We start from the raw sequence: 64,383 nt of genomic DNA, 5'->3' as shown, positions 1-64,383 counted from the left end.
ACCCACTTAGTACAACTACACAGCCGATTCATAGACAGAAGATTTTAGCACTCATTGGGCAATGAAAACCGCTGCAGCCTATTAAGTTGGATAAATTGGCAATGTCTAAAAAAAGGTAATTGCATTGATAAAGTGAAAAATTGGCAATCAGCCCAATCTGAAACTTTATCCTCAAGGTAAATATGTCTTTGCAGTTTGTCGAATATGTTGTCACGCCCTGTTGTGTTACTTTGTATTCAAGTCTCCAGAGTGGCCGATTTACACGCCAAACAGTTTAAAGGGAACCCGCCTCAGGCCCGAGATGTAAAGAAACAGGAAGAAGTCTTAAGTCACCGACTATGGCTCAGAGCTGCTGTTATAATGAAGAGCTCAGCACACACCAATCCCGGCTCTCTACACCACTCACACACACACATGCGCGCCACTCGATACACATGTCCATGAATATGTTTGCATGACCCTTGACTCATGTGTGGTCACATCACTAAGCCCGCTAAACATGGCTCATGACAAATCTTTTAAACCTATGCGCACAGACACATAGCATCTGGAGTGTATCTTCTACCGTGAAAGGAAGGGAGGAAAGAAGAAGGGATGGACGGAAAGACAGAAAGGAAGTCACAAAAATCAGCTACAGTCAAAATCAAGCTGTAGACTAAATCTCTATACATATGAGACATTTAAATATTTGGAAGCATAAGCAAAAAAACGTTTGGATTTCAAATCTTTTTCTTAACATTTAAAGGTCCAGTGTGTAAGATTTAGGTGAAGGGATCTATTGGCAGATATTGCATATAAAATAATCCATGTGATATTTGAATGCTTTACATTTGCACCGGGAGTGGGTCCTCTCTACGGAGGCTGCCATGTTTTCTACAGTAGCCCAGACTGGACAAACTAAACACCTTTTGAGTTTTTAATCGAAAGCTACCACCGTTGCTCTTTCATGTTTGGAAGAGGAGGCTGAGGCAAGGGAAGTTTAGCTGCAACATACTACTCCACCACTAGATGTCACTAGATTCTACACACTGAACCTTTAACAAAAGTTTAAAATCTAAATATAACTTCTTAATTAACAACTTGTTATTGTTATTAAATGATTTTAAGGATGATAATTGGTTCATTCTTGAAAATAGAGCATCAGAGTGTTTGTTAGGAGACAGTTCCGACCTTAAAGAGAGTACTTGATCTTTTTACTCAACCCAAGCTTGTCATTGTGGATAAACATAACCCCATTGTGACTGTTCTACGATCTGAACCATGTGTTTATTATTGTTACTGTGACAATGATCTGTTGGTTGTTTCTTAAGTTAGAAACTAAGGGACCAGAATTAATGCACAGAAAAGAGTCGGGAATCTAACTTGTCATCTCCGCTAAGTGGTTGATTTTGTCGTTTCGCATCCACCGTGTCCCTCCCTCGGCCGCCCGTCTCGTTGTGTGTTTAAAAAGCTTTTCTTCTTCTCTCATTACCTAATTAACTAACCGCGCTCGTCAGTGCTTTTAATGCAAGGACAGAGTTCCTGTAAATCATAAGGACAGGAAGGAATAGTAAAAGCTTTTTGTCAGTTTCCTACAATATATAGATGGATGTGTCATGGTGTGCATGTGTTGTACTTAACTTTGATCACATTTCAATCTTTGTTTGATTCCCCTCATGAGAGTTTAACCATCTTGTGAACCCCTTCCCCTTCTGTGTTACTTTTTCTTTTATGTTTTGAAGCATATTTGGCTCCATTCAGGAAAGTAAATAGCAAAAATTAAACTGGCACGTTACGTTGCCGCACTTTGCTTGTATCCAGATGACGTTTTTTTTTTTACACAAGTTAGGAGCCCTGTATTTGCAGCTTGCGTACAAGCCAAATTTGATTCATAAACTTTAATGAGCAGTTGTGGATCATTCTTCACCTTTTGACGCTCGTAATCAATCATGTGAGGTGGTGAGAGAGTTGCAGAAGGTGAGAGAGGGGTTTTCTGCGAAATTGTATTTATTCCAACTGACAGTTTGATTGTCACACATCTGGCCTTACTTCCAGAGCAAACTTGGTCTCTTATCTCTTTCAATCCAATGCGTCCTAAAGACAAAGACTCTACCTCCATCAGTGTTTGTGGTGTGGATACAAGGTCTTGGCTTTAGAGTGTGTCGGCATTTGGCAGTGGAGCTAGCCAGCAGGGCTTGTTTGTGTTCTGAATATCAGAATACAGTAATATGTGCCAAATTGCCCTCTGCCGTACGCCAATGCATGCTGCTACTTCAGAGGGCAAAGTTCCATTGTGCCGAGAACCATCTGACAAGTCGTGACCGCCGTGATTTCCAGTATTGAGCCAATCGGTGACTTCGAGCGACCTGCAGCTATTTCGTAATCACAATTACGTCATAATTTATTAAAGCTGCCCTTTCAAAATGTAGCGTTACTACAGATATATACAGGTGGACTGGAAACATATCTGTTGGCTGTTATTCTATACTATACTATAATTCACAAAACGCCGTACCCCAGATACGAATATTGCACGACTCTTTAAAACCTTGGAATTAATCAAATGGCAAGTATTTTGTTTGTTTGTCATTGTCAATGCCGTTTATTTCTGACTCTGCAAGATCTGCACTTAACAGTATGTTTCGGTTAAAGTTCAGGGGGAAATATGCGGTTATGGTGAATGAGAAATCAAACGTTTTTTAAGTGGATACCAACTTTGATCTACTTGGAGCGCTTAATGTAATGACACGCTTATCCACCATCTATCCGGAGAGATCACTACTCTGCCCAGAAGCTCTGAATATTAGAGAATTGTGATTTTTTTTTAATTTAGGCTTCATTTCTCATATTCTTTGGTTTCATTTCCATATTTTGTTATTAATTACTATTTACACTTCATGCATCTAATGGAGCTTTTATAGCCACAGTTTATTTAATGGTCTTTCTGTTTGTTTTCCTTTAATTTTAGTCAGAGCTCGTTCAGCTGTTTTACCCTTCATTAAGTCTGTTAAGTCTATGAAAGTGTTATCAATCCTGTCATCTAACCGAACAAAATGTATTCAAACGTGTCCTTTCCCAGTTCGTTAGATGTCTCTATTTGTAATATTTACCAGCCATTTGTTTTGACAAAACTCACAGTTACTGGGTTGACACAGAGCACATGTGGTACGTCCAAACGCACCAACCAGAGGAGAAGGCAAAACATCATGCGACCGCCCCTCGCCCCGCCCCTCGCCCCGCCCCTCCATCCTTCTCGCCCTCTGCCCGTAACCCTTAAAGTTGCACGATTTTCTTGATTTGCGTCTGGATAATCCTCCTAAGGGATTTGGTCGGTGATCACTGCCGGATGGGGCTGGCAGGGCGAGCACGCTCTCGGCTGTTCCGTTCAGCCCCCGTGAAGTCTCATCACACGTTCCTCCCTCCCTCCCCTATCTGTCTCCCTGTCCACGGCAGCGCATCCATCCACCTGTCCGTGAATCCATCCCTGCCTCTGATTTCTAGACGTGATCCATTTCTCATATTGACATTGATTACGCCGGGAAGCTGAAAAAATACTTCAAGTTGTGTTTTGATTCTTCCTCTCTTTATAAAGCCAAAGTAGCAGCCTTGTAAAAATGAAATGAATTCTGGAATGCACAGCTTGAATCAACCCCTTCCATTCTGCAGGATTGTTGTTTCCTGGTGAACACTAATAATCAGTTTTGTTTGTGATTACCTGTAATTCCAGGCATCTCTCACGCGGCTAATGCAGAGCGGCAGGAGCGGCACACTTCATGCGTCACGCCCCTTTTGACGGGAACGGCTACATCAGCTATGCAGATGTAGCAACAAAAAAAGATTTTGTTCCTCGCCGCCGTTCAGCTGCAAACTTCCTTCTTCCCCCACCCCCAGTCCCCCTGTCTCCCTGTCTCCGCTTCCGATGAAAACAAGCGGCTTGCAGGAAAAAAAAAGGTGTCACGTGTTCTGTAAACGCTAAAGGAGTTTGACATCCAGCACGTGTTTCTCCGTCGGCACTTTCGTGTCTTATGTATTCTGCAGGAAGTGATGAGGAAACACTGCTTCCTGCATTATTTAGCCACACATCGCTCCATAGGCTTCAGCTAGATAAATAGATATGGTGTTGTAACTATACTATGACTGTGGAAGTTTTCGATTCATCGATTCTATGTGCTGAGGCAGCCCTCTCTTTTTCCTAATGCCTATCATAACGAGGCATGTAATGCCGTCTGGCCTCAGGTTGAACCCTTCTCCCAATCACCAAAACCAACCATGTATCCCAAGATGATTCACTTCAGTGACTGATCTTCTTTCTGGGGGTTTTCACTTTATTCTAGCACTGCAGCCAACTCATCACGTTATGATGAGTTGGCAGCCGGCTACAATAGTACATCTTTTAGCTGAATATTTAATATGGTTCAGGTTGATATACACATGTACTTTTTTTTTATTCCAATTATTTTTCGATGAGTTAAAGGGAAAACCTGAAAAAATGCATCAGATATTTATAAGTGGCATGCATGACAGTGATCTCCACAACCTTTAAAAAAGAAAATGAGGGGATGTGTTTCACAAGAATCATGTTCTTGCTTCCAGAAGGCATACATCCACTTTTTTTGCATTGACATTTCATCAGTTTGTAAGAAAAAGTGAATTCTTTAGATTCTTATTCTTTAAACCTGACTCGCAGCACAAGGGCGGTGTGTGAGGAACAGTAGCAGAGGCTCCTTTACTATAACATGTATGTGACATAGATTTTGCCATAGAAATGTATGTGAGATAGAAGAACCCATCATGTGTTGGTGCAGCTCCATCAGGGGGCGGATACAGGCGTTGTTTTGCACTAACATCGAAAGTGTGTTCCATTTTTTTTTGCCAATGGAATATGGATCTTGATAGAAAGAACATCGGGCACGTTAAGGTGACTCATATTTTTGAGTTTGTGAAATTAAGAGCCGATCCAGGGAGGCATGTACTGAGTGAAATTCTTGTTTTGTTGGTCACCGATGTTGGTCAGCGATGCAAAGTTGCTGTAGGTCACCAGCAGAAACCAGTGTCTATTGATTGAACAAAGGAGGTATATCACACTAATAGTTGAAGTTAGAGATGCTTCACTATCTTTTTAAGGCATTGAAGTCAGACTCTAAGCAGGACCTGGTGTCCTTGTGAAGCTTTTACAGACAAACTATGTCCTCAACCAAGCAGCTAACCAGTTCCCTTTCCAGAACCTCTCCACAGTGAGGTTCACGCCTCCACGCACTGTACCTCCGACCTCCACTCTCCGTACCATTTTACGCTTACAGCTGCTGCCGTTCCCCTTTTAGATGACCGCTCCCAGACGCATTTTGTGACACAGTGTGTGGAACCCATGAGTGATTCAGGCATCTGCGCTCTCATTATACAACATCACCTCCAAAAGCGCTGCATTTTTAATTGATCACCAAAATACACCGAAGCCTCGCCGCTCACGCACGGCCCAGCAGAACCGTAGTGGTCGAGCGAGTGAGGAAGTTTCACAAACAGTCCTACTGTACATGCCTCTTACCGGAGTGCATCCTCCATAATTGATCACTTTGACTCGCTTTTACAACACACAGTGAGCAATTCCGGCGCTTGTAGGACACAGGGGGAGTTAAAAATATCTTCCACATCTCGGATTTTATATTCTCTATCACTCTCACACACACGTTGGTATTCTGGGCGAGGTTGAAACACTGGGGAAGGGAAAACATGAAGCAAAAAATGACAGGAAAAATGTAGAATTAATAAAGTTGAAGATGTGAAGGTTTTGCGGCAAGGAAAAAAGTTTTAAATAATACCCTTTAAAATGTTTCAAATCCAATCTATTCACTTCTTAATTATCTTTGCCTACCAAGTGCCTGCAAATTGGAGCCCAGGGAATTGCTATATGAAGCTTACACGTGATTAAAAGTGCACAGTGACACATGACGGACGAGGCCCCCGCTGACTCCAGCCAGTTGTTTGTGTGCTGATACATCTGTTTGCTAAATAGGCTAGTGGAGCGATTTAGTTCTGCTCCAAATGCTGTCACATAATACCTAAGTGCCACTGAACACATTCACAAGTGCACTAGATATCCTGTGTTTACAGCGCCGTGCTTTCACCGACACCAGGACACTCGCACACCGGCAAACATTACACGTTGAGTCCTCAATCCCCTCGTCCACTGGTTCATCATGGTTATTACCTGATTACCTGGACTGAAATGAATTCATATTTAATTCAAAGTAGATTGAAAAGTCACACATCAGCTCAGGCCCCCCTGTCCGACTATTGTAGGATGAGGCTCAGAAATGAAGCCGAGCCGCTCATGTGCGAGTGCGTGCAAATTGGATTGGATTGTTACCTCAGAAATGAAACAAGGTTAATTCAGGCCATGCGTTGCACTCGGTTTATCTAAGCTACTCTTTTCTAAATCGGAAAAAACAATGTGCCCTTTAAAAAGCCACAAACAAACTTAATCAATCTCATTATGAGTTGATGGACCTGATTAGGGAACTTCATTCACAAAGCAAGGACGTGATTCTGTAATATCAGCACGTCCAAAATGACAATTAACATATCAATCCCAGACATTGATAAACGATAAACCATAAATGAAGCAGGAAATTAGCTAAATTTGACTGTTTTTTTTCAAGTATCATTATGATTTACCTGTGATAGCATTTTAGGTGGAGGAACTATGCTCTTTTATTATTATTACGTTACGTTTAAGAGAGATAGTATAATTTACAACACATCAAGCAGCATAAGATGGAATAGCCTATCTTGGTCGTAAAAAGTGAGTTTTGAAGTTACTCATTGTATGATTGTCATAAATGTTTCAACCTCTGGTTAGACTTTGGTTTTGCAGTAGAAAAACCTAAAGATATACACATTTTTTTCAACATATGCCATGAATTCAGGATGGCATGAGCCTTGATGTAGGCATTAAGCCTGGCTTCAGTCATCCCTAAACACAAACAGAAACATTTTCAGATTTTAGCTGAAGCTGTTTAGGGTAGTTTATTGATCCTCCCAAAGAAACATGATACCAAACCACATCAATCCAATTTGAAAAACACCCCTTCTTTTTTCAAATTTATAAGCAAAGTGGCTACACATATTCAAAGGAGAGGTAGTAAAGTTTCCATCCCTCACACATCACACACATTTAGCTTTAAATTCTGAGGAAGGGGCCTCGACTGTGTTGTAATTGCAGTGTGGGTCATAAAATATAAGGAGGTTAACACAAAGTTGTTGCTGCTGTGTCCACCCTCCCCCCCAGCCAGGAGACCTAGTTGTTTGCCTTTAGAAGGCTGACTGTAGTCCCTGCACTTAGCTGTCGGCCGAGAAATAGCTGCATCAAATTGTCCGTATATGATTCTATTCATAGGTCAAAACAGTGGGTTTATAAGTCAGCTTTAAAGGTGTATGTTGGTGCAGATGAACCTTAATTCATTCTTTTTCAAAGTGCTTCAGAAAACTGTCCAGCCACTTAATTTTCTTTCTTTCCTGCAAATGCACTCACAGAGCAAAGGGAGTTTCACTCCGACATTAGGATTCAAGAAGTGCTTCTCATTCATTCTAATGATCACCATACTCCTGTGTTATATTATTTAGGCAGCATTTAGCGACACTTGTTCCGCTGCGTGTGCTATTTTTAACCGGCGGCATTATGCTCCCATGTTCGGTGCAGATGTTCTCGTCGGCTGAGATGTTTTTCCGCCTCTATGTGTTATGACATGGGCTGAATGCACCCGGTTGCAAATGAAGCTGCTCGAGTGTGTTTAGCGGTTTCGCATTTGCACACACACAAACACACATAAACACACACACACTGTGCGCCCATGTATTCTGTTACACACTGCCAGTAGACTAATGTCCACACGCTGTGCTCTTTCTCTAACCTTTCCGATTGACTTGAACCGAATAGACGGTGGTAGTCAATGCCTGGTTGTCATTATATCACGCGAGTGCAGTCAACCAACCAGAAACTAACTGGTAGTGAAACTCCCCATGGGCATAACCTCCCCGTTACAAATATGAATAAAGGGCTCTGACACAGAAAGCCAATTGAATTTACAAGAGATATATGCAACGAATAAAATTGATTTTAAGCTCTAGAGAGTTTATTTGAAGTAGATCCAACAAGTTGGGTCAAAGAGGAAAACCTGAGCCCCAATTTACCAATCGTTATATCTTCATCACATCCCGAGAAGGTAAGGTAACTATTGAGTAATTGACGTTAGAGCTCTCTGGGGATCCATCCATTTGATCCTGGTCTTGGAGTTTCTTCTCAGAGCTCATACTGGGATTCCTTAATGGACTGCCTAAAGGTGCATTATTTTTTTTTTTTTTACCCTTTGGCTGTAAATCTCCAACTCCACAAGCATTCTGCTGAATTTAGAGCAGTAAAGACAATTATCAACATTGAGTTCACGTCGCTCCCTCAGAGACGTGGGCCAAAAATGTAAAACTCAGTGATTCACCCACATTATTCAAACTGCCACAGTGTTTTTAAAAAACACAATCTCAAACCAGCTCTGTCGCCCTTTGTGTTTCCTGTCCCTTGCCTTCCACCGGGCTTTATGTGGCATTTATGAAAGAATCAATGTTGTGCGCTGTGGACTGTGCTGTCCCACTGAGATGCGCCGCTGGGCTGCAAAGGTCGAAAAGCAACACTGTAGAGTGTTTTATGTCAGATGCAGACTCAGTGGAGAGGAACAGTGCGTCAAACAGTAAAAATGTGTAAACACAATTGAGGTGCAAGCCAGAGAGAGAAAAGCCCTCACTGTACTTTTAACCACAGGATAACTCAATTCACTTTTGATAAAACTGAAAATATTTGTCTCATCCCAAAGAAAACTAATTATTACGAGACAAATGGTGTAAAACATATTCTTTGGTCGTCATGAAATCCATCTTAGTAATTGCGGTCAAATTGAATTACCCTGTAGTGTAACATCATCAATATCCGATGTTTAAAAGACTGGAGGCAATACATCTGAAGCAATGCTTCCAGCTCAACAAGCCTGACTTCCTATTGTATTGCTAAGGGTCATGCTACTGATCAATTCCCCCCCCCCCCCCCCCCCCCCCCATTTTAATCAACTTGCAATCCTGTCAGTCAAAGCAGTGACTTACATTACTCCCCACAGGGCAACACAAAATGTACACATACGCTGTAGATAAACTATATGTTTCCATAAAAGATAGTTTTTTTTATCAGCCTCTGCATTTACTAATGAATTGATTAAAGTACCATAAAGGCTCTTGGCTTATATAAATACTGTTTGCCTCTACATCTTATATTGGGATCTAGAGGGCAGTTAAGGACGAAGTTTGAGTTGGCTCTTCTTCCAGACCCCGAGTTAAATAACTGGGAAAAGTCCAGAGGCAGCCCGCGTAAGAATACAGCAGGAAAATGTCTGAGTTGGCGTGTTGACGAAGCCTGACCCTGAACATCTCCTTCTGAAGAAGTGAAGAGCTCATGTCTGAAAACAGTTTAGGGTTTTGAGGCCATTCTAGTGTCCCGTTGTCGACTGTGGGAGCCTCATTGCCAAAAGGGGCACACAGTGACTGTAAATGAGCCGTGAGCCCGGTGTGAGCTGGACAGCTGTGATTGATGTCGCTGACTGTATACTTATTGACAAACCCCGGACATGCCTCTGGGTGTATAAAGTGCTGTGTGTGTGTGTGCGCTGAGTCCTCAAGGGAGCTGTCCGTGGTTCTTAAATCAGCGGAATGGAAGCCTCAATGAAGCTGCTTCCCCCCACTCCCCCCTCATCTACTTTGATGACTTTGTAAGAAGAAGCCTTTAATTGACTCCGTCATCATCACACGCCGTTGGCCCCGCTTCCGCATCAGTGTTTGTAAGGAGCTGAGCTTCATCTCCGTGGACACACAGATCCAAAGATACACTAACAAGCCTGAGTACAGTTCAGTATCTATTATAAACTAAGAGGATGGTTAACTTTAAGACCACATAACGCATAGTGCAGCACATAGCAGGGTGTAGCGGTGAATCACGGCCTCCTGCGGGTGCTGCTGAGGATATGACAGCTTGGTGGCTGACGCGGGGTTAGCATTTGGTAAACCAGATGTGAGAGGACAGGCTAGGAAATGGATGAATAGCATGGTTGGGAATGAATCGTGGGTATTTAATTAAATCCAATTACAGATAATACACTTACAGGATCATCAGCAATCTTTTGATTTTCCTTGTCTTTCAGTGCGGATTACTTATTTAGAGCTCTAGAGCTTTGTACGATTTTGGGATGTCAGCTTCCTGAAGTAGAACCAGAAAATGGCAGCAGATAAAGACGTTGCTGTAAAGTCAACATGCAGAAATAAATCTTTGGATGGAGGGAAAAGAGTCAAGGACAGTGGGATGAACGTGTCGGATCCCTGGACTTTTTCTCTTGTTACCCCATGAAGAAAAATTTCCCCCTGGCTATAATCATCTGTTTACCTACCTGGGGCTCATTCATCTTGACCCTAAGGTTATGAATCAGTGGGATAGGACAGGACAAAATAGGGGAAATAATCTCCTCCAAACACAAACTCGTCAAACCTTCGAGTGGTGGAAAGAATTTGAAATGTTGGTTTGTTCGTTCGGAGCGACTATAGGAACACGGCGGTACAACATAGTGGCCTCTGCTCCAGAGGAAGACTGTAGATGTAAAGGCTCATTCTAAGGTAAATAGAATCACTCTGATTCATCCATTAAAAGATAATAATTAATATTATATTGTCCCTCAAAAGGAATTGAAGGAGGTTTTCAGAAGGGGGTGGATGCTAGGAAAAGGGTCAGATTGATTGATGGATCCGTTCTTTTGACAAAAGTTGCTTTTTACTGGATTCAGTGAATTATTTTTTACTACCATAATGCTTGTTTGGCCAACGTCCTCAAAATATTCAGAGAGCGTGCAGAGTGGAATTTAATGCTACACAAAAATAAACCACACGTGCATGTTTTTCTCTGCAGGTGAATGTGAGTGCATGCTTGAGCGTGTAAAAATGTGCTGAGAGCCAAAATGATGTTGTCCTCGCATCGTAGAGCCATATAAAGTTAGAGCGCTTCTCGGGCAACTTTTAACAACATGCACCCATGTTTCATTTATGAACAACACAAACGTCGTAGAGGAAGACCGAGAGCTTTAGAGTGGTAAATAAACAAATGGGGAGAGGGGAGAGAGGACTGGGAGGGAGGCTGGTCAGGCAATGGCTGGAGTTGTCTTGCTAGGAGCTAAGAGTTTGCTAAGCTGGAGCATTAATGAGAATACTGAGGGAGGCAGAGAGGGAAAAAACTCCATTAGGAATCCAATTAGGAAAGTTCTAGTGACATATCAGTGCCATGTTGGAGAATCCTATTCTGTTCCTGACAGTGGTACTAATCCAGGTTCATTCAGATGTTGTTTTTGGAATCTCAATGACAGCAGTTAATAAGTTCATAAGGCGACAGCTAAGGATTATTATACCATGGACCAATAGATCCATGCTCCACTCGAACAATAATTACATTTTGTCCAAACTAACTGTCACTGTTCAGTTTAAAGATGTAACCGTTCTGTATTTAAACGACTTAAAGCGAAAGATGTTGAAGCTTGAAGCAGAGAATATTTTACTTTTATTACAACGATCGATCAATAGTTGAAAAAGGTGATAACTTGACTATATTAATAACGTTTCTGCCTAAATGTTATACTACAGTTGAAACCTTATCATTGTTACAGCTCCTGTTGAATGCTCCTACCAGACTATTGTGGTTAATATCGTCCGAAACAAAGGTTGGATTCTGCTGAATTTTACTTTTTGCAACTATAGAGGGGCCATTGCAGACGCTGTGTAATTTTGGACGGTCCCAGACAAAAGCTGACATCTATAAGCGGCGAGATCCTAGAGCAGTGGTACCCGATTCAACTAGCTTTTACAAATCAAACCATTCACCTTTAAATCAGGCAGGCAAAGCTCCTTTCTCCTTTCTATCACACATTCTGAGACATCCTCCTCTTCCACTTCACTATGTATGCCACTCTCTTCCAGTTTGGGCTCCAAGGCCCTGAACAGAGAATGTTTTGCTCATACTGCTGCTGGAGGACTTAAGTTGCAGTTGTGTGTGTGTTTTTTTTCTCCTTCCATCCCCCGATGTGCAGGTGGAAAAACATTGTAATTGTGCAGGTTCTGCTTCCCTCACGATGTGGCAGGTGTGTGTGCGAAAGAAAGACACAACGTTGAGCCTCCTGCTGATTTTGAAGATGACGCATTCTTGAAACACACACTTTTTCGGGCACTTAAGGCTAATTGTGAAGCTTGGCCGAAAGTTCTTGATTTTCTTTGAAAAGTCAAGTTTGCGTCTTCAAGTCCCGGGAGCTGAAATACCTCTGATTGAAGCAAAGCACTGAAGTCATTATCAGCCTGTGAAGGAGACACTGAGAATGAATATTCATCGCAGACTTAATTTACATGTTTAAGTTAATGAACTAAGAAGCAAGTGGCCCAACCCTGGATTTACATTTCATATCTTTAAAATACTCCAACCAACCACTTAACCTGCATATCCTTTTGTCCTGAGAGGGGTCCTCGCCTCCGGCGGCGCTCTCAGCTGGGGCTGATATTTAAATGAAAAGAAATACAGTAAGTGTCCCATTCTTTAGTGACTACGCTTAAATTGCCCTAGTTGTATTGTGGAGGGTAAAGTGGTGAAGCTATAGGGGAGGTAACCCTAACAATTTAGGCTAAAGCATTATGGGAGAGCTCTCTACCTTTTGTGCAAATTCAGTCAGTCTGGTTATAGATCTTGAGGGGCTTTACAAGATCCAATGTCCTGTGTTGTGTGTGTGTGTGTGTGCGTGTGCATGCGTGCGTGTGGTTTTCTGTGTGTGTGCTCCATACAAAAAGGTCATACAAAGTAATTGTCTCCCCGAGCAGTGATATCCACAGCCCTTTGAACGGCCTCAAACCTCAGGCTGGACATCTGAACTGCTCCAGCCTCTAGATTTACATTATTCCTCAGCTGATTCAAAATCTGAGTTGAAAAATGGCCTGACTTCCAGGGTCATTGGCCGATTGGTCCCGTATCAGGTCATATAAAAAAAAAAATGGACAGCGGAAAAAATAACACAAATCCATCTAAATGTCCCAGAGACGCAGCGGAGCCTGGCATTTGACAAGATACTTAAATTACATGCTATTCTCTGCTTGAGTACTTGATAAATGGCTTTAAGGTCTAATTAGAACTCTTGCTGTTTCATTTCTCCTGACTGGTTAACTGTGAGGTTTGACTGAGAGGTTCGTGGCGTAAGGTGGAGCGAGGTGAGGTTACACAGAGCTCGTTACATGCACAAGCAGTTTTTAGTGAGTGTGCAGAAACTTTGACGTTAATAATCTCTTTTTTTAGGATTTCTTTTGCAGGTAATTCAGAATTGCAAGTCAGCAGTGAGTCAGTGTGAGAAAAAAGGACACAGGATACGGGTAAAGGTCAAACTCTGACCCACCATCTGATTCCTACGACAAGATATTTGAGGATGAGTAGTACGTATTAGAAAAAACTCTGCACAAAATTTCAGTAACAAAAGGGAAGTAGAGATCAAAATTGCATTAAACACGACTGGATTGTTTGGATTAGACAGTTTGTGGCCTGGTAGCTGTTATTCCACACTGCATGATGCTACACAGTGCAAACAACTGCATGTGAATATGGCTGGTATGAACCAAAATCCTGGAGACGCAACAGAGGTGTCTCATATGACAAATTACAAATGTAAGGGCCTTAGTAACCTTAAGATATTAATATGTATTTTTAGGCAAATACATTTGCAGTGTCCAGCCTACTGCTAGCATGTTTAAACTGACCTGAGTCATCATGACAACCTGTAATAGCTGTTGCTTCAGTCACTCATTACTTCAAACGCAGGAATTATTAATTTGTTTGCATGATTAGGACAATACACCCGGTCCCCTGCTCTGCTCTGTTATCAGAGGACATGCTGTATGAAGCTATTTCTATTAGCTTACCAGTCGCTGAATTCTCTGCCAGAGCCACTTCAATCATATCTACGGCGAAAATGTAATACATATCAAGAGAAATTGAGATTATAATCTACTCTGATGGACCGTCACATGTTGAACTCATGTGTATGTGGTACTATATATATATATATTACCATGGCTGAACCCAGTGATGGATTACTTAACTGGGCGATACCACTCCAAAGCCAAGCTGCAGTGTATAAGAAATGAAAACGTTCAGATGCGTTCCCGCTGAGTGGAGCGTGTGGGAGCCGAGCGGCCGGGTCGGTGCCAGCTGGCTCCGCTGCTCTCTGTGATCGGGGGGGGTTTGAAACATGATGCAGCGGAAAAACAACCCGACAGGCTCCAGTGTGATACATTCTCTGCCTCTCACACATCTGACTGAATGCAAGAGGTGAGGCCTCTTCGCTCAATGATGTGATTACTTCTTTTTTTTTATTCGTCATTCAAACAGCCAAATAAAAAAGATGGGGAGGATCAGTATCAATAACAGCGGTCTGTGAAGAATAGGATTAATCAATCTGGCTGGAAAGGTGTTATGGGGAAAACAAGCTTCAGGGTTTTAATTTAGTCAACTCCACTTTGGTTTGCTTGAGGCTTACATACAGAATACTAATGGCAAAAATCCCCTAAAATATTTTTTCTTTCTGAGTCTGTATTCATTTAGCCATCCAGTCGGCACTTTAACGCCTGTGTTTTTTGCCCCAATAGCCACAGGTCATTAGCCCACCATAAAGCCAAAGGGTTGAGTTTATCTTTAGACTTTTTTTCTCAGAGTCACCAGTGGGCCATTAGTGAGTAAGAGAGAAACTAACTACAGAGAAAGTAATTTGGTTTATTTTATTAGCATCATCATTTTGTGCAATGTTAGCAAGAAATAGATTTTAGGACATGCAGAAGACCACAAGTGAGGAATGTAATATTTACAGATGGGAGCATGTTGCTCCTCTTGTATTTTAGATTTAAAGCCCTGCTATAACTGTGCCTTGTAGTGAATCACACGAGGCACGTGGCCGTGGATGCCTCTTTACAATCTAGCATATATTAAAACAATCCAGAGAATCTATTAATCTGTTTAAAATAATACATACAATTTCAGATTATAGTACATTTTAAAATTAGTTTACATTTAGGTTACATCCATTGGTGTCATCCTGCTGTTGCCGTAACCTCATGCCCATTCACCTGATTGTTTAGAGTGTCTGGTGTTGTTGTGGTGCATGAATTGATCTGTTTGCAAGAGAGAGAAAAGGCTCTTCTTGTGGTCAATACGCTGGCCTTTTCAGCAAAGACAACCCGAAGAACCAGACTCCCTGCCACTGCCTTCAGATGCACATATTGGGTTCCTGGTATGTTGAAAGGAAATGTTTCAAACAGGAGGAAAACAAGGGGGGAAACCCTGTGTGCAGCACATTTGTGTTAGAGCACTTGGGCAGAAGCTGCTGCATAGTTCATCGAGGAGGCAACTTTCAAAATCTGAAGTCAGAGGTTATATTTTATTTTTTATGGATTGCCATGCAATTTGCTAAAGACATTCCCAGTACCCAGAGGATGTATGCAAAAACTGGTTATCCTATGACTGCATTACATGTTTGCCTTTATCCCAAAAGATGTGTTGTCACATGATTTGGTCAAGATATTCCTGGTCCCCAGAGGATGAGTCCTCAGAATCAGAAGAATCATTTGAATTGCCAAGCATATTTACACATACAGGCAATTGCCTTGGTGGTCCTCATGACTTTATCGTGCTGCCAACTGGTCAGGTATCCCCCTTAACCACTTACATGTCTCAGCATCTTCAGGATGGCACAGAATTTGGTGTAGACACTCATTCTTGATGTTGGAATTTAGGTCAAAGAAAGTACTTTGTTCTGGTGGACGATCAGAAGTGAAGAGTGAAATATTAATGCCATCGAGGTGAACCTTAAGAGGCAGCTTCTTCTTCCTGCTGTGAGTCTCCATCCCTGAGATGGAGCGCTGTTTCCATACACGATGTTGCTCTCTAAAATCCTCTTACTCCACACACACACACACACACACACACACACCATCCCATCCTCCCATATACATGCACAGTTGCGCACAGTTTCTCTCATTTTCTCCCCGTCTCTCTCTCTCTCCCCGTCTCTCTTGTACACACACAAATACTCATACTCACACACACACACACACACACAGCGTGGATTTGTTTTCTCTGTGATGAGAGGGATTATGGGATAAAGGAGGCGAGGCCACGGCAGTTTAGTTTAGTTCGGACCAAAGCTGCTCTCTGCAGCAGCACAATGAGAAGCACAGATGAATGTCGGGCTGCACACTGGAGATCCGCACAGCCGGTAACACCGCGGCTTCTGTGTAATTCGAACACGAGAGTCTCTGATTGTCATTCTGAGGTGGCGGCGAATCTGTCTTTCCTTTGGACGACTGGAGGATCAGCAGAAACACAGGAGTCCGACGGCAACTGACTCGAGAGCAGTGGAAGTGGAAAGCCTGGAGCGTTGAAATGGATCTATTGCTTCTCGGGGGGACTTCGGTATCGGCAGTTTTTTGTTTCCCTTGCAGTCGGTTCTAGCTGAAGCATTGACGGACGGTTTTCATTCTCACACACTGTAAGCTATGACTTACTGATGTATTCAACCCATCCACATCACAATATGGGAATGGATCAGCTGGATGCTTTCGGCGAGGACGTCCTCATCTAGTATGCATTTTTTAAACCCTATCTTTTGAATTTGTGTTGGGTCCTCGACTCTGTCCGTGTTCAAAGGTCAAAGTGCTGATGTTGTACCTTGTGCTTCCGCTGTGTGACAGAATATCCGTCTGTTTTTTGGCATTGAAAACCCGTTTATCATTTCATTATTACTGTAACTACAGATTTGAGGTCAGAACAATAAAGTAGAGTCTTGGCGGTTTACGGCCGTGAGACGAAAGCCCTTAAAGATAAATCAAACAAAGAAGTCTGTCGGCCCGATGCTTGTCGGCCTGTTGCATTTCTGATTATTTCTGTGGAGATTTATGGAATAAGCACCTTATGACCCGTGCATAATTAGTCACTAGAGTCGGGCAGCATTAACCTTTGAAACAATACGGAAGCTGGAACATTGCACTTGTATCCAATGTTACATTGTGTTTTACCACATTTCTGTTGTAATCTACTGCACATAGTGTGTATTCTAATATTTATGTACTTCTAGATGTCGACGATGCCGCAATTTATGTGTCCATTGTCCATGGAGGGTTCGGCTTCTTTGGTGCTGGCTCCAGTCATGCTAGCATTAGCCCCAGCTCCCGTGGGGGACATTAGAACACTGAACACTCCCAAGCCCTTCGGTATATTCTGTGTTTGACCAGGTGGTTCATCAGGTCGGTTGCGCTTCCCCTGTCCAGATTTGCGTTTCGCATCACAGATATTACAGCAAGCTCTGCTCTCACCATCGCCCTGACCCGCTGTGACTCGAACAAGCTCCAAAGTTGATGTAGTCACGATAGTCTCGCTCGCTCTCCTTTTGTATTTACTCGGCACAGATCATCTGTTTAAAACATTTTCCCATAATTCCTGCTCAGGAGCCACACTGGACTTACTCTCTGCTCCCTCGGCCTCTCTCTCTCTCTCTATCTCTGCTTTCCCGAAATCCTCAATCACCTTGTTATCGCAATCTGCATTAAGCGAATCATCTGTCGCATCGGTGCTTTCCCTCGCCGCGCTCAAACATACAATTCTGCAGAGCAACTGACCGTGCATGCAGCCGTTGATTGCCTATCTACGGAGCCAACGAGCCATCATCCGACTGTGGTCGATTGCACTAAGCAGTGCTATCTCACACAAGAGGGAGAGTAATCTAACCAGAGCTGTGCAGAGTGTCTCTGGGTATCTTTATTTATTTAGAGTTGGGGGCTTTATTAATTCACATTTGATTCTTCTCTTAAATTATATATTTCTGTAGACAGACTGAAGTATGTAGCTACATTTATTGTGGGGTTTGAGTGATGCTCTGTAGATCGTCCCGTTCCCGAACAAGAAACCTTTCACAGAATCCTAACAGTCAGGGTTGAACACTAGGCACTATCACTGACTTTACCTTTTTTTCTTGTTTTTCAGCCATAAGAACAAAACGTCGGGCTGGCCGCCCCCTGGCCCAGGCTCGTGGGGCGGGCTGCAGGGCCCTCCTTACAGCTGGGACAGCATGAACAGCAACAGGGATGGACGGGATTGCCTAACCAAGTACGTATGAACATAATCACAAGCAATCTCCTCACGCACAATCATGCAGATACCTCCAGTTTCAACCGTCATATCTGGTTACATCACGGCCGACCACTGGAGAATTGCGGCGTGGATTCAAATCAGTTTGGCCCTCATCAGGAAGATCTCTAATGATTCCAGATTCTTGTTGAGCTTATCATGACACAGCAAGAACTGCCTTCAGGCATCAGGTCAGTCGTCCCAGCACGTTATGAAATGAGAATCGTGCCTTGAAATCCCAATTCACACGTGAGAAGTGAACGGACATTGGACATTTGTACTGACACAATTACGTGCGAAACGTTTGAATGTAGAATAAATAATAAACAAAGATGGATTATAAACCCTTTGAAGAATAATCCAAGGGTCTAATGCACTTAAAACGTGGTCAGTAACAATGCGCCAGAATGGAAGATGAGCTAGACACAACCTCAAGCCCCCACTTGGTTCCAAAAGCCCTATGCTCCCCCCACTTCCTCATACCGCTTCCCTCCCACATGCACAGAGTGTGGCCAGGTCATTTTGCATTCAACCGGCATGTCTGTGTGGATTTCTCGTGACGCAGGAGACAAAAAGCTCTCGCCAGGCAAACATGCAAATGCTTCGTTTAACTGTTGCCAACATCATGCACAGTGAATCCTATTCCATGTGATCACTGGTTAACAGGCTTTCAGTGAAGATTTCTGAAGAACAGAGATGGTTTCAGCCCCTCCATCCCTGAAGTTGTTATATTGTTCTTGTATGGTGGTTATCGAAATTCCACTCCTCAGATCACAAGACAAGTCAAGTCTGGTCTCTGCTACTGCGTAATATATGTTATCCTCCCTTTCTTCCACTTCTCAGTGGAACACCTTCCCTATATTTCCTCTCGTTATCTTGTCTCTCTATCTGTTTTTTCAGTCTTTTCTCTCCAGTCTCTTCTCTCAAGCCCTTCGCTCCTGCATTTCCCCTCTGACCTTTCCTCCCTCCCCTTTCTGACCTCTCCTCTCCTCCGGCCTTCTCTCTGCATTGATTCCTTCTCCCTGGTCTCCCTGCTTTTAAAATTATTATTTTTTGCTTTTCACTTATGCATTATACCTCATTGGTTGATAGTGGGGCTCCTTCAAGCTCTGGAATGCTAATCAGCTATCATATTACTTTATACGTAATTAAACATTTTTCCTTTTTCTTCTCCATTTATACCCTTTTTTTTAAGTATTGCCTTTTATGCCCCTTTCCTTTCCCCCTCTTTGTAACTCCACCCATTACATTGTCTCCCCCATCTCCTCACAACGGGGGAGACAGATATAAGGAAGATGACAGTTGCGGCTATGCAGTGTTGTTCCCAGAGAGAAGCTTTTGGCTTTTGAGTTGGTGATGGAGTGTCCCTGTCAGACAAGTAAAGTAAGAAAAAATAGAGATGGAAAGTGAGTGAGTAAAAAGCCAATGATTTATTTAACCGCGTCTCTACCGAGTGGGTGTCTGAGGGCTGAGCACTGCTCGACCACAGCTCTCTAGCACTGCCTTTACCATGGCTAGAAATATAAATATATAGCATGATATTGTACACTTTTGAATAAAACAAAATGCCAGACATCAGGACTCAGTTTAAATCAGATCATATTAATTTAATTTAATGTACTTTTGTCCTAAATGACTTCCTTCTCCATAAACATCAGGGATTTGTATTACAAATCTTTTTTGATACAGCAAATAGAGGGTGGGATGTCTTAATATATTTGCACTTATGGATAAAAATAAGTAGATGTAAACCAATCTTAAAAGTCTTAAAACAAATAAAAATAAGGGAAGTGTTATAATAATAAAGATATGATTATTTACTGGTGATTTTTGACCTGAGCATGTGGCATCAGTTTGAATTAAGCATCGCACGTGCCCTATTGCATTTGACCTTTTGTTGTCAGCTTTCCCCCGACCCTATGACATCCACACGCTGCCCTCCAATGCGGGATTAAACCCCACCGACCCTGACAGGGAAGACGAGCCTGCATCCCAGATTGGAACATGCTTCATTACAGACAGATTTAGTTTGAGATTTCCGTATGTACAATGCAGACCCCGCGCGATAATGAGGGGCGAGAGAATGAGAAAGCGCAAGGGGAGGAAAAGGTGGGAGGTGGGGCGCAGATCGAGACTGATCCGGATTGGTTGGAGATGAAGTCTTCATCATCACCAGGCTGGATTTAAATCTGCTGGTATATTTGTACTGCAATAACTTGATGTAGCCACACAGGTAATTTGTCAATCTGAGGAAAGTTCCTATTTTAGTGAGCGGTGCCAAAATCCCACAGTGGCACACAGTTCCACCGATGTTTGCCGACAAATAAAACATCTGCGACCGTGTAGAGGAAAGGATGGATGAGGCAGGAAATTCACGGGCTCCACCATATGGACGGCCAAGGCAGTCGGAGGTGGAGAGGCTGTTGGCCAGGTAACAATAGACACCCTGCGCAGGACTTTATGTGCAGGGAGGAAGCGGCGGCTGCCAGGGAAGCTTTTTAAGCCGTGAAAGAGGGAGGGTGGGAGAAATGGAGACAGACAGGGAACGAGTTAACCCCGCCGAAAGTGTATTTCACCTCTTAATTAGCGGGCACTCTGCATCCCCAGTATCTCACTGTAATCTAATACGGTGCATTTACACTTTAGTGGTGCTCTCATCCTAAGTGACTTGCAGTAAGCCGGAGAAAAGGACCATTTGGAACTTAACCTGCATTGACGTTGGACCAAATGTCGGTTGCCGTCATTGTTTGTCTCACATGAAGAGCAAGATACATGAGATGCTGCGGGGAAACAATTTAATAAAATAAACTTCCCGATTGTGGATAGGCCCCAGACTAGGGAGGCAAATCATTCCCAGATTTAAAATTCCCGGCATCCCATAAATGCAGGACGTGGCTCTTAAGCGTACAATGTTGTGCTAATGGCCGAACCTGAGCCAGGACTGTGATTTATGAACAGCTGATCGCATCATTCATTTCAAGTTTAATGATATCTCCCCAGGTTGAAGCTATTTGACTGTAGGAATGAATTCATTGATCGGATTTTAATGTTCAATTTATTCACATTCAGCCCGTAGATCAGGTTTGATCTCTGAAACAGTCATTGTGCGTATAACCAGCAACGTGTCCTCTTCTGTCACTATTTGCTGAGTCATTGTCTGTCACTCTGGCTCAGTCGGCAGCCAACAGTCTGGACTGCTCTGTAAGTGAATCAAAGTCCTCTGTATGATGTCCTCGTTTGCCTTATCTCTTTGGCTAAATGGACATTTTGATTGTTACTTACCGGATTTCCTCCTTTGCTGTGATTTTCCAGCCAAGTGTCCCAGAGCAGCTCGCTGGAGGAGGTTCACCTGGATGGGGTCCCCCCCGCCCCTCGCCTGGTAGAGATGAGACGGGACCCGGTCCTGGGCTTCGGGTTTGTGGCCGGCAGTGAGAAACCAGTGGTGGTCCGCTCAGTCACGCCAGGTGGGTTTCAAACTGTGCTCTCTGTAAATCACATAGTAGACTAAATGAATAATGAAGCCTCACGTTACCTGACATTCACACAAGCATTTGTATGTATGAATAGAACTGTCGGTTATATTCTTTATTTGACATAATGGTCCCAAAGATATTTATATTTTCTTATTGAATTAAAGTCAGTAAAGTAAGAATCTCATATTTCCAATGATCTTAGCATAGTAGCAAGTGATAAATTTAATTAAAGTAATCAATAGTGACACCATACTCCATCTGGGGCCGGAGCATTCTCGTAACATTCACTGCTCCAAGCTGCCATTTACAAGTGTAGGTGATGCCTATGTTATTTTGCACCTTCGCCGCCTCCCACTTTCTAGATATGAAGCCAAAATATCCTGAACGCATTTACAATGTTGCTTGGGTTTGGGATTTTAACTGCACAAGGTCGTATCAGGTCAAATTACTGGCTCGGGTAGTGTTCGGAAGAAAAAGAGAATGCCTGTTTATTCCACTAACATGGAGGAGGCAGGGTTTACGACCTATACTGCAACAAACCACCAGGGAGACGTTTTGACCTTTGGGAGCAGTCAAGTCATCAATCTTAATACAAACTTTACAAACACTTTAAATATATTGTTCTAATCAGTGCAAACACTCTAATAACTGTTTAGAGGGAGACCATGCAGACTGTTGCCTCTTCCTGCCTATGATTGAACAAGTGAGTAGTACTGACCCATATAAGAAAGGAAAATAACACCAATTCATGTTTTCCTGGAAGGATTGTTTGTTCTTGTTGATTGCAAAATGACTGCCAAACGCCAACCAGCCGTCAGCTCCCAGTGGCTGCACACACACACACACACAGTGATTAGGAGCCTCAATAATCAATCAGTGCTGAATTCCAAACAGACGGCTGAACTCATGAATTTTCTAGTCAGCGGGCCGAGCCAAGGAAGGGAGTGTATGTGACACACATATTTCATATGGCAGGAGGCAAACACACAAACAAAGTGGATAAGTCTGCAAATGATCTGCGTCGCAACACAAAACGCACACGATCGCACACACGCGGATTCACACGCTGATTCTTCCATGGACCGCCGCTGACAGACAGGAACACTGCTGCTTTGATCGAGCAGTGGTTTGATCAACTCCCACTTGTTTGCTTTTGTTTATTCATGTGTGTGTGTGTGTGTGTGTGCGTGCGTGTAGGTGGTCCATCAGAGGGGAGGCTGATGCCAGGCGATGAGATCATCATGATTAACGACGAGCCCGTCAGCTCGGCTCCCAGAGAACGAGTCATCGACCTCGTCAGGTAGATGCAGAAACACGAGGGACGCTGTGTTCTGTCACAATCAATGACGGCTGTAGTAGCTGGGTGTCGGCCTGACCCACAATCCTTCACTGCAGCTTATTGATACTTACATTTTATAAGGGAAAAACGCATTAAAAAGGTTCTACCTGGAAGTACATGTTACCAAAGTTGCCTGTGAAAAAGGTCGTCAGTGAGATTTGTGTCTTTGTGTGATTTTAATGGTATTAAATGTTTAAAGGCATGAATCTCAGAATTGCACCACATGCATGGCATGATACCTCTAATTTTGAGAGTTACTAATTTGGACTCTTTCAAATCAGTTATATCAAAAACATTGCTAAATACAGGATCATGTACAGCATTAAAACATATTAGGGGATTGATTTCAGCCGTTAGTCTCGATATTACTGCAAATTAAGTTATTTTTCGGTTTTAAAACATTTAAATATCAGGTTAAGAGCACACAACTTTCTCTGTTGTCATAATTATTAGCATTCATATTACCGAATATGATTCCACTAATCCGCTCAATCTACTCTGCACAACACGCAAACAAAATGCAGGAAGCGTTCATAATTAATAAGCCAAATTGCTAATTCAACGCACACAGCTCGCCGTGACTTAAATCATGTTTCGGTTTGTTGGTCTTTATTTTTTTAATGCAGAAATAATGAGTGGATATGTACGTGTGTGTGGCGGTTGGAACTGTTTCTTCTTGTGAGCTGTGATTGCCAGAGGCGTTTCATTTCCGCATCACCGTACCTAATCAAGCTCTTGTCGTTTGTCGCGATTGTCTGATACATTTGTTTTGATTCTCCGATACATTGTTGTTCAACTCGAGTTGCTGTGTGTTCTTGTTTCAGGAGCTGCAAGGAATCCATCATGTTGACTGTTGTCCAACCGTATCCTGTGAGTAGATCCCCTCTTGTGAATGGATTTTTAGAAGAGACCACACGGATTGTTCCTTATCTATGAGACCGTTATTCACAAAGTGACCATAACGCTGAAATTTGAAATCTGAGAGGAGGATTATTCAGTTCTCTTCCTCTTTTTTGTTTATTTGTCCCCCTTTATCTTCTTATAGGTCCAATTTAGCCATTCATTCCACAGATGATACCTAAATATAATTCAGAAAAAGAACGTGATGATAATGAGTAATACCCCCCAGTATGTTGTTATTGCTGTCGTTCACTCGTAATCTCACAACCATTATCCTGAAAAATATTTGTTTCTCCATAAAGGACAATGCCTGTCTGCCCTTGTCTCTCCTGCATTTAAAGACTCATCCCATTAAACAGCCCCGTCCAGCAATGAATGGATCCTACTGACATATTTCAAATAACTTTTTATATCTTTCTTCTCCGTGCCATTGAGCTCCATGCAGTGCCGTCCAACAACTATTAAACACGGTAGACATGTTGAGAGTGTTCTATTATGTCCCATGATGCTCATTAGCAGATTGAGCTTGCCAGGCAACAGTCGTTTCCAAGGTCAGGAAGTTGCAGGAGAGCAGGTGACTTGATCGGATCGAAACAATCGGCGTGGTGCAACCACAAACTGGACCTTGAAGTGAGAGGGTGTGTCAGCTGTTGTCAAGGGACTTGTAGTTTGTCGGCAACCAATCAATCGGACGCCTTAGTGTAACTACTGTTAATCTACATGGAAACCCTTATTGTTAAATAATCGATAAATAATTCATAATTGATGAAATAAATGACGTGTCACTTTCTGGGTTCTGATTGTCGACCTTAATGTGCCGGAACCAGTTTTCTTTCCACTTGATTTGACCGTGTGTTTATGCTTCTCTTTATCTCTCCCCCTCCATCTGTCTGTCTCTTTCTTCCTCTCTCTCTCTCTCTCTCTCTCTCTCTCTCTCTCTCTCTCTTCGTCTGTCTTTTTGGACGGACGCCTCCTAGTCCCCTAAATCAGCGTTCATCAGTGCAGCCAAAAAAGCCATGCTCAAGTCCAATCCGGTCAAAGTGCGCTTTGCAGAGGAGGTCATTATAAACGGCCAGGTTCCAGTCAGTACCACACACACCCCCACACACAAACAAACACACACACACACACGCACTCTTATGTATGACCTATATAGAGGATGCCAGATGGTGGCAACTTACCACACAAGTCAGACAATTCAGTGCGCCGTATAGATGATTTAAATCGTAAAATTGTGTTACAACATGACACTTTTGTGATTATTGTGAAAATTTGTTTTCAGGCATTAAACACTTCACCTGTTTTCTGTTCTCGTGACCATTAACGCTCAGGATGAAAAGACCGATCACTTTCCTCCTCCGCAGAACCTGGTGAAGGACAATTCTCTGCTGTTCATGCCAAATGTCCTGAAGGTCTACCTGGAGAACGGGCAGACCAAGTCTTTTCGCTTTGACAGCAGCACCTCGATCAAGGTTTGTGTGTCTGTGTGTGTGTGTGTGTGTCTGTGTGTGTGCGCGTGTGTGCGCCCCACCCCTTAAGGCACGCTCAAGAAAATTAGCAGTCGCTGCAGTATCTGTGATTACAAAGAGAGAAATTCATTTGGAATGCTAATTAGCGTCTGTCTTGGTACACTCGCACGGACCATGAAATTCAATCACTTCTCCAGTTCCATTTGTTCGTTTTATTCGGGAAATGCAGACTTCATTTTCGTCATTAAGTTAAAGAGGTAAAAAAAATGATGCAAACTGGCCAGGGGGCTGAGGCGGCAAAGAATCACCATTCTCCGCCAAAAAGGGCTCTTCTGAAGTGGTGGACTCATCCCCTCAAGAATCCCCTGAAGTGGGCTGTAGTGTGCTGGAGGACCATGAGCAGGATCAGTTCAAGATGCTGCCTCCAAACCCTGTTGCATCCAAAGCCGGCCAAAGAGGCGATGCAAGTGCAAGAGGGATTGGAGGCTGTCTCGAGAGTGGTAACGTTACGTTAATTAGAAGGCTAACGTTACCGCGAATATATTTGTTGTGCTTATATATATCTAAAGTTTCCAAGGAATCAAAAGTGACACACAGCCCCTCCCTGGTGGTGTGAACAGATACCTAAACTGCAGAACGTTTTTGAATTCAAACATGTTGCTACTAAATATCTGTTAACTTTGGGTATCTGCTGAAAGAGGTTTAATGTAAGTGATGAAATGCCTGGCAGGTCTGTTAATCGCTGAAGAATTATTTCCTCTCGGTAATAAAAAAAATGTCTCTCTCTCTCTCTCTCTCTCTCTCAGGATGTGATCCTGACCCTGCAGGAGAAGCTGTCCATCAAATGCATTGAGCACTTCTCCCTCATGTTCGAGCAGAGGGCGGAGGGATCTGGCAGCAAACTGCTGCTCCTGCACGAACAGGAGATGCTTACTCAGGTGCGGGATGTTTACCTTCTCCTTTCACTTTCTTTGTCCCCCTTCTCTGTCTGACACACACACTCAGATACACACATCCACTTGCACACACACACACACACACACATACATCAGTATGCGAAGCAGCACTTGGACCTCGGTGTCAATTTATCAGCCCTGGAACAGCAGGGGCGACAGCTCACATTACACCTACCCTCCCTCACACACACACACACACACACACACACATTCATTCACAGTGCCCGGTACATTCTAATGAGGTTGCGCTATCACAAGAGGACAATTTTAATATTCATAACACTCAGTTCAAGCTCTGCCTGTGCCACACACACACACACACACACACACACACAATGGCAGATTAATGTTTCAGACTCATTCTTCTCCGACATGTTTGAAAAAAACATACGCCACACTGTAAAACACCTGCGTGTCAGACTCGGTGACAGGTTGATATAATATGATGCCGTAACATATGACAACATTGAGCCCTATAAATCCAGTGTGAATCCCACCCCCACTGTCAGAGAGAGGTTGGAACAAATCATCTCGGCCTGTAGTGCGATGAGGGGTCACTCAGGAGTTTATTGGATTGAAGGGGACAGTAGGTAATAAGGTTGGACACCAGTGAATTAAACTACTGCTCCCTGTTGTCTCACCTTCACTTTATTATGTTGCTATATGACGATGGATTGGTAATAAATCTCTTATATAGGAGGTTCTACTGTGCTTTTAGTACTTTTACTTTGGTGTCTCTGTTTACTATAATAAATGTGTTAGTATAGAAATGGCAGTCAGCTCCAAGGCCAAACAATCTTAGCTCTTATATTAGATAAATGAAACAGGATTTCATCGATCGTTACACTAACAACCTGTTTCTTACATCAGGATCCTCATAAAAATAATAATAATAATAATAACTTTGATTGATATAGCGCCTTTCAAGGTACCCAATGCTGTTTTTAAGAGTTAGAAAATATTTGGACAGAAACAAATAGAAGAATTTCCAGCGAGTGGTAAAGTAACTGAAGGTCAAAAGCCCTTTGTTTTAAGGAATCTTTAAAAGGTTCTCAGGTGGTTGGTGAGTCGACTGTATCTGAGGGCCGCCGGGTAAGAGATGGAGTGCGGGGGGGGGGGGGGGGGGGGCAGACTGGTACTGGGGAGCCAGAGCATGGAGGGATTTGTAGGTTAGGAGGAAGTTATTATTTAAGGAACTGACAAAAATGCCACAGAAAGTAATTCATTAAACTTCCTTTGCCCCAGGGCTGCACCAAAACTCAATGGGCTCTTCCCTGACAACACCACCATGCACCACCCAGCCCCTAACTTTGGTGCACCTGAACCCTACACTTCCGATAATGCCACTCCGTATTATCCAGCCCTATCTGCCTAGTAAATGCCTCCACGTTTAACAATTACTAGTAATACTATTACCGATCCATGACACCTACTAACACTCCTAATACAGCGACTTCTTGCACTGAGCCAATGTTAATCGCACGGCTCTTACACCTAATCCTGCTAATGCTTCCATTACCACCAGTACCACTATGGCCACTGCTACCATACCCACTGCTTTTAGTACTACGAATATTCTTTACGTTGCTGCATGCACCCTATTCGAAGAGTAATCACAATTCACTTGCATTATTTGTATTGGCTTATACAAAGTACTAAGGTGGTTTTCGCTCTCTCCCGCCTCTGCGACCCCAGGTGACCCAGAGGTACGGCTCGGACAAGATGAAGTGTTTCTTCCGGATCAGCTTCGTGCCGCGGGACCCCGTGGAGCTGCTCCGGAGAGACGCCGTGGCGTTTGAATACCTCTATGTGCAGGTGAGACTTAAAGCTGCTTGTGATTATTACAGCGATTTATTATAACAATAAAAATCCTGCTTTAGTCGGACAGCTCATCTTTGAGAGGGATGCAGTTTGATTCTGACTTTTGATTACTTATAAACTGAATGAACCCTTTTCAAGACAAAGTAAAGTCCTGAAATAAACCCACTCCTGCCCGGGTAACAAATTATAAATGACTACCCCATAAGAATCTTTGATAGCTAATAGCTAATAGCTAATAGCTAATCATCTCTTCTTGACTCATGCTTCTAAGTCTCTTATGAGGGAGTGGACCCTGTTTCTCTTTGAAGGAATATCAAACCGCAAACATTAAGAACCTACTTGGACTTGGTAGGGATCCATTGTTGCTCTACAAATAAACGTTATATAGTTCACAAGCCCAAAGACATGATTTGTTGGGCTCCCCTGTGACTATGTCTGCTTCTCTGTAGTGTTGCAACGACGTGGTCTTGGAGCGGTTCGGCCCCGAGCTGAAGTACGACGCCGCGCTGCGATTGGCCGCACTGCAGATGTACATCCTCACCATGACGACCAGACAGAGCCAGAAGGTCTCACTCAAATACATCCAGTAAGTGTGTGTGTGTGAATTAAGTGGCGGTATGTGTAGCCACTAACAGGAGGTGTGATTTGAAACAGCCCGGAGCTGCGCCTTCAGTAATAAATGACGGCAGAAGATTATCAGGGAAATCGTTGTTTTTAGGTCGTTGCAGTTTAAATAGCGAAAAGAAATTGTGGAATCGAAAAATAAAATGTGTGACAAACACAAATTAATATTCTGTTCACAATAATATCACTCTGACTTGCCAATTACCTCAAAGCGGATTTTTATCTACTTTATTTTCAGTGGTGTCTTACAGCTGATACACCCCCGTAAATAGGTTTCTAATCTGTATGTCCACTTTTCAAAGAGCAGTTGTCCTACTGAAGGTTAGACTCTGAGTTCTGTTCCAGAACCGACAGCTTTAAGAGAGTAAACACCTCAGTTCTAGCCTTTGACTGTGAGTGCTTGTCCCGGGTGCAGTGGAAGAGTCACTTAGGTTTTAACGTAAATCGATGTCCTCGTAACAGAAAGGAATGGGGTCTGCCGGTGTTCCTGCCTCCTGCCGTGCTGTCCACCATGAAGGAGAAAAACATCAGGAAGGCCCTGACACACATCCTCAAAACCAACCAGAACCTCGTGCCTCCAGGGAAAAAAGTAGGCACCGCTCTTTATGTCTTTCTTTGCCCTTGTTGGTAAACCTTCTGACACGCACACATTTGTTTTCTGACGCAATACCTTAAAATAGCCTCGCTGCCTCGCTCAACCTGGTCTGGGTTTCCACCAATGTCAACCTACGACCCCTGTGTCGAGACAGGCCTTGAAGGATAATGCAAATAGCAAGCAAGGTTCATTTGCGTGCCGTGCACTCGATAAGATATTCACATTCGCTCACACGTGTCCCAGTCAGGTGCCACCGACCCAGCTTCACCTGACCTATCTGATTTTTTAAAAGCAAATCGCATTAAAATAGGCCAAACTCCCCCGTGAATGATTCAAATGAAAACGTATAAATTGAAAATGACGGTGATATGTGTCTGACCTTTCTGTCCCCGTCGTGCTTTCACCATGACAAACATTACAAGATGAAATCCACAGTGTTATTTATTAAATATGATGTCTTGGAGAAATTATGCAGCCACTGAAACCGATTGTTTGGACAATGCCACTCATCAGTAGGCAAACTAGAAGTGCTCTATGTCAAAGCCCATCATCCTTTGTGCAGCTTCATGCAGCTGGTGATGGGATGTAGCTGAGGGTAAACATGCCTGAACTCCATTGGTTTATATGCTAATATATGTGTGTAGTAAAACGCCAGTCAAACCTGAAAGATATTGATCTCTTCCCTCAAAGCCCGAGCGGTAAGACCGTGCAGGCGAATCATTTGTATTCACAGTGCCGGCTGATATCTCGTCTATTCATTAGGGAGGAATACGGCCGAGCTGCACCGATGATCTCAACGCCGCCGCCCCTCCAAATCAGCTTCCTCATTACGCTCTTGAAGTTATCGCTTCGGCCCTCATCAAATCAGGCCGCTCGCCTGGTTTTTGAGGAAGGGCCGAGGACTGAGCGAGGATTCTATAGCGGCAAAATTATGTTTTAATGGGGGATGTCTGGTTTCACCAGGCGAGGTCAGACACCGCCATTAGCCTTTTGTTTTTGTGACAGGTAGTGAGGTAAAATATCTTACCTCACTACCTGTCTATTCTGTCGTCCAGGTGTCTTCTCAAATTTAGGGGACATTAGGGGACTATAAAGCAAATATAAGGTGCAATATAAGTCTCATGAACATTCTAAATGGTTATGAAGTCATTGTCACTGCTTTTGCATTGAGCGTGTGGATATATACCTTATACATGAAGCTTTAGGTGCACTTTTGGTTCTTTCATGTTTGTTTTTTAAAAATCATTGCCGCAAGCAAAGTAATAAATAGTTCTGTGGTTGAGAAGCTCTTTAGAATTTGATGAGATTTAATTTATATGATGGGATTGTAATGGAAAATCAGTGGTCCGGATCAGAATGGCTTGAGGAATGCGTCACATCCTGTTATTAGAAGACAAATGCTTCTGTTGGGTTTGAAGTGATTCCATTTCAGATGCTTACTAATGCAATTCTCTCCTCTCTGCAGCTGACTGCTTTGCAGGCCAAGGTGCATTACCTGAGGTACCTCAGTGAACTCAGACTCTACGGAGGGAGGGAGTTCAAATCAATACTTTTGGTAAGGCCATTCGTTTTTTGAAATGATGAAGGTCTGAGGAGAAACTTGTGTTTGGTCAAACTCGCTGCTAAAACCTTTTCAGCATGGAGACTGATTACAGGTGTCTAATGCGCACGCGTTTACTTTCTGTAGCAAGGGGAGAAACAGACAGAAGTGATGCTGCTAGTGGGCCCACGGTACGGCATCAGTCATGTTATCAACACTCGCACCAACCTCGTGGCCCTGCTGGCCGACTTCAGCCACGTCAACCGCATCGAGATCCTCACCGAGGACGATGTCAACGTCCGCCTGGAGCTGCACGTTCTGGACGTCAGGGTGAGTTTCTTTCTGGACCAGCAAACACCATTTAGTCTGACACCATTTTGAGCATTTGTTGATTTTCCTCTTTCTTTCTTCCTTCCTCTTTTTCTTTTCTTTTTTTTAACAGCCCATCACACTCATCATGGAGTCGAGTGATGCAATGAACCTGGCCTGCCTAACAGCAGGCTACTATCGCCTCCTAGTGGACTCAAGGAGATCTATCTTCAACATGGCCCACTGCAACCACACAGGAGGGGATGACAACAGTGAGTGGTTATTAGCTATGTACCATATAATAATAAACTGATCCCTTAAAAAAAGTTATATATACAAAAATACTATATCTAAATATTATTATTTACTATAAAATTATTATATAAACATGCTTCATATTTTTCAATAAAACAGCTGGGGGAGAGGACTTGCAATAACATTAAAATAGACAAATAGAAAAATAGAAAAATGTGTAAGGTATTTATTTAAATGAAATCTTTAAGTGAAAAAATTGTCACTGGGGTGGAAATATATTTATGTTTCTTGAGGAGCTCAAAGTTCCATGGCAGAGCACTCCATAATATGCTCTATTTTAAAAGAGAGCAACTCAAGGTTATACTGCTCTCAAAAGTCTTGCGAAGAGAAAATCCTTTAAAATTGAATCATCATCAAATATAGAGGACATAAAGTAATAAAAACCCATGTGTGGCTGCTGTGTGCAGGTCAGGATCGTGTGCTGGAGTGGCCGTACAGCACATCTCTGGGGGGAAATGAGACATCACCCGGCCAGGAAGAGGTCTACAACCGAGACTCTGAGTATTCAGGCAACGGGCAGAGAGAAAACAGCATCTCCCCGTACTTCCACGAGCCCCAAAACCCCGAAAGAGACCTCGGGACACGGAGAAGTCCATTGCCCCCTCCTCTTCCCCCCGCTACCAGACACAAACCTCAAGACTCACCTCGGAGTGCCAAAGTGTCGTTTATATTCGGGGGGGACCAACCCTTGAACAAGTCCAAGAACCTGGGCTACGAGAGACTATTGGAGAGCCCTGAGGTGCCGGAGCACCGGCCGCTCTACTTGCACAATAACACAGACTTTCGGTCACAGGACACATTTAGTGGTCTGACACATGTCTATAGTAACATTATAAGTGAGCAAGGTGGCGAGGAGCCGCTGCTGAGAGACCTGTTTTATCGCGACACGACGGATGACGCCGAGGATGACGACGATGCCTCCTGCGAGGAAGACTCAACCGGGGGGACACCTGTTGGTGACGGCAGAGGACTGGGAGATGAAAACTGCAGCAACCAAGGAGGAGGGCTCGCCACGGCAGCTGGGAAATCCACCTTCCTCACGCTTTCTGGTTCTACAGACGACATCATCGACCTGACGTCGCTCCCCCCTCCCGAGGGAGACGGCAGCGTCGACGAGGATGAGGACGACACGCTGCTGCAGACGCTCAACCTCGCCATCGCCGCCCCACCGCAGGGTTTTCGGGACAGTTCTGATGAGGACGCGGCACCGGAGGGGAGGCCGCTAAGCACACAGGAAAATGACGATATCCCGGTATCTTTAATTGACGCCATTCCAACACATGGAGAGGGGGAAAGTTCCAGGGGAGGGGAGACGAGGCTGGAGAATGCCGTTGTGAATACTCTGCAGGCACTGGAGGCACTGTCTGTCTCTGAGCAGAGGCCTCCCCCGCCACCACCCAACAGAAACCACCCAGGTTGGTGTTTTATCACAATCATTTCAGTTATCACACCTTTATACTTAACCTAAACTACCCCAAATAAAACGTTTTTAGTGTATAAAATAATTGTTTTGCTTTGTTAGCAAAGTAAAAAAAACACATTTCATTAAAACTATTTCTATAATGTGCCTTCTCCTTATTTGCAAATATGAATTAACTTGTTTCATTTTAGTTGATTGACCACATATCTATATATGTTTTCTTATATTTTAGGTGTTTACGCATCTCGAGGCTTCAGCCCAGGGTCTTCCTCAGATTCTGGAAATGAGACCAACTCCTCAGAGATGACAGAAATCTCAGAGCTGGCAGCTTCTCACAGGCTCAGTGAGAGTCACATGCGTCTCCTTGTGGCCACAAGGGAGGGATACCAACCTTTACTCGAGGAGAAAACCGAATTCCCCGTCTCACCTAGGGCAGGAGGAACATTGCCGAAGAAATCTCTCAGTCCATCAAGGCACCTTCGGCCTCCAGCAGTTCCTCCCAGACGGAGCCCCCATTTGGACACTGCATCGTCGGGGCCGGACACCTTGGTGGTGAGGTCCCAGACTAACCTCTCGTCCACTCTGCAGCGCCCAAGCTCCACCACGCCCGGAGGGAAGCACCACCAGAAGTCGGCAGACTCCAGCGGGAAGTATAACACCTTCAGCACAAGGGAAGGGTACCGAGGCGAGAGTGGTGGCAGTCGCAACCATCTCAACTTTGACCAGCGCACTTCATTTTGCGAGAGAGGGGAAAGTCAAGGACGACAAAATTCTATTTTGGCAGAAAGTTCTGGAGCAAGCAGCATCGTCCGTGACCATCCCAGAATTCCACGCCCTCCTTCCTCCGCCACAGATCGCCTCTTAGATGGTGTGAACATGGGGGACTGTGGTACAGACAATGGAGCTGCGACTGTTGAACAAGATGAACACCTCGTTGTAGCATCATTGATTTCTCCGACCAAAAACCCCAGATCAGGGGGGTCTAACCAGGGATCTGACTTACAAAGCGACCATCAACCGATTTCTAGACAGCAGAGTGTTGCACGGTTGTGCGAGTACCACCTAGCGAAAAGGATTTCAAGTTTGCAAGGAGAAGCTCACAGTTCACTGCAGGGTTCTCTGTGCTCATCACTGGACGCTGGTGGCAGCCCGAACAGCAGTGCCTGTGCCACCCCGACTGACTCACCGCTTGGCCCTGGTGCGGCTGAATCAAAACACCACCATTTGCAAAGGCACCCCCTTTCCACTTCCTCGTCGTCATTACTCAGGGTGCTGAACTATGAAGATAGCAAACACCCTGCTCAGGGCGCGCAGGGAAAAGACCTCCACCCTCATGCAGACCCCGCCCTCCTTCGGAAAATGCTACCAAATATTCACCCCCCTGGCGCTGGGGCCGAACAGGCCCGACCCTCCTCAGCCACACCATCGAAACATAAAGACACCACAGGTACTGGAAGCAAGAAGCCCCACAATGATCTGCATGCAAAACAACAGGCCAGCTTTAAGGGGCTGAACCAGAAGGAAGGCAGCGAGGCCTACAGACAACTGATTAACTATCTAACAGTCAGCCAGATGCATCAGGGAGGGAAGCTGCACAGTGCAGGCATGGGTGGGGCAGTGAAAAAGGACACCAGGCGCTTTATCACTAGCAACCCTCAGCTTGTGGAAATGGTAAAGAACAGGGGCAACACCATCCCTCGCTGCCCATGTATGCCTTCCTCCATATCATCCCCATTCCTAAACCCCAATGTAGCAACCCCTAACACGGCCACCATGCAACTGGCTAATAAGAACCTGCGCTCATATAATTCAGCCACACTTCCTGCCAAACTCAAGAGGAGTCCTGAAATGCATGCTCACAGGCTGAATGACGGTCTGGAGTACGGGCCAGCTAATGCTGAGAGACGAAGCTCCTTTTCTGGCCTGGAGATAGAGTTAGAGCGGAGTGAAATGGACCCAGAGTACTTCATGTCGCTGTATAAGTCTGAGGGTTGTATCAACCAGGATGGGGGGTTCATCCCAGGTGGAAACCACAATGGTGGGGGGACAACTACCCATGCCCCGCCTCGATCAAGAAGCCAACCTGGCGGTAGCACAGAGGACTGGTTCAAAACAGACCCGAGGGCTCAACACGCTGTCCGTCAGTCTCCTCATCCTCGTCCAGACCTCAACACGTTGTCACTAGGAAGGGGAGACCACCCATCAGCTTTTATCAGGCAGGCATCTTCTAGCCGGTCTTGCATTACATCTCCAGCTCCCAACCTACAATCTCCACCTCCTCCGCCGCCACCACCTCCGCTTCCTCCTTTATCTCTACCCGTGCAAGCCAACGCCAGCTCCGGCAATTCTGGATTCACACAAGATTCCATGCATTCGCTCCAGTCCCGGCAGAGTCAGAACCACATTCAGGGCCTATCTGCACCCCCCCCTCAGACAGATACCTTCAGTAATAGCCTGCAAAGGGGCCGGGAACTCAAACGCAGCACAAGTACTGTCACTGCCAGCTCTGGGAGTGTGGAGGTCCTGTTTGAAAAGCCCACCCGAAGCCGCAGTCAGCAGCCCTTGTTGCCATCTGTGCCCCAGCAAGGTGAGACCAAAGTCCAGAGGAGGCCAACAAGGAAGCGGCTCTCAAAGAGCTATTCCCAAGGTTCTGTATCTTCCCACACCACCTGCTGGTCTACAGGCAGCAGGATAGACAGTAGACGGGCATCTGTGGCATTTCCTTTGCAGAAAGACGCTAAACACATCAAGGGCTCTCAAAAACTGGACACCAGCCCCTGGAGATGCCACGGGCCTTTTAGCTACTGTTTCTTCAAACGGAAGAGTGAGGGTGAGGAGGATGAGATCGAGTGGGAGAGGTCAAGGCGAAGCCATAATATGGAGCATGACAGTGCCGCTGCAGCAGCCATATTTCCATGTGGCTCAGCCTTGGATGCAGCTGGGGAGCAGCTTTACGGAGAGGTCCTGAATAACATGAGCTTCAGTGACCGTCTTGCGCGGATCAACGCACTTAAGGACCGCATGTACGGCTTCCCATCCGGCTTTACAGATGTCCGCCGCGACGCCAGCGAGCTCATCGCACTGGTGAGATCCAGTGTGGGTCGCTGCGACCGTGGGCCCCAGATGCCAATGCAGGATGTTTCCCAGTTCAAGCAGCTCCTGTCGGTCGAGTCAAAAGAATTAGGCCGGGCATGCCGGAGGATGGCGCAGGCCCACAGCAGTCCTGAGGAGATGCTGCTCGCTGTGACTTGTAGCTTCCAGGTGCTTTGCTGCCTCTGCGAAGCCTGCTTGTGTCTGGTGAGGGGGCTCAGAGCCTCGGCCTCGCATCAGCAGAGAGAGGTCGTGGCAAAGGTTGATGAGGTTGTTATGAACTACATCTGTTTGCTCAAAGCGGCAGAGACCGCCACCGTGGGAGCACCAGGGGAGCACAGCGTGAAAGCCCTGGTCCGCCATTCCAGTACCATGTCGGCCATCGCTAACGCACTCACCCGCTCCCTTAAAACGCTGCTTAGCAAGTAGAGGCTACTCCTTGTGCTTTATAGTGTGGCCTACACAGTCAGTAGAAGTCTGTCTTTAAGCATCTTGTTATTTGTGCAGAAAGAGTTGTATTTTTCATACTAGCTCTGAAAAAGTTCCCATATCAAAATCAATAGTGTGCTGCTGTTAGATAGACCATTGAGGTGATGAAACGGAAAGATGCTGAAAGGCAGTCTGATCTGACTGCACTTGCTTTTTGTGATGACAATATTGTAATGTATATTCACAAAGCCATACTGTCACAGATCTTTGTAATAAGAAATGTACCTAATAGATTCCCTTTTACCTGTGCATATCGAAGTTATTTAAAAAAAAAACATGTTTATAATGTACATAAATACAATTAAATAATATTATTTGCTGTAGCAGTTTCAAGAGGCCATTAAGTACTCAGCTTGATTGGTTCTAATATTGTACAGGGCTGGGGTGAGTTCACTTTCAGTTCTATCAAAGTGCAGTTTTACTATAGATATTTATTATTGTACCTACAACACTTTACCTGTAGAAATCTAAATGAATATGTGCCACTGTTAAATCCGGTGGGGAAATTATTGCTGTTATTTTATTCACATACTATATGTGTAAACGCAAAATTGATGGATGTAAAAAGTTAAATTAAACTTTTGTTTTGCTCAATGAGAGGAGTAAATGTTGGACATGTGGAAATACAGGGATAATAAAGTTGCACTGCATTTAATTTATATTTTATCACCTAGATTATTTTCAGAAAAAAATAATAAACAGCAAATTATACCCCCCCCCCGATACATATACAGACATATATATATATATATAATGATTTAATACGATTATATAATATTAACAATTTTGAATTGTTGAATCAGATTGATGTTAATTCTATCCAGTTATTTTTTATTTTTTGTGATTTATTTTCTTTTGTGGAATAATCTTTGTGCTTGAATGATGTATTATTCCACACTATGTATCAAGGTGCAGTTGTCTGTTGACAAGAAATTAAATGATTTATTTCCAGTAATCTGCCAACCTATTAAAACACATTTTACAGATATTTGTTTACGTCTCTTATGATGTTTCTTTTGGTTCAAATGCTTTATTGTAAATCCCAATTAGCCGTGTTATATTCCATACTATTACATCATCTCAGAACGTAAATGTAAATGTGAAGTATCAAGAGTAACAAGAGATACATTACCGAATGGGGAAGAAGAAGTATGATACTTAATGGCTCAGTGTGTACAATTAATGTGAAAGGCATCAATTGGTAGAAATTTAATATGCAATAATCCTAGTGATGTGATCAGTAGTGTGTTTCATCTAAATTGTATGAATTGTAGAAGAATGAGCCCTATATATTTAAATTATTTAAATTTACATAGAAAGCAGTTCCTCTCTATGGAGGCAACTCAGGGCTACCAAAGGTTCTCTGTCATGTTTGTAAGACAATCAGACAATTGTGTAAAACCAAAGAAGTTCTTCTTTTTTCATTATTTCCTTACTTCAAAAATAAAAAACATTTTAAAAAGCAGGTCGATGCATGTATTGCATGGTGATCAAAGTAATAATAGTGGCTTCAAAGTGGCGAGGAATGCATATGGAATGTAGGGGAATACCTTTGATCTAAAAGTAAATAGTAAATAATCAGATGTCCTGTAAACACAGACCTCTTAACACCTACACTACAAAGTATTTCAGAAGGGGAAAAGAGAATTCTACAACATCTTGAGGAGACACAGCTATCAACTGGCAAACAGTAAAAGAAGACAGGACAAAGACCAAAACATCTTTAAAAAATGGTGAGTATTTCTGTTAAACACACGTCTCTGGGGAGGAGTTGATGTGGTTTTGGGTCAATGAGCTCTCTACAGAGGAAGAAATGAAAAATGTCAATCATTTAACATACATGGTAACAGGGATTAAGCTGGTGACTGACCTTTGATCGTTTCTACAGCGTGAATGTATCTCCATTCATATTGGCCAAGCCGGCGCACAGATTGGAAATGCATGTTGGGAGCTCTACTGTTTGGAGCACAGCATCCAGCCGGACGGTCTGATGCTCGACAACACAAAGGGTGGAGGTATAGATAACTCCATCAACACCTTCTTCAGTGAGACTGGAGCTGGCAAATATGTTCCCAGAACAATTTTTGTCGACCTGGAGCCAACAGTCATCGGTAAACCACTTCTTCATCATTTTTCTGTCAATCAACGTTTCTTTTAATCTCAATAACTAGGGATGACTGTTGAATATCTGTTTCTGGCTGCTCCCCAGATGAAGTGCGAACTGGAACCCTACGCAAGCTCTACCACCCTGAGCAGCTGATCTCGGGTAAGGAGTGTGCAGCCAATAACTACGCCCGTGGTCGCTACACTACTGGACAAGCTGTAATCCAACAGGTTCTGGATAGAACTCGTAAACTTGTAAGCTCATCTTCTGATGTGTTAGATGTGCAGATTTCCCACTTGAGAAAGCACATTAATTCGAGCGACAACACACAATTTTAACAATCCATGTTTCCCTGCAGGCTGACCAGTGCACAGGGCTCCAGGGTTTCTTAATCTATCGCTCCTTTGGAGGAGGAACTGGCTCAGGCTTCACCTCTCTGCTGATGGAGCGTCTCTCTGAAGATTACGGAAAAAGTTCCAAGCTGGAGTTTTCCATCTACCCATCTCCTCATTTGTCCACAGCTGTGGTGGAACCCTACAACTCCATCCTGACCACCCACACCACCCTGGAGCACTCCAATTGCACCTTTCTGGTGGACAACGAGGCCATCTATGACATCTGCTCCAGGAACCTTGACATTGAGCGCCCCTTCTACACCAACCTCAACAGGCTAATAGGACAGGTTTCCTCCTCCATCACCGCCTCCCTGCGGTTCGACGGTGCCCTGAATGTCGATCTGATCGAGTTCCAGACCAACCTGGTGCCCTACCCTCGTATCCACTTCCCTCTGGTCAGCTATGCCCCAGTTATCTCAGCAGAGAAGGCCCATAACGAGCAGCTCTCTGTGGCTGACATCACAAACGCCTGCTTCAAGCCGGCCACTCAGATGGTGAAATGCAACCCTCTTCACGGCAAGTACATGGCCTGCTGCCTCCTGTACCGTGGAGACGTGGTGCCCAAAGATGTCAGCTCTGCCATCACCACCATCAAGAAGAAGCGCACCATCCGGTTTGTGGACTGGTGTCCCACAGGCTTCAAGGTGGGCATCAATCACCAGGCCCCCACTGTGGTTCCTGGTGGAGACCTGGCCAAAGTGCAGAGGGCCGTGTGCATGCTGGGCAACACAACCGCCATCGCAGAGGCCTGGGCTCGCCTGGACCATAAGTTTGACCTCATGTACGCCAAGAGGGCCTTCGTCCACTGGTATGTTGGAGAGGGCATGGAGGAGGGAGAGTTCTCTGAGGCCAGGGAGGACATGGCCGCTCTGGAGAAGGATTATGAAGAGGTTGGAGCCAGCAGCGTTGTCGAGGAGGATGAAGGCGAAGAGTATTAGATAACTCCCTGTAACCTGTTCTGTCTTTATGCCTCCTCAAAGATGAACTGATTGATTAGACTGCTTTAACACTGCTTTGTTCAAGCAGTCTAATCAATCAGTGAAAACTTGTAAAATAAAGATATTGTTGCATTCTCCTAATTTGATTTGACAGTAAGTCGTCACAACACTCGTTTGACATTAGGATATGTAGGGTATTGAGCTGCAATCTCAGGATATGTAGGGTATTGAGCTGCAATCTCAGGCTAAACAGCAGTGTGTAACCCTGCTCACAGCATGGCTCTGGGGACATCAGTCAGATGGTGATCTGGATGGACTGAATGACATTTTCAAGAGGATGACATGCCCATTTGCCTCAACTGTTTGCTGTATTTACTGCCCATTAGCAAATATTGAACATGATAACCATACTTGCTCAATACTGTCAGTAAACCATAAGCATTCTGATTGTAATAATACCTCAGTAGTTTCATATGGTCATTTAGTTCAAAGATCCCATTACATGAAGAACAAGTTTTGGTTTCAACATACCAGAATTGAAAGTGTCAGTGATCAGGAGAACCTCGGATCATTTGGGTTCCTTACATTGGGTATAAGAGTTACAATTTAGAAAGGTTGTTTTGTGTACAAGACTTGTGTAGTGCACTAATATCATTAAAGTAATTTAGATCTAACAGAAGGCAAGACTTAACTAATGAGATATTTGGGTGGGTGGATCCAGGTATTTTGTATTCTCTGTCTGTGAGATACTGTGTTTCCCAACATCTTCATTGTTTCATAGAGAATCATTCATGGGTCTAGATGTAAAATTAACAAACAGGCATGTGTAGGGGAATGATGTGTATGAGTGTTTGGCCTTGGCAATCTAGGTTCTTTCTGTTTCCAATCTACCATATCTCTAAACTATCTTTTTAACCAAATCAAATCTCTGTTATATATGTCATATGTGATCTAGTTTTATAACTAATGTCAAATGATTTAACTTCCATTCACTGAGCCTCCATTCTGATATAAACACGGAGAAGTGAGAGAATAAAAATAAACTTTATTTATGCAGCACTTAGAATAGAAAACAGATGAAAGCAATTTGGAGGATCACACAACGACAAAATAGGGAAATTGCAGTCAGTATAGGCAGTCAACAAACAAAGTCAACAAACATATCAAACAGGGTAAATAATGAATACATGTATAATGGATAAAGATGTGTGTTTTAATGTTTTGTTTCGGTGTACTGTTCCATTCCCTTCATAAATACAAAGAGTTGGGGTTTATTTTGTGGGTGACCTTACATTTAAGCACGTGGAACTTGGCAAAAAATCAGATTAATGATATATAATAATAAGGAACCCAATCCTGTAATCATGGTTACTAAATATCATTCATAGTTTACACTTGCAGGACCAGAACAGATGTGACTCCTGATCTTGTGCGTGGATCAAATCTATGGATCGGCTTTAGTGACACTTCCTTCCTTCCTGTATCTGTGAGGAGGTTTACTTTAAACAAGGATCAATCCTTCTTCTAATCAAAGGTCAAATCAAAGGAACCTCACACATTTTATTGGGAGGGCATAAAGGGTCGTTCACGTGATCATATGTGTTGGGGGAGAACGCTCATTAACATATTGGGCGCCTCTTTCACGCGGCGCTGCGACGCCGACCAATCAGAGGAAAGCCACGCCCGCGCGGCAAGTCTAGTCGCGCGCCTCCGGAGTGTCTTGTTTAAAGTTTCATCTCCACAGACACAGGTGGTGAGCGGGTCCGCTGGTCCACGTAAAAGCAAAGGGTAGTGTCACAGGTTTGATACCAGCGAGTCGAGGAGGCGAGCGAGGCCGCAGGAAGGAGTCGCAGTCCCCCGGGTGAAGCTGCCACCTCTCTCCCCGCCCCGGCGAAGCGAAGTTCTCGTCCCCGCCGTGGGGTTTAAAGTTCAGGCTAACTACAGCGAGGCTAGCAGCCAGTTAGCTCCGGGTGGTCGCTCACAATGGCAGCTGTGTGTCCGCCTCGACGGGCCCTGATGGAGATACCTGCCCCACAGCCCAAGATAGCAGGTAAGACCTCTAACGCAACTTTTCTATTACTACTAACATATGTGTATTTATTCAGGAGGCGCCACTTTGCTGTCGTGCTGATACCCCCCAAGTGTTAGCCATTATCAGTTAGCCTGTAATCAATAATCAGTGTGGACAGTTGTGTCTCATTAACACAACAAGTGTGGCTGCTTCCCCTCGGCGGTGACATGCATCCGCCGTGTGTTTGTTTAAAGTTGTGTGTCCCTTTGTCTCCCCAGCTCGGATGAGGAGGTCCTACCTGGAGATTCTAGGCGCTCGCTTAGCGCCATCTCCACTTCCGAGGGGCCGAAGTGCATCTGCGAGCACCAGGCGCGTGCACTCGTGTAAGTGCAGAGCCGATCCACGATCAGTATATGTGAGGGGCGACTTTACGGCAAGGAGAAAAGGATGTGCCGAGGGGAACTTGTTGCTTATTATTGCTCGAGTTAAATGAAAAGTATTGTTCAGGGCAGTACAAGCTGCCATGTCTGTCACCTACCCTCTACAAAAAGATTACAGATGTACTTACAACTGATAATAATAATAATAATAAAGTTTATTTATACAGCTCGTATAAAATCATCCTCACACATAAAATAGAGGCTAAAAGTGCTTTGCAATAAAAGCAAACGTGTGAAATCAGACACGTTGGCGATAAAATAAAAGCAATAAAGTAGCAAAAGGTTTAAAATGAAGTAAAAGACAATGGTGTTAAAAAAATAATAATAAAATTGATTTAAACGCGAGATCCTTGAAATGGGTCGCGAGTAGTTTCTTAAAACTATCAACAGATGTCTGACGTGTGGTGGGATTTTATTCCCGTTTGCTATAGGTACCAGGATTACAGCCCTCTCAGCGTCAATTGTCCTAACCCCCCCTCTTTTTATTTTGCAGTGGACTTGCCCATCGGCGGCGTGTGGACTGGCAGGATAGAGGAGCAGGGCGAGAAGATGGACGAGCACCAAACCCCGATCTCCAAACAGCAGCTCGTGCAGCTGATCAGATCCCTCATCTTGGTTGAACAGGTATTGATCGGTGAATCATTTATGAGTGCGAAAAAACATCAGCATGCATTATCTCAATTAAATGATAATTGATAAGATAGAATAACGCTGAGTGTGTATCATCTTGGTGTACATGGTAAAATTATAATTGGTACTATCCATGCACATTGGAGAGTAAAACGTTCTGCTCAGCTCACCTTTTCTCATACGATCTAACCTGACTTAACCTGAATCGTGTGGGTTGCATTGTTTCTCAGAGCCAAGAGCCCAGGGTCCTGGCCTCGGACTTGAAGTATCTCCAGGAAGACCTGCAGCTAAAGAAGGCGAACGTTTACAGGTCCATCCCGTACTCACGCTTCGGCTCCAACCGAGATGCTCACTGCTACAGGAAGGCCTATCCACACCTGGTGGCGTTCAAAGTGAGTATCACCGGTGCCGTGTAAATAAAGACGTTAAATACTTATCTGAAGCAAAATAATGTATTTTGTTTAAGACGTTCAGTAGAACGTCAGACTCTAAAGCACACGTCTAATTTAGTTTTTTTTTTTTCAATCCACACATGCCCCCTGAGGCTTTTTGGAGCTGGTTGGCTTCATCATGTCATACCAATTCGTTATCCTCCCCCCTTCAGGTCTCCTGTCAGGAGTGGGGCCAAGTCCTTCTGAGGAACAAAGAGTGGGACGCCATGCTGGAGCACACGCTGATGGCGTGGCGCTACACCAGCGAGCTGCCTCAGTGGGACACGGCGAACCACAACGCGGTCCGAGAGCAGTGCTACGGCATCCTGGCCGCTCACAGCCTCACCGCTCTGCAGCACTACCGGCCTGAAACAACCAGAGGACGCGAGCTGCTCAGAAGGTACATTTAAGAGGCACTTGAATGGCTCACATGCAGTTGATGCTGTGCCACCCTGATTACATTTATTATTATTAAATAAGGTAGGAACCTCAGTTTTGCTTGGTTCAAGTTCAGGTGCGTTCTAGTACATGTCATGTAATTCACTTTGTCATGTACTTAAAGTGCCAGTGTGAACCAGACATGATATTTATTGTAACCCCAAATATTATTCCTTCTGAACAATAAACTGACTCTCAAACACGAGCTCAGCTCACGTCACTGAGGGACACGACGCTACAGCAATCATCAATCTTACCCACTTCAAGTCTGCCTTAACCACTGTGGACGATCAAAGAGCGTTCAACCGATTCACAGTTACAGTTGAACAAGCCATTGGGTTTTCATTTTCTCTTTGTTGATGCGTTAGCCGACTAAATTTCCCCCAGAATCGACATCCCACTGGAGAGTCCTCTCGCCCCCTTCTGAGTGTAAGTTCACTCCTTTACGCCAGCCCTCTGAGGAACTTGGCACTGGGTGTTACCTTCTTCACCACCCTTGGGTTTCCTTCAGCTCACTGGAATGTATTAAATCTGAAAGTAAATTATGCTTCTTAGCCCTCTTTGCTTTTGCAGCTAAATTTAGCCTCGGTACAGTGTAAAAATTATGGCTGTTTATTCTCCAAAGTCACTGGGATCGTAAAGTCGCCGGCTACACTTTTGATTTATGCCCCAGCAATAACGCAGCCTCTCGGAGTGATTCTAAATATAGATGCTATCATTCTCCTGTGGTTATCAACTTCCAGCTGTCTGCAGATTTGGTTGTAAATAGTCAGTAGAATTGTGTTATTTTGTGTTATTTTTTTTTTTTTAAAGGAAAAATCTGTAACAAATCACTGTTCTGTTTCTCTCTCCAGGTTGAAGATGGCTCAGCTGTACAGCCAGTCAATCGTGCCCTGTATTCAGGAGCTGCAGAGGATTATGGGATGTGCAGAAGACTCCTCTGTGGATTCCAAATAAGATAATAAAACCTATTCAAACGTGTGGCTGTGGTCATGTCACACAGGTGCTTTACAGATGATCTGATAACTTTGAGACAAAGGGCCAAAAAGTGTTGGTGAAGCCACTTCAGTGTTCTTCCAAAATGCAGGGTAGAAACTACAGAAGTGAGATTTCAGATAACGCAGGTTTAAGAGGGTCCAGAGAGGACACAAGTTTGAAATCACTGATGTTACGGGAAGTGTAACATCTGTTGTGTCGCATGGCATAATGTGTTTATCATTAATGTAACATGTTAAAGACCCTGTTACAGAAGCTGTAGCTCAACATGATAAGAATCTTTTGTACTTTTTTAGAAATTTGTATATGAAAACTTTTGTATTGACCATTGAAATGTAAAAAGTATGAAATGGCCTTTTCTTGTTGCTTTCTGTGTGTATATTGTCTCTATTACTGTCTTCAATACTTGAAATGAATTCATCTGTCTGTACTCCTGTTTTGTATGTTGTGTGTCTTGTACAGAATGGTCTGCGTCACCGATTGCACTGCTGCAGTTTGTCCTGAAAACTTGAATTTTTTTGATAAAATAGACCCTTAATTTAAATAAAGTCATGACTTTACAAGAGAAACAGATTTGTCCATCTGATTTTACATCACATCTACAGCTTGCATGCAGGTTTTATTTATAAATTCCATGTTTTCCGTCACTGTCGGGTACATGAAGTAAGTTTGTATTCGTGTCAATATGTCCTTAATATGCTTTCTTTATTTTCATCCAGTACTTAAGATAATGGTACGTTATTATCCCTTTTATTTTTGTGCAGCACCCTGATTGGACCATTGCAGCAGAAGATAATGTCAACACGTTATCCGTGTGAAGCTCTTGCAGTTACCACTTGCTGCCACTAGGTAGAGCCCGTGCTGCACCGTCTGGCTGCAGCGTCTGGAGGCTCGCTGGTGGAGCTGCAGCGTTAATCCCCCTGGAGGAGGAAAATAACAGCTGTTGCCATGGTGCTCTGCAGAGTGAATGGGAAATATTTTTGAAATGCCATTTAGGCTTCAAGCTGATGGAGATTGATAAGGAGTTTTTGCAATGAAAAACATATGCTTTCATCTCCTCGTGTAATAATTCCTTTGGTGACATGATTTCCTGTAGGTGAATGTAATGGTTTTATGGGAGGTGATATCCTACATGAATCCTCAAAGATACAGGTTTTTAAATGGGATAATATTACACCCTATGGTAACGATTTAATGTGGACGTCATAATTTAAAAACGTATTAAATCTGCACATCCCTACAACCCAATGCAAACTGCTTCCTGGTCTCTGCACTGAAGTAGAAAAAGGTCTGATGCGCAATGAAGCAGTGCAGACGTTAAAATGTCTTTGTTATGACATGGCTGCAAAGATTAGGAATAAATAAAATAAAATGGTGTGTACATGTGCCTTGCATGTGTTTTTGAGGCTGCCTCCACTACAGTGCCAAGATCAGAGAGCCAGCAGCTACAAAGACAGACCCCCCCCACACACACACATACACACACACAAACACAAACACACACACACAGTTTGGCTCTCTGCTGCTCATCCTCCGAGCAATAAATTCCCTTTTTTACCCTCTATGCTAAACAAAACAGCCCCCCAAACACTGCTCCCGCGTTCAGCTGGTCTGAAATCAGCAGCAGTGCATTCCATCACTGGAGGTTAGACCTGGAAAGAATGTGAGAACATTGCATTATTCAATTTGCTCTTTATGCCCAGATAGCACCAGAGATGAGTGATGCAGTGCTGGGTTGAGTTGCATGTGCCTGCAACTAAAAAAAGAATACTGGGGTAGATTTTTTTTCATCAGAAGCTGGTCTGAGGGCTCATGCGTATCTCTTTTGAACGTGAACAGACTTTCCTAGATCCATGTCTTTGCCCCGATCGGCCCCTAATTTAATGTTTACTGTCCCTCCTTGTCTGCTCCTGCCAACAGGTTACGTGGAAAACCGTTTTTTGTAGTTTTTGCGTAATCCTGCAGATAAAGAAAATAGAACTAACAGAGGTAATGAAAACATAACCTCCTTGGCGGATCTGTGAGAAGCTGATGCTCTGTTGGGGATGTTGTTCTGACCTCCTGCATATACCACCTACAAGATAAGTAATTAGGGCCCGAGCACTGACAGTGGGAGGCCCTATTGAATTTGTAATGATTGTTATTATTATTATTATTATTATTATTATTATTATTATTATTATTATTAGGGCAAATGAATTGGCTTTTGGAGGGCTTCAACATGTTCAAATTCGTACCAAAATTTGCAGAAAGTAAGAAAGTGGTGACAATTTACGTATAATCGATACACAGGTGTATCATGACGAGACAAACAAAAAAGTCTCAGGTGCAATTGGAAAAACGCATTTAGTGGCCATTTTGGCCATAATCCATATTTTAATTTGATATACTTGTACCAGGGCCTTCATCAGATCAACTTCAAATTGAGACAGGTGTCATCACAACAAGATGGAGATAAAAAGTTATCAAAGATTGGTTTTTCGTCACACGATGTAACTGTGGCGTGGCATCAAAGTTTGATTACTGCCATTAAAACACAATGTTCTGGACCATTTATCCTTTGATAATGAGCCGTAAACAAACAACTCCACTCCTGCAGTGTCAGTGTTCAAAGATCAAAGGAATCTTTATGTCTTGCAAAGTTCACGTCTCTCTCTCTCTCTCTCTCTCTTTCCCTCTCTCAGAATTGGAAATTTCCTCAAACCGTGTAAACATTGATGTACGGCGAAGGTTCATCCTTCGCCAAAGGAGACGATGTTTTCATAACTCCACTGTGCATTGTCCTATCACCACCAAACGTCTGTCTCATGATCAAAGTCCAAGCCTGAACAGCTCTTTGTGTCAATATTTCCTCAGTCATTTTTTTTTTTTTTTCAGGCAAAACGATGCAACGCTTAAAAATGCATGTGCTCGGGCCCGCTCAGTGTTGCTTTGCAGTCCTAAAAATTTTAGAAATTGTATTTATATTTATTATAAGTTATTATCTTATCATGCTTTTTATGTTAGAATTTAATATTTTTATTCTTGAAATTCTGTTATATTGTAAATAATAATATATGAGTTAAAGTTGTTATCATTATAATAAGCTGTAGTCACTGCAGACAAAATGTTCAGCTTCATTTTTTAATAAAGTTAAGTAGATGTTCAATAACATATAAAATCTATATTTTGGACAGGAAACCAAAAACAAAGGTTGCTTCACTTCCAAAATAGACATATAGATATTCAGATGGAGCTGGCCAAAGGGGTGCAATGATAACCCGGCATACATGAAACCAATTAACAGGATTTCCTCTGCCTCTCCACATTCTCAGAGAGATGTGCTTATCTTCAGGACATATCACAGACTGTTAAACCTACTTTCCACTCTATTTTTATATTAATATTTGTAATATTCAATATTCTATTTTGATAACCACATTTATTAAATGCAGAAAGGTCCGCCATATTATGGTTTCACATTTAATGCATTATTGCACAACAGTTTTCACTTTCTTGTTCACTTCCTTCTCCTTGGTTTTTCAGCTGCGTTGCTGCTACGTTTCAACCACAAATCCACGTTTGTTGATTACGTCACTGTTTCTCCTGAATTCATGTGATAAATGGTATACTTTCTTTTGTATAATTTATTATTTACATTATAACCAGACCCAAGTTCAGATTCTTGTTGAGTTTAATGCTTATTTTCAGATTTCATTATAAAGACTGGAGACATTTCTTCATTTCTCTCTTTCTTAATAAATAAGTTGGAAGTGCGTGGCAGCTTCTCGTTTCTACCGAAGAAACTTAATGACGTGTTGATTTATTTTCAGACGCAGTGAAGTTAAAGATGTGACCATTTATGACAGCGACTCTGAGACATGACGGATGGTTAATTATTAATTGACTTTATTGGTCCACAGGCAAACTAAGGCTGGAAACCACAGAATCACATTTGATTCACGTAACAATTTGAAGCCCAAGTCAATAATGTTAATAAATCATATTACAGAAAAAACCTCCATGCACTTGTGACCTGAACAAATGGTTAAATAGCTCTTGGCTCCATGTGTTTGAATATGAACCTGAATAAGCTACTTTAATTCAGTTAATTCAATTTGGACTGCATTTAACCAATTGTCAGCCATTTTATTGATTCTGGAAGTTTGTCGTCCAAAACCTTAAATATTTGATCCTGTATGTTCATGTTCTTCTGATCCAGCTATTATTCTTATAACAATGGTGACGTGTTTTTTGATAGAAAATGTTACTTTCTTGATTCTTCTTGTTCTGGGTTTGTATCCTCATGGTTGATGCACTTATTGTAAGTCGCTTTGGATAAAAGCATCAGCTAAATGAAATGTAAGGAAACGTAATGGGTTATGATAGGATATTAATGATTGTATATGAACCAATGTGTTGTTAAAAAAGTTTTGCCCAGAGTGCCAGGAGGGGGGGGGCTGTACGTTAAGTTACTGCTGCAGTGTTTAAGATATAATAATAATCAGAAGATAGTATATCTTCATATAGATATCGTATGTTTAGCTTAAACATGAGGTGAAACATCATGATTGACAGCTGACACTGACTTGTGATTGGTTGATGATCACCACTGCGCAGACTCCAAATTGCGTCAGAAATGCAAGTGGTGGAATTCGTACACGGTATTTTTTGGGGCTTTGTTATCGTGGAACAGATGGACACACGTTGTCCAACTTTACTCACAGGCATAGTTGTTCTAATAGATAATGACTAAAAACAATTCGCTAATCACACGTGCGATGACACTGCGAGCTCCAGAGACCGAACCATTAATTGTGTGTCTCCTGAACTGAATCATACGCGTGTAGAGGTAGTAGCAGAATGTCTGATGAATCAGGGGGAAGGAACCCGGTTCTGATGCTTCGTCACTAAACAGAGAGATTACATTTTCCGAGGAGAGGATAATTCCCCTCTGGTCGGGATGTGAGGTTTGCATCAGTGGTTTTAATTGTGCTCCTCGAGACGCTGCTTCCAATTCATCTTCAGCCGTCTAATAAGAGGCTGTGTTCCACCTGGGACCGCAGGTAAGCGTAATTAGCGGTAATTAACTAGCTACGAGGATCGAAAGCCCATGCCGCCGAGTCCCGGAGACTTCCAGCAGAAACTCGGAGCGAAGGGAACTCGGTGACGGAGTGTTTGTACATGACAAGAATAGACTGACACAGCAAAATTCCTCTCAGAGGCATCTGCACTGACATTCAAACATCTGTCGCTGCAGCTCGGGCAAAACAGAGCCGAGAGAGAGAGAGCGAAGGAGAGAGAGCTTTGATGCCATGTCGGCGGAACCGCAATGATAAATCCAGAAGTCCTGACAAGGACACTGATAAGAAAAAGAAAGAGAGATCTATGCAATCTTCTATTCTTTGAATCAAATGGTGCTGTGTCACAGTTCGCTTTTTCCAGAGAGTAACCAATTCCTTTTATTCCACAAATGATCACTTATCTATTCTCGTTTGTTCTAGTAGAGTTTCCATCAGTGACCCAATAGCTCCCAGCACAAAAGGAAAACGTCACAGATTGTCAGGATAACATTGCAGACTGGGATGGCATATATCAGATACCAGAGTCTCAGAAACATGCCATGAAGTTTTTCCAGGGAAATTTTTGAAAATGTCGCAAAGTTAAAGAAAGGAACCTGCCTGGTTTAGATCCACATGGAAATGTAAAGGCCAGTTGGACAGGGGTGAAATTATCTGTTGCTGTTTGAGAAGATCTAAAGCAACAAGTGGTTAGTTTCATAACGAGGCTTACCTCTTACCTTTTGGCAGTAGGTGGTGCTATCCCTTTCACTATACTAGACTTATAGATCTGTTCAGCTCAAAAACACTCTTTTCCCTCTTCAGATTGTTTCAATCTGTCATCTTGGCATCCAAGACATCAAAGGAATCTAACACCGCCGACACTGTGACTTTAAAGTAACTCCCTGTAACCAGCAGATGGCGCTGTGATTTTTAAGCCATGCTTTTTGTGCAGATGTCATCAGGCAGGGATTCTTGTCTTACATGTCTAGTTTGGACTCGATTGGACAAAATATGTCCAAAATACAGAACCTCGTATTTTGATGGCGTGTCATCAAAAGGCTGCGCCACGCCACGGTCACACCGTGTGATGAAATCAAATACACCGAGGCAGTTCATATCTCCATCTTGTTGTGATGACACTCACCTCAATTTGAAGTTGATCCGATGAAAGCTCTACGACAAGTTTGTCAAAGTAAAAATGTGGAATATGGTCAAAATGGCCACTAAATCCAAAGCGGCAAAGTACAAGACAAATACATTTTAGAGTCACTTAGGGTAGTTCATATTACATTGATGTTTGTTCAAGTGTTCATTTTCATTATTAATCATTTTCATTATTTTGTATATATTGAATAATATTAGTCTTGGCTGTATTTTATGGAAGTGCAGGTCCTTGGATCTGGTTTGATTCTCCCTGGCTCCCTGACTTAGCTTGTGGGCACTGGAACAGAAAAACATGTCTGCTGTGAAAGATCCTGCAGCATACCACATATCACCGTGTTCTCTCACATTGTAGTATCACAGAGTGGAAGACAACAATGCACTTCACTGTTTGACGAGCAGTTGAGTTAATGAGGAACATGAGACGTGCTTGAATGCTCCAGATAAAGCAAATGAAGTGGACCCTTGAGTTAGGGACTGAATCGGACATCTTCTGTGAACCACAGTTCATTTGAATGCTTTGCAGTAGTTATCAGCTCGTCCATTGCCTCTGTGCATTGCATTGTGGGACAGTACAAGACCGTGCACCACAAGTTTTTCGCTCCGCCTCCTTTGAAGACACCGTGCACACTCAAAACCGCTCTAGGATATTAGGTAGAATGGAAATTGGACATGGCTGATGTAAACAGGGAGGACTCTGAGTACCTGGGAGTTTGGAGGCTTTCGGAATAGTTCAACGTTTTGGGGGAATTCATTGGGGGGCTCAGCAACTACCTGATTGGGTTTACTGAAGACGTTTCCCCTCTCATCTGTGGGGTCTTTTTGTTTGCGGCGGAAAGTTTGCACCTCCTTCAAACTCTTCTTTCAATCCATCAGTCCTCTCTGGTCAAATAAGTGGACCGCAGAGTTTTGGCCCCGAGGAACTGATTCTCCTCTGTTGTGCCATCCATTTATGTATTGGTTGTTTTCTTTCCCCTGATGTGTCGGTCTGAGTAATCTCAGTTGCATCGAGCTGCAGAAATCCGATTGCTCTGTTTGTGTCCGGGTGTTTTGTCCTCAGGGTGGACAAGCTCCTGCCTCGGGGTGATGCTGGGCGTTTGAGTTTTTCAGAGAATGAAGTGAAACATATCTGAAAATGATGGATGGATTGTAAACATGTCCGACTCCTGAAGATACCGATACCTTGGATACACAAGGCGCGTTACTTTGGCAATGTTTGAAGACGTCCATCTTTATAGTATATTCAGCTAAGAGATCAGTTGAGCATGGTTATAAAATAATAATAATGACATTTACATCACCTCATGCTCAAACTTATAGTCAGCTAATGGATCTTTCTAGCATAGTTATAAACCTGATGACATGTTAATATCCTAATGAGTCTTAATTCTTATGCCCAGACTTTTAAATACTATTCCAGATGTGTTCTGTTAAGTTTCCTCCTTTCTCTAAACCAGGGGTCTTCAACGTTTTTCAGGCCAAGGACCCCAAAACTGGTGGAGAGATGGAGCAGGGACCCCCTACTATATAAATTGTATAAAATTGTGTTTTATATTAAGCTGGGCCTAGTGCCATATATAAACATAGCTACCCTGTTATTGTGCATTCAATACTAAGCTATTCAAATATAACACAGGCTCATATATTCATGTTTTTAATTTAAACATGTGCTAGGTACAGGTTGGCCATGCCACTGCCATTTATAAACATACATCTTGCATACAACACTGAGCTATTAAAGTAATTCACAGATTCATGTTTTTATTTTAAACATACATGTAAAAGAGACAGTGTATCCTCAAGCCATCTCTGGATGATACACATAGTCCCACATTAGTGAGATGTCGGCCCCTGATGAGCTACTTATCTAATCTTGGACGGATGGAGGTTGTCAGACAGAGGGTCAAATCAGCCTCTAAATATGTCGGATGCATGTTAATGTGCATTTAAAGACAGTTAAATTTGTGGAAAAATGTTTTTTAGAAAATAATTTTTTTTTTTACATAAAAAAAATTCTAATCAATCAAACATTTCGCTACCCCCGTGCAGTACCTCCGCGGACCCCCTAGGGGTCGCGGACCCCCTGTTGAAGACCTCTGCTCTAAACTATCTTTGATCCGCTTATGGATGAGTAACAGAAGGGAGGGTCTTCATCTTAGGTACAATGCATGGCCAAATGTAATCAGAGACCCTGTGGGTGACGTCATTTTATCTCTAGGTTTGTGATAAACGACTAGCCTATAAAAGGCCTTGCCTTGCGTTATCTCCGGGCTTCTAGAGCTCGTCCTGACCTGTAATACTTCCATGTAATAAACATTGTATGCATGTAAGTACTGGGTCTGCGGTCTTGAAAGACACAACAAAAGAAAACAAATTCCCCATATGTTATTTTTATCGAGTCACCGTCGTCACAGATTCAACAATATCTTGACTTTATAATTCAAACAATCATTGTCACATGTTTTCCTCTGGGATTTCTGCCGTTGGAAATTCAAATATAAATATAAACTCTAAAGCGTCCCTTCTTTGTCCGCCGCACTTCAAAGCTGCACAAAGCAACAGCCAATATGTCAATTTGTATTAGATTGTTGCTTGGAGTCTGGAGTCGAGCTGTTATTGCATTTATAAAGCATCACATTCACTCTCTTACAGCAGATTTTTCCACTGAGTGAGTCCAATATTTTCTCTATGAGAGCGTTTAAATTTTTTTTCCCCCGGTTACAAAAGCGCAAAGCAATTTGTTCCGTGGCAAAAGGTCAAGAGAAATAAGTGAGCACTATTAAATCCTGAAAACGGGTGCGTTTGGAATCAAAATACACAGGAATATCTGTGTATATGTATTTTTTTTTTTTCAAAGAGATTTACTCCTGTGTTTTAAATTTCTTTTTCTTTCCGGTATATTGAGCGAGCCCGTGGAGACAGGCAGGGACGACGGTCGAGAAAGGGATGAGGAATCACACTTAACAAAGGTCACAGGTCTTATTTCAACCCGGGGTCTGAACTTTCATCCATGGTGCAAACTCCTCCCTCTGAATATAAATTGAAGCAGGATTCAGCTGCTGGGGGTCGTGTTCCGTGAGGGAAATACAGTATGTGGGGGGTTTTCAGCTGTTTTAACATTCATCGTTTCTGTCTAAATCCGGGTTGTCCAAACTTTTTATCCCGTATCCACATACAAAAAAAAATTCGAAGGTCTGGGCCACTCATGCAGCCACGCCCCCTGCCCTGGAGCGGACTGTTGACAGTTCGCCTCAATCGCATCGCTAAGGGGGGCGGGGGGCGGGGGGCGTTGCGTCGTTCTGAGGGACAGCTGGCAGGTCAGGGGTGAGTTGGGCGCCACCTAGTGTCTAATTGAGAAGTACAATACAGTGGGCCATAGTCCATTACATTACAATTCATTTAGCTGATGCTTTAATCCAAAGCGATTTACAATCAGTGCATTCAAGGGTACCTGAGGGTACAAACCCAGAACAACAAGAATCAAGAAAGTACAATTTCTTCAAAAATAGAGCAAAACTACAAAGTGCTATAAGTAAGTTCCATATAAGTGGTACTAAATTATTAGTTTAAAAGAATATAGTGTAATTTTTTAAAATTTAAATTTACATTTTTTTGAGGCGGGCCAGTTTAAAATGGATGGCGGGCCGCAGATGGCCCACGAGCCCTAGTTTGGACACCCCTGGTCTAAATCAACAAAATCCTGTGATGACGCTGTCAAAACGCAGTTAGAAGCCGTTTCGGATGAATCGAAGATGCTTGATTCTTTAATCTAGTCTTCCAAGTGCGAATGTTTAAAATTCAGCATGAATCCTGGTGCCCCCTGAGGTCAATGGAAGCAGGTGCTCATGAATAAAGAAGATGCTACGCGTGAAGTTATTAATTATAAGCCGGATATATTTTTACTTCTGTCCTGGCGTTGGCAGTATGACAGGGCTATCTTTTTTTTTTTTTCTCTCGCCACCTTGGGAGACAAACAGCCATTGTGTTGAGTGTTCCATTTCTCTTTGGTGCATACACTTACTGTTATTATATAATAAGTATTTATTCTTTTAATGGCACCACCGAGGAGGTTTTGTCTTTGCCCTTGTCTGATGGTTTGTTTGTTTTTCAGCAGGATTATGCAAAAGCTTCAGAACGAATTTCTTCACAACCGGGTGGACGGATGGGACATGAGCCAAGAAACACACACAACTTTTTTGAAGTGGATCCACATAAAAGAGTACATCCAATCATTTTGTTCTCACTACTTTAACATTACACAACAGGACATTTTTTGACATTTTCAACAACTTCCTTGATAAACATGTATGGATGTTGATGGAACAAAATCAGGCATGTTTTCGGCATGCGTTTTCTATGAGTGTGCGCGTTTACATTCTAGTTTATCTAGTTCTAGGGAGGACCACTTGTTTACGAGCCAAAATGATGAGATGCAAATGTAAATTGCACGTTTAAAAAAGCCCTAATGGAATCAAGACATTGTTTCCTTTCTGGTGATCTTTATCTGCAGATGGCTGATGAATTACAGGAACACGCTTAGTGAACGAGAGGAGGAATATGAATATGAATGCAGGTGTTTCCACACAGGTGCACCGCATGGTACACTTTTAGCAATTAACATCCAATCGTGCTCTGCGGTTTAAACGCTGAGCTGACTCCGATTTGCAAGATGTCAGCAGGAAAAGATGCGTGGATGTCGGAAACTTTGACTGCGGTGACATTTTCAATTTGATCTGACCCATGATGCTCGTGCATGTGCCTGTTTATGTAAGTGAATTACATTTATAAGATAAGATAAGATACATTTATTGATCCCAAACACATGCAGAATCCCAAGACATGCAGAGTAGGGAAATTTGTCTTCTGCTTTTGTCCCATCTGGTGAACATCACAGTACACACAGACCAGTGGGCAGCCATGCACAGCGCAGATCCGGGTGCTGTCCTGGCAGGTATGTTGTATTGTCACCGCGAGGAATCGAACCAGCGACCTTCCAGTCCGATGTCCGTAACTCTTTGCCCATAGTCCAATTATTCTGCCACTAGTCCACCCCCTCTCCATTAACCTAAGTCAAAAGAACACAAGACGCAGAAATTCCGACTGCAGTATGTTACCCCGAACATTGCTATGGTGGCAACAGCCAGACAGTTTAGCCCGGTGGGTTCACTGTGCTCTGAGGGAGAGTTTTCTCTCTGTGTGTGTTTTTGCGAGTGAAAGGGAAGAGAGATGGACAGTGTCGTGGCGGGCGTCGGGGTCTTGAAATGGCCGTGAGGCCCCACTGTTCCAGGGTCATTTGTCATTAGCGCAGCCAGACGTTGTGGCAGACTCCGGCGCGGCCGAGCAGCGGGGCCAGCGATGCTGCTTTCATGGCTGAGCGGAACCAAACGCCTGTCCTCACTTTGCCTCTTTGCAGGAGAACCACCTCGGGTCCAGGCTGCAGATGCATGCAGGGACAACAGTCGGCTCACTTTCACAAAGTTGGTTTATGAAAGATCAGCGTTGATGTAACTCCGAGGGTAAGAATCATCATTGTTTACATTAGCCTGCTTCAGTTCAAGCTCATTTAACCCATTTAAAGATGTTCCGCAGACCCAGCCTGAAGCTAAGTCAGCTGCACCAAAGGACCAGTCAGTTCTGGTCCAGCTCAAATTGATGCGACGACAATTAAACAGGCCCTGCGACTGACTCCCACCCTGGGAACAACACACCGCCGGGGGTGGGGGTCTCCTGCTTGCGTGACCGTCTCCCTCAGTCATCGCGACGATCCCATTTAAATTTAGATCGTGAGTCACGCTGATGGGCGTGAAAGACCCGGAGAGGAAGCGAAATTACTGCCACGGAAACCTGAACACGGAAGTGCTGATGGCGCTGAAAGGAGAACAGAGGAGGCGAGAGCTGTCAAGCTGTAGAGTCACACGGCGAGCCGGGTGAAAAGATGATTAGGGGCAATTATGCAGCGGCAAGTGCAACTGAGGGGAGACACGTATACAGTGGAGCATCTGTTGTGTTTGTACCCAGCAACTGTAGTATCTCACACATGACAAATGTATGTTCCAATAGCATCAATAACTAATTTCTCTTGGGTTTCAAACACATAGTAGCCTGAGTTTAATGCCACTTTGCTCTAGTACACGTCAGAGGGAATTGTACTACACAACGTCACGCAACTGAAGCCATTTTTTTCTTTTCCCATGTTCCATCCATCCAACAAAATTCGTTGAAATCCTGCTGCCAAACAATCAAACGCCTACACAAAACAAACACATCATTGTAGTGTTTTTTTTTTTTTTTTTCCTCTTGTGTTATTTATTGTTATGTTTATGTTTTTGTTTCCTCATTTTTAGTCTTTACATTGCTCAATTAATGCAAGTGGATGTGCTTGTGTGTGTGTGTGAGTGGATGTGAGTGAGAGAGTTGAAGGTCAGAGAAGGTGGGATAGTAAGAATGAGCATAAGCATATGTTTCTACAGTATTATCTGCCACTGGTAAGCATTTAACAGCCTGTTGTTGTTGTTGTTGTTGTTGTTGTTGTTGTGTTTTGTTTGCTTTCATAATTTTCTTTTCTGTTTGTGTATCAAATTGCTTTAGTTGCATTTTTGTTTTGGGGAGGGTAGGGGGTTGGGGGGGGGGGGGGGCTGTAATGTGTATCCTCACCATTTGGCTGTCTGATATGTTGTCCTCTCGTTTCTTATCTGTGAGGACTATTGTACATTAAATCTTGTTTAGAAATTTCTACAAATAAATGTATAAAAAAAAGGAATTGTAGTGTTGTTTACTTCAGTCTGAAATCGGAACACTTCCTGCACGACTGCTGAAACCCTGTATAGATTCCCAGTCAGACCATTATGCTAGATTCACCCTGCGTCTTCAGAATGACGATATGCATGAACTCAACACAACTTATTTTTTCTTGGATGCTCGGCCAGAAATCATCAAACAAACCCGTCCGTGGCCCGACTCTAAAGTAAAACAACTTCACTTTAATCATATCCTATTTGTCCTGGAGGACCACTGCATGAGGCTGGCTGTTGCTTGTGCTTAATTTGTAGCTGCAGCGTTGCTTTCAAGTGCACGGTGATACACGTTCACAAGAATGATAGACTCGCGAGGCATCTGTGTGCGATATTCAGATGAAGCAGTGATGGAAAAAAAAAAAGATCTTATTGAGGTTAAGTGTCTCTTTTCATATGTTTTTGCAGAAAACATTATATCTGGCTGTTTTATTTTTTTAAACGTCATGGAGAGGATTGATTGATTTTATCGTCATCCCAGCTTTTAAACGCAACATTTCTCACATTGAAAAAGCCACCTCCGGTTTTCAAAGTGTGTCTCGGCACCCCCTCCACACTTCACTCTTCCTTCCCAGACAGGAAGTCATTACAGGGGCTCTCACCCCGTCGCAGATGGCCATTTAACACATCGCTGGCAACTGCAAATGAGGCAGGAGAAGCCGCCGCTTGACTAGACCATGGCCGCCGACTTTGCACAAATGTTTATCTCTCGCTCACCTGCCGGGCCCGGGGACGAGAGGTTGCACTTCACCCTCGGATCAATTTTTTGTTTGTTTATTTCAATTTGTTTGTCGCGGGCACTTTGAAACTCAGTTTGGAGGATTGGTGCAGTCGGAACAGGGGGTGGCTCACTCGCACGGTTTCGAGGAAATCACTGTCACCGGGATGAGAACTTCCCCAATTGTTTATGTTCCCCTTTGTGTTTTCTTCTTCGGAGGAGGAGGAGGAGACGGGGGAAAGAGCTGATGCACGGCAGACATTTTTTTTTCTTCTTTTTTTTCTTCTTAAATCTCCTTCTGCTGCCCCAATCGAAAAATATTGTAATAGCCGCATTTGCTCTGTCAAGCCGCCTTAGCTTTTCCCGGCGCGTTCGGAGTTCCACTGGTGATAAAACAGATAAAGCCGACTTGACAAGTTAAAAAAAATGAGAAAGCAATCGTGGCTGACACCCTGGAGACAGCCTCTCTCTTCCATCCCTCCTCTCCCTCTCGCCCAATCTCCTGTTTGCTCTTGTTCTCTGGGAAATGCCGCGCCGGTAATTCACCACCTCTGCTGAGTCAAATATTAACGAAGATACCTCTTGAGGATGTTTGCAAGTGCTGAGTGATATGACTGCAGCCGGGGCTATTAAGGGAGAGAGTGACTGAGAGATGTAAACACAGGGCCTATTAGTCCCTTTCTGTCATTCTAACACTTTACTTCGGCTCTAATACACTTCTCCTGTCAGGTGGAGGATACTTGTGACATCTCGCTGTGCACACATGGGGTTGTGTTTCCTGTGTTCATCTTTGTGTGTGTCGGTGTGAGGGGGAATGGCAGAAAATAAGGACTGAGTGCCGTTTGTGTTTAAACATTCACAGGAGAGGGGGGAAGAGGGGGTTGATAGAACAGCGCCTGGCAGGGCCGGTTGTCTAAATCACGGCTCGGAGTGGACCCTTAGCGTGGCGATGGGCTGTCACGGCCACAGATGGAGGACGCCGCCCGCAGGAAAGGGATAAACTGTCCGATAAGCGCAACAGCGAGGTGTACGGGGCTTCTGCTGGCAGACGGGCTCCTGGGATGGGGCGGGGGGGGGGGGGGGGGGGGGGATGGAGGAAGAAGAGGAGTCAAGAGGGAGAGCAGGCAACAGATGAATCTCCATCTGTGTTCAGAGGCGAGCGGCGACGGCGGCGAGAAAACAAGCCAAAACGACCACTGAGGTGCGGCGCCGGTCTCTTACCTCTTGTGGGTTCACCTCTTAAACTTAAGTCCCCCCCCCCCCCCCCCCACCCCACCCCTTTTTATTTTTTTCTCAGAGGAAGGGTCAACTTAAAACTCATTCAATAATGAGCTGTATGAATGTGCACTGTATGAATGTGTGTGTGAATGTGAGAATAGCAAAATCGAACCATTTATTCCCGTAGATGTCCCATCCGCTAACATAGAGGAGGTCGGGTTTTTAACCTGTACTGCCACAAGTCACTTTTTCACAACCATGCACAGACCTTTAGCTAGGTTGCTGCAAATGAGCATTAAGAACCATGTCAATAACATGTTTTATTAACCCCTTACCGCCTGAATTAATTTTCAATTATATAAATAAATTATAAAATACAGATGCTAAGTTAAGTGGAGATTGTTAATTTCAATATAGCGTATACAACAGATAATAAAAATGAAGGTATATGAGGCAAATTAGCGAAGTTAGGCATAATTGGGCATAACCTTAATTTAACAAATGTTCCAGGCTCTTCTATGTAGATGGATGCTGCTTTTCCTTGAAATTGAATAACAACATATGTTTCTGTACAATCATTGCTGTTCCATCATCACAGTATTTCAAATACAGCTTCTATACAGTATCAAAATAACTTTGCTGCACAGTCCCAAGGGGCTAGTATGTATTTGCCACTCCGACCACTAGATGGCGGCAGAGTGCTTTCAATACCTTCCTTGGTATGTGTAGTATTTGCACCCTCAGGCACAATCGTCACCTCGGCAGCATTAAGACCGGAATAGGGTTTGAGGCAAATTCGCGACATTCGTCCACAAGGGGTTAATCTTTTAGCAGAAACCTGAGAGATTGCATGATCATTTCATCCGGATATAGTTTTTAGATTCCTGTGACACAATCTACATGAGCCGCAGCCTCCGTATTCCTCATAGTTCAGTTCGGAGCTTAGGCAGCATGGGGTTTTTTCATCGTGGCAGATCGGTCTATACAGTGTGTGATGCGCACTCTCTGTTTGTGTGGGTGAGCATCTGCGCAGCCGAGATTCACATGTTATCAGTGTCATCTAAGCCACAGATAGAGGAGACTACATCTGTGGTCCCGTCAGCTCCCTGCTCTGCTCCAGCGTACGTGCACGCTACAGCAGAGGGAGTGCTCTAGCTGTGTGAGGAGAAGTCTGACACACTTCTCATCTTATGCACCGCTGCTGTCCCTCACGCTACACGCAGGGTACGTGACCCTTCAAGTTCATGTCCAGGGTGGTTAAGCGTGTGGAGAGTGGTGACATCCTTACAGCGATGCCACGAGATCGATGAATACATCCAAATACAAATACCTCCCAGATTGACAGAGCCTCATCTGCTGCTCCCTCAGCCTGTTTTTTGGGTTTAGTGGCTTTTCCTCCTAAAACCAAGCTGTGTGGAGTTGGCTCTTGGAAAAAAAAGAAGCTTTTGCAGTCAGGTGGGGATCTGCTTGTATATGTGAACTAAAGAGTCACTTTTCATCGCTGAATCGGACAAGTGACTTAATAGTATCACCCCCCCCCCCCTAAAAAAAAGAGCCTAAAGAGAAGAATGAATAAAACAAATAGTCAAAGGTTATTGTTTCATAGCTGTAGGTTTGTTAAACTGCTCAACTGTTTCGTTGGAGACTTGATGTTAATCAAAATGTAAATTCTTATGTGTGGGGGGGATTCTTTATTCAGTTACTGTACACCAAGAGATATTTTTTTCAACTTTATAATAGAACAGGTTTCTTTGTCTGTTAATGTAAGCAGTTTTCAGAAAGTCAATAGACTACATGTATATGCAGTCTGGTTATAATGTGGCCTTGGTGTGGGTTTGAACTCTCCTCTCTTGAGTGTCCTGGTGTTTTTTTCTGTACAGCACTTGGAATTATTCCTATCGTGTGTAAAACACAGTTAAATTGAGAAGGGGAAACCAAGCGTTTTAGATTTCCTTCCTTTCCACCTTGTAATCCCTTTTATTTTCAATACGGACCTAACGTGTGACTTGCAAGACAAAATAGAGACGGAGATGTACAGATAAACAACCGTAGCTTTTTCTCTTGGTGGATATTGTAGACTTTCAAGAAGACAAGAGAGAAAAGGAAGATGAAGAAATTATTCTCAGCAACTAACTGATTCTAAGATCTGTCATGCTGAACATAAAAGGCCAATGTGTTTGTGTTTCCGTTCAAATTGGATCAAATCCTAAATGAGTCAGCAGTTCATCCTGACATTGACGGCTTCCTATCAGATGGGAACCACCTCCACCTTTTGTTCAGGACAGAACTTTGCCAGTTGGGAACATTTCCTGCGAGCAACTGAATTACTTACGTTTCGGAAATAAGGTTCTTTCTCCACAGCGGTGACTTTGGAGCTCTACAAATATAGACGTTTCAATATGGTGGGAAAAGGAAAATCAAACAGTGGAAGGAGACCGTGTGACAGTTCCTACAAGACTGGAGCAATCGCAGGCGAGAGCTAATATTCTCAGCCAACATCTGAGACCTTATTCTATTATCAAGATGAAGGACAGCCTATTTTAGGCAGGATGGCCTAGCCCAGAAAAAAACTCCCAAGTCATGAAAAAAAAAAGGATCCCAAGATAAACACAGCAGCGAGGCAGAGCGAGAGCTGGGAAGTTAGGACCGTCTTCAACACCGGAGTTTTCTGAAGATCAGCACAAGCAGGGTTTCCACAAGGTGATACAATTCACGAATAATCTGATTTAACAAAGTCAAAAAGTCTTGAATAAATTAAAATAGTAAGCTCTGATATCTTAAAGACGTCGAAAGCTCATTTAACCCGACTCCTGCTGTGTTGTAGAAGCTTGTGAGATCATTTTTAGTTTCGAGGGTTATTCTCAACTCAAGCTCAGCAATTTTGGGCCTCTGATATTCCTTCACATTTGTTATACTTGTTAAAAATCAAGTCCAAAGTGTGTGTCACTGGAGCTGAATTAGCCCGAATGAGCTCAACCTGCGTGTTTAAGCAATTTTAGTCTCTATTATTCGGTCTCAATAGCAGCTAAATGAAGCTTTAGTGCGAGTCTAATCAGGGAGATTGGTTCATTCACAAACCGCTGCCCCCTACTCGATTGATGCTCCCTCCTAATCAGCTCAAGATACATTCTGCTAAATGTTTGCCTTGTGGGGTCACAAATGATTTTGCTGGGTTTAAACCTCGGATTTGCCCTTTTTCGTAAATTTGAATGTATTTAAATCGTCGACTGTATATAGAGATGGAGGCTTTTGGAACCAGACTCTGCGCAGTTGACCGGAGAGACTGACACTGTCAATAATGATGTTTCACCCTCTTTTGATAGCATCGAATAACTAATATAAACACAAATTACTGGAAATAAGCACTTGAACGTACATTAGTGTGATAAAAACCTTGGTCCCTCTCCCGTCCATGAACAAGGAGGAGGCTGGATTTATGGCCTTTACTGCAGCCAGATGCCAAGGTGTTGATCGAGACACCTAGGCTTCACTTTTAGGTAGCTCTCATCGTTATACAAAGTCTATATGAACTAGTTGAAAAAAAGTGATTAAAGAATGAAATATTTTTTAAACCTCACTTCCATTTCTTCAGGGGAGCAAACTTGCATTTTCACAAAATACCAGCGAGGCGTCTGTCCCTAGCTTCCCTGTCGGGGGATAGAAGTTTCCTTTGCTCCTTTCTAAAGCCGTCTGTACATATTGATAGCAGGCCGTTACAGACGCCGCTCACATTGCCATAGACTGGACACTTATTCCAGCAACCCTTGGCTATATTGTATGTCAGAAGATAGGATGGTGCAAAATCCTCAGAGCCAAGAAATGAATCCAAGGAGATTTGGCCGTGGCTTGTCCAGATAATCCTTTTGGTCAAAGAAAAATAAGAAGCCTCCACTCGGGGGGTTCCTGAGGAAGCTGGTTTTCATTTCAGTTGCGCAGGCGTCCGTTTGCCACGCTGCGATCCAATTCTAGAGATATGGAGTGAATGGCTGAGTCGCCGAGCACTAAATTGGCAAAAATCTATTTGATGTTACACTATATATATTTTTTGGATTAATTTATTTGATATGTTCAGCAAGGTCGAGACAAAAGTAGGAGAGCAAATAACGACTGGTTCTTATTTCAGGCAATCCCTCTGCAATTTACCGCCCCGAGAAAATATCCCTCTTTCATTATTTCAGTTCCCTCAAGCTTTCAACATCCAAACTACTAAGACTTGAACCGATGTGATCTGAATGCTTAATGAAAACTGAAACCATTTCCTTATCAGAGATGATTTGGGATAGTGTGTGTGTGCGTGAGAGTGTGTGTGTTGATGCTCATGGGCATGCATACAGGCGTGTTTGTGTGCGACGAGGCACCGAGTTGCTCCCATTCCTCGAAGCCCCCCGGGCGCTGGGGAGCATCTGCAGCCCTCTCTTTCCCATATGCCCCTGTGCCTCTCAGTCTCACTCAATCATTAATTCAGGGTGATTATGAATTA

The 64,383-nt window shown here is 43.4% G+C and overlaps 3 protein-coding genes across 4 annotated transcripts; all 3 read left to right on the top strand.

Annotated features, from left to right (window-relative positions):
• Positions 1 to 16,667: 16,667 nt before the first annotated feature.
• On the top strand, positions 16,668 to 37,578 carry LOC133933889 (FERM and PDZ domain-containing protein 4-like). The gene is made up of 16 exons (XM_062381128.1): positions 16,668 to 16,708; positions 18,107 to 18,229; positions 21,563 to 21,714; positions 22,921 to 23,023; positions 23,887 to 23,932; positions 24,940 to 25,044; positions 25,327 to 25,434; positions 26,238 to 26,369; positions 28,083 to 28,202; positions 28,658 to 28,794; positions 29,295 to 29,421; positions 30,893 to 30,982; positions 31,115 to 31,297; positions 31,410 to 31,548; positions 31,999 to 33,006; positions 33,244 to 37,578. Exons 1-16 carry the CDS (start codon positions 16,668 to 16,670, stop codon positions 36,528 to 36,530), a joined length of 5,901 nt encoding a protein of 1,966 aa, XP_062237112.1. The 3' UTR covers positions 36,531 to 37,578.
• Positions 37,579 to 38,466: 888 nt separating this feature from the next.
• tuba8l2 (tubulin, alpha 8 like 2) lies at positions 38,467 to 40,063 on the top strand (the record flags this gene model as incomplete). The annotated part of the gene is made up of 3 exons (XM_062380887.1): positions 38,467 to 38,701; positions 38,800 to 38,948; positions 39,053 to 40,063. Coding segments are annotated over 3 exons (1,359 nt in total), but the record flags the coding sequence as incomplete, so codon positions are not given.
• Positions 40,064 to 41,748: 1,685 nt separating this feature from the next.
• On the top strand, positions 41,749 to 45,542 carry LOC133933856 (uncharacterized). Of its 2 annotated transcripts, XM_062381097.1 has the most exons (7): positions 41,749 to 42,077; positions 42,317 to 42,421; positions 42,972 to 43,102; positions 43,339 to 43,500; positions 43,713 to 43,939; positions 44,346 to 44,406; positions 44,832 to 45,542. In XM_062381097.1, the coding sequence occupies exons 1-7, from the start codon at positions 42,011 to 42,013 to the stop codon at positions 44,937 to 44,939; spliced, it is 861 nt and encodes a 286-aa protein (XP_062237081.1). In that variant the 5' UTR covers positions 41,749 to 42,010; the 3' UTR covers positions 44,940 to 45,542. The 2 variants fall into 2 exon arrangements, with proteins under 2 accessions (XP_062237081.1, XP_062237082.1); XM_062381098.1 differs by lacking the exon at positions 44,346 to 44,406 and having other exon boundaries at positions 41,752 to 42,077.
• Positions 45,543 to 64,383: the final 18,841 nt, after the last annotated feature.

The sequence above is a fragment of the Platichthys flesus genome, chromosome 22 (assembly GCF_949316205.1).
Source record: "Platichthys flesus chromosome 22, fPlaFle2.1, whole genome shotgun sequence".
Taxonomy (NCBI): domain Eukaryota; kingdom Metazoa; phylum Chordata; class Actinopteri; order Pleuronectiformes; family Pleuronectidae; genus Platichthys; species Platichthys flesus.
The sequence above is the reverse complement of the archived record's forward strand: the minus strand, read 5'-3'. Positions and strand labels throughout refer to the sequence as shown.

Bases quoted from the DNA above. Each gene is read 5' to 3' on its own strand.
- LOC133933889 (XM_062381128.1), top strand. From the start codon at position 16,668: ATGGATCAGCTGGATGCTTTCGGCGAGGACGTCCTCATCTA. The intron at 23,024-23,886 runs GTAGATGCAGAA...TTCTTGTTTCAG, and splicing joins CGAGTCATCGACCTCGTCAG to GAGCTGCAAGGAATCCATCA. The intron at 28,795-29,294 runs GTAAGTGTGTGT...TCCTCGTAACAG, and splicing joins GTCTCACTCAAATACATCCA to AAAGGAATGGGGTCTGCCGG.
- LOC133933856 (XM_062381097.1), top strand. From the start codon at position 42,011: ATGGCAGCTGTGTGTCCGCCTCGACGGGCCCTGATGGAGATACCTGCC. The intron at 43,501-43,712 runs GTGAGTATCACC...TCCCCCCTTCAG, and splicing joins CACACCTGGTGGCGTTCAAA to GTCTCCTGTCAGGAGTGGGG. The intron at 44,407-44,831 runs GTAAGTTCACTC...TTCTCTCTCCAG, and splicing joins CCTCTCGCCCCCTTCTGAGT to GTTGAAGATGGCTCAGCTGT.